Source organism: Sycon ciliatum, chromosome 3 (assembly GCF_964019385.1).
Source record: "Sycon ciliatum chromosome 3, ocSycCili1.1, whole genome shotgun sequence".
Lineage (NCBI taxonomy): Eukaryota > Metazoa > Porifera > Calcarea > Leucosolenida > Sycettidae > Sycon > Sycon ciliatum.
The window spans coordinates 36,636,673-36,708,761 of record NC_088645.1 but is presented as its reverse complement, the minus strand read 5'-3'; the positions used below and the strand labels follow the sequence as shown (position 1 = coordinate 36,708,761).

At 46.0% G+C, this 72,089-nt stretch overlaps 1 protein-coding gene and 1 long non-coding RNA gene across 2 annotated transcripts; both read left to right on the top strand.

Annotated features, from left to right (window-relative positions):
- The first annotated feature begins 7,371 nt into the window (after positions 1-7,371).
- On the top strand, positions 7,372-9,140 carry LOC135812732 (uncharacterized). The gene is made up of 2 exons (XR_010552941.1): positions 7,372-7,889; positions 8,812-9,140. It is a non-coding gene; the product is annotated as an uncharacterized LOC135812732 (long non-coding RNA).
- Positions 9,141-19,669: 10,529 nt separating this feature from the next.
- LOC135813037 (fibrillin-1-like) lies at positions 19,670-68,505 on the top strand. The gene is made up of 11 exons (XM_065326256.1): positions 19,670-19,673; positions 20,097-20,225; positions 21,314-21,436; positions 23,185-23,304; positions 31,087-31,242; positions 38,682-38,804; positions 49,864-50,004; positions 51,348-51,503; positions 64,883-65,005; positions 65,490-65,577; positions 68,412-68,505. Exons 1-11 carry the CDS (start codon positions 19,670-19,672, stop codon positions 68,503-68,505), a joined length of 1,257 nt encoding a protein of 418 aa, XP_065182328.1.
- Positions 68,506-72,089: the final 3,584 nt, after the last annotated feature.

The following is a 72,089-nucleotide window of genomic DNA, read 5'->3' as shown; positions in this document are numbered from 1 at the left end:
CTTCCCCTCACTATCTAAGTATAGCAAAAATATATAAAATTTGAATGAAATCTATCGTGCCATTATGATTGACTATAATGTTTTGGTCGATTGCACACGTCAGTCAAAATTGGATTCAGTAAACTGTGCTCCTAGGTATTTCACATTGGTTCAATTGCAAAAATATAATGTTTAGCATATGTACCATATACTGTTTAGCAGGAAATATTCGGACGGAAATATTTTCGGACAAAGCCGATTTTCGACCTTTCGTACGGATTTTATTTTCGTACAGTGCTGCATGCTAAATGCACGTGTTCGCATGTATAGTGTACATAACTTCACAGGGACAGATTTCAGAACGGAATTAATTTTAGTACAAAAGAGGCTGTGTGCGAAATCGAACGAAAATAAATTCCGTCCGAAAATTTCCTGCTATACAGTAGCTGGCTGAGTTTCTTGAAGAAATGAAGAAAATCTAATGGGCCAATTTCCGGAAGCAGTCCGCGGAGTACCAATATCCGCATTCCAAACCGAATGATATTGTTAGTATGGGCAGCCAAGAACCCTGAAAAGAAAGCCCAGCCACCCTGTCTGGCTTGGCTTGACTGTAGAAATCACCACTAATAATAATCATACCGCTTGCATGTCCTTATCTCTATACATTTCCTCATATAATTTCCTTCATCTTTCTGTGAGAACCGGACCTATAGGCCGGTAAGAACACAATCATGCCTGTGCAATTGGTGAAGTAAAATAAAAGTCAACAACAACAACCACTCAGATACTGTATAGCAGGAAATTTTCGGACGGAAATATTTTCGGACAAAGCCGAGTTTCGACCTTTCGTACGGATTATATTTTCGTACAGTGCTACATGCTAAATGCACGTGTTCTCATGCGGTACGCATGTATAGTGTACATAACTTCACAGGAACAAATTTTAGTACGGAATTAATTTTAGTACAAAAGAGGCCGTGTACGAAATCGTACGAAAATAAATTCTGTCCGAAAATTTCCTGCTATACAGTACCTGAAAAGAAAATTACAACATTTAGTCAGAACAATACAACAGTAGAGGCAAATCCTGGGATGTGTTTTTGTGCAAAAGGCTCTAAAATAGCAGATATTTGAAACCGGGTTTTAACTATGAACACATGATTGTTTCAATCGTTCCCATTTTTTCAAGACCGACAATATTCTGGTAGTATTAAAGTGCTGTGCTATTATGAACAACATCGATCGGGCCGTTTTTATTTTCCAATTTGGGTATGAGCCACCTTAACCAGACATACCCAGTTCGAGGTTTTAATTATCAGAAATTGTTATGTGGAAATCATATTGACAGAAATCGGTCCCGGAAGAAACTTCTAATTAAGCAGGATGTTCTAATTAAGCCACATTCGAATTATCAGGATTTCACCTGTACCTGAAAGGTCTGGCTATATTTCGAGTGCATTTCGAGAGCGACGGGTCGGTGATTCTGATTAATACAGCGCCGCATCAAAATAGATTATCTTGTCACACTGTGCAGGCAAGAGCAGCGCGACCTACAAGAAAGTTATCGGCTACTAGGAATCAGTTCCATTTTGCTGTGATCCCTCACCTCAGGGATCGTTTGCCGAGCTGAGATCGCAGTTCCCTCACCTCCAGCTCAACGCTCGGAGTATCCAGCACATCGTGGAGATTTGCAAGTATGCGTACTGTACCCATCGTCATCTTTCAGAATCAAATCTTACTGATTTGAACCACATAGGCAGTTGTGCTGCCCACACGGCTAAGTCCTATAGAGAAGGCAACGGTCACGATCGATTTCCCTTTAGAAAATAGCCAGGCAGCGGAGAGGAAGAGAGATGAGCTTGCGACAGCGAGAGAGTTGATCCCGAGCAAAATTGTTTGTCACCAGTGCCGAGAACAGCGATGAGGAGGACCAGAAAAATTATGAACCCTTCCTTGGACAATAAATTCCTCATGGCTAGTTGTCATTCTATACCTTACCTTCCATCGTACCAAGTTTTATCACCTCAAGTGCACCTGTTGATGTCCAAAGTCAAGGTCAAATAGTCGAAAGATAGTGACAATATTGCTGACGCGCACCAAGTATGTGCATTGTATGTGCTACTTAGTAACAGACTTTTATGCCCAAATACCAGTAAGACATACCCACAGGAAAGAGCCAAGACATGCGGACGCATTCGATAACTACACATGTTGTACAACACTTTCTTTCATCTTCTCATTATTGTTTTTTACATGTAGGACAGTTCTGTGCCAATACGCCGGGTGAGAAGACAGATATTGCCCGAGCGTGCCTGCAGTGAACTAAATAAAACAAACGAAATTCTATGCGGTGGTGACTGGTGTTCCGGCGAATATGTGGACAAATGCAAAGAATAAAACGTATTTGGGCCTTTTTGTAGCTAGCAAGGTCCTGCAGAATGGTATTATTTTCATGGAAAAAGGAAAAGTCTGAAGAAGAGGAAAGTCTTGTGTTATTAAACATTTATTTTTGCCTCCGTCCCCTAGACTGTACACAGTAGATTTATTTATTTATTTTTGTTTTATTTCACCGTCCAATGGCAGAAGTCAATACAAAGGAGGGTGTGTAAGCCAGCCATGGCAAGAGAAGAAAACGAAAGAAAGAAGGAAAGAATATGATAATAGGAAGAAAAGAATGCATCAGCGGGGTTAAATTTATCAGTATGTTGACCATGGTGGAGGTAGATGGCCTGTGTTAGGATGAGGCCTGTGCAGTTCACAAGAGAGGCAGCGCCCATTCCAACTGCAAGGCAGTGGATCAGGCTAGAGCTTATCAGGCTGGTAGTTGGCTCCTTCCCACATTTTCGTTTGCGTGTGTACGTGCATGTATGTGTGTTATTTTGTGGCAGATATCAACGAGTGTCTTCTGCCCTCACCACCCTGTGACTATAAAAGGTGCATCAATGAGATGGGAAACTATACATGCTGCCAACTCGGGTATATCGCCAATAGGACAATGCTGAACAGTGCCGGGATTGAAGAATGTACAGGTTAGTAATGTGGATCTTCATGCAGCTTTAATTCCAGGCCTGGGATCGAGAAGTGTACAGGTTTAACCTGTACATGCCGAAGCAGTCTTTGATTGGTCCCGCCATAGCCTAGCCTTTTCATACAGTTTGTGTATGATATGGAGGGTATACACATAGCTTTTCATACAGTTGGTGTATGATATGGAGGGTATACACATAGCTTTTCATACAGTTTGTGTATGATATGGAGGGTATACACATAGCTTTTCATACAGTTTGTGTATGATATGGAGGGTATACTGTGGTGTACACATGACCTCCCCATCAGTGTACACGTCGGTCACCAAAAAGTTGATCCGGCCACCGCCTGACCGGCCTGACCAGATTGGAAGCTACACATGCTGCCAAAGCGACGATCTTCATTCAGATCTTCATTCATTCGCACGTACCACATGGGCAGCAACTAGGCATGTAGTCAATGAAGAATTTCACGATTTGAACTCTTGACAACAGAGCAGGCTTGAATTTCGGTCAGCGTTTATGTGAACCGAGAGAACAACAGATCAGATATCTGTGCGAGCCTTTTTTTTTCTTATCTATAATTTGATAATAGCACTTCATCTGATAGGATACTCAGCACAACCGAACATACCGATCTGGTCATCATGGCGATTGTATTGTGAATATTGTACACTTGCCAGTAGCATTCATGATCTAGGCCGCGCCAACTAACTAATCAGCAAGCCTTAGCCAGCCAGAGCCGCAGGTCTCCATTCAGACTTCAGACAACATTGACAGCTCGCTTTTGCTTCGTCTCCTTCAGTATCGTTGTTGTTTTCAAAAACGAGGCAACTCTACCATCGCTGGGTGGCGGAGAGTTGCTGGCCGTAATCTAGGGACCCTGGTTTGATTCCTTGCGGTGAAATTCAACATTTTCCCATTATCCGATTCTATCAACCTAATGAATATGAATAACATGTCCGGTTCTTGATAGAGTAGTGTAATGCCATATGCAGCCCCCCCCCCCCCATGAGCCAGAGCGTGCTAAAACACGACCACAGCTTTTCTAAAGTCGAAAAATCGGGTTTGAATTCCGCAGCAAAAAAATACGAAGTGCAGCGCAACGCGAGTCGCTGTTGGTGCTCTCCTAGGTTGACTGGACTCTTCCAGATGCATTTCTTTGTTGCAAGTAAGTTTATTTGTTTGAGTTTGTATGCCATGTTGCGCTGAGTCGCCTAAAACTGATCGTCATCGATGTATCGAAGGAAGAGCCTAATGTACTACGGAGCAGAAGAAGACTACATTGTACATCCTCGCACTCCATGCGCAGGCGAAATCTTTTGAGGATTTAAAACGGAAACAGAAGGAATACGATGATGGCTACAGCAACGCCTCATTTGAGGGCGACACTTTCATCGAGTGTTAAAAGAATTGATGCATGATTGCCCGTTTGACTTGCAATGTTAAATAAAAGCAATACAAAATAATACAATGACAACCTGGCAAGCTATTGGCATCGACACTGACTTGGGAGGTGAGTCGGCCGATGATTTGGCCAGAGTGGACATCGCTGCACATATCCGGGACAATGCCAGTGTTGGTTGCAAGTGCAAAACCAATCAATGGACTCTGCTGCTCCTTCAAGTGATACTTGGAGTACTAGTACCCTTATGCGGAACATCGCAAGCACGAGCAGTGGGCAGCAAAAACAGTACTCTCTGGCGAGCGGAGAAGACCGTGTGCAGATGGGCTTTGGTGTGGAGAATATTAGTGCGACGCCGAGTCTGTTGAGGAAGACTGTGCGCAGCAGTGTATACTGTATATCTGAAAGTACGGGTGGAGTGTGATGGAGAGGATGCGGAGTGCCAACGTCTTCGGACGTCTACAGATGTTGACGGTGTTTTCGCTGGCGGTTCTCCAGTGGTGCTCCAACCAGGAGGTATTTCGGACACCCAGCTCGGCTGCCTATATAAATTTTGGATGTGGCCGAGTACCTGTCAGCTCATGCTATAAGACCCTGGGCAGAGGAACTGACCCGGAAAGGATGAACTGAGGGACATAATTATCAGCTGTATGCAAAAATGACAATCCCACTGCTGTACAATGTACATAGATTTTCACCATTTCAAAAGTGCTGCATATAATACCATTGTAGCAACACTTAGACATGTCAGATCAATCCAAAACTTTCACACAGTGAACATTAGGTGTGTTTGATCATTTTTGAACAAAAACTGAAATCGAAATTTTGGTCTGTGGTCATATTTTAGCGTCTTCTGGCTCACATGATGTTGGTATTCGATTTACTCTGTACTTGGTTTAATTAACTCGGATTTTCACCCTAATTCTGTACTTGATCGATAATTTCATTTTGCACGCACCCGTCAACCCCCTGTCCCCAAGATGGCTCACTGCCTAGCCACATATCTCGGTTCTACCACAAACTGAATGGGGACATTCTCCAGTAAAAAAATGTACTCTCTAATCAGGTGTCTGATGGGTGTTTTGAGCACTAAACTATGATTAACGGCAGAGAAGGTCGCTGCTGTCTAAGTATTGTACTCTCTATTCATCACCACACTTGAGTTGTGATTTCAAGTACGGCTTAAAAGTGCATTGAGTGACCTAAGTAAAATATGAGTTCGACCACGGTCCAGAGTTGCAGGTCGGTAATTCACTCCTTTGCTGCCTTCACACATCGTTGAAAACTCTCTTTGTTTCTTCTCCTTCAGCACAAGCATGCCCACACCTTGGTGTTCTCAGAGGCACCGTCACCGACATAACCCCTGTGTTGAAGAGATTGTCCTGCAACCCAGGCGTGGAATTCAAGCCTGGCACACCAACACTGCAGTACTGTGACGGTGAACGCGCTTGGCCGTCATGCTGGGGTAAGTGATTGAGAAGTGCATCGTTTAATGATTTTGACCGTTATCTTGCATGGCATAATTCATTCCACCTTGTCTTGTGTAATGAGCAGAAGGGTGAGCTTCACTTTGCGGCGAGAGAACATTGTCGGCCATTTGAGCCGATGGAGCAGTGTTGAATGATTCAGAGGATTGTAGAGGGGGAGACGGAGGCAGATTCTGGCCGCCTTGCGCTTGATTCGCTCAAGACGGTCAAGGGCTGCGATTGAGAGTGGGGTGACAGCAATGCATGCATGTTCAATTATAGGCAGGATATATGTTTGTTAATGAGAGAGAGTGATTTAGTGTGTAGAGTTGATTTGAGCCTAAAGAGAATATTAATAGATTTTACGGTTTTCTTCAGCACAAAGTCAAGGTGGGCTGACCATCTTAGGTCGTGCTGAAAGATGATGCCGAGGTGACAATGTTGTGTTACTGTTTCTAGTAGGGTTTGCCCAAGTTTTATTTCGGGTAGTCGTGGTGGGGTCGGTTAGCATGGTAGAACGGGAGGATGACGGTTTTTGTTTTATTGACTAGCAGGTGCCAGCGCTCTAGCCATTCTGCTGCGGCATCCACGCTTCTTTGTAGCGCAGCCTCGCACTCAATGTAGCTGCCTGCAATGGCAATTAGTGCGGTGTCGTCCGCGAACTGGCTACACGAGGTTGTAGCATTTTTACAGGCAGTGGGCAGGTCAATGGTGTACGCCAGGAACAGAAGTGGTCCCAGGACCGAGCCCTGGGGCACTCCCGCTGGTATTGGTATGAAGGCGGATGTTGTGCCTTCAACTTTGGAGTTGGGAGGGCGATTGATTTGAGAAACCATATTCAGAGTGCCAAGTAGTCACAATTTCCAAACACCACTGTGCTAAGAATTCTTTTTTTAACCCGAACAGATATTGATGAATGTAATCTGAAGACCCACAACTGCAGTAGCCAGTCAGCAACATGTGCTAATAACTATGGGTCCTATGTATGCGAGTGCCGTCCAGGGTTTAAAACCTGGAATGGCACTGACTGTCAAGGTATTTCCCAGCGCTCGTGATGTTATCTTATATCAGGTTAATGATCATCTTGAGGCTGTGCTGCAATGTTTCAATCTACTAAACTGACCAAACATCTTACCCTGACACAACTCCCTTCGGTCCCAACGTCCTCTCCTGACACAACATCCCGCCCTGACACAACATTCTTCTCTGACACAACATGCCACCCTGGTCTGTTGACATGCTATTCAATACGCACGTGTGTTCGTAGATCATTGAAATTGTCACAGTTGGGGTTAAAGGGGAACTCCACGAAAAAATGAAACTTTGATAGCCTGTAGAGTTTCGGGCGCTGAGTCGAATGGTCTTGGTCCGAAGTCTCTACGACGAAGCGTTCTTGAGATATTTCACTTTGAAATTGCAAAAACGGGGGCCGCGCCCTGACGTCATGCGGCCATTTGGTTACATCATCACGGGCTGCCTACATCATTGTGGCAAAGTCGTTTCTCTTCGCCAGTCTACAAGCACTAATTTTAGTTGGTATTTCAAGGGAAGATGGGCGATTCCGAACAATCCTCTGTCCCCAGCAATGAAGGCAGCGATGCTGAGGCCAGTGAGGACGACCAACAGCCCACCGCCGCGTATGGTTGGGGCAGGGAGCCCAGATACTCTGCTGAGGAGCTGCCATCGCGTGTAACAAATGTGGAGGAAGAAGATGCGTCAGCAGCTGCGTCTGACAGAAGACGAGTAGCTTGGCCACCAGAATCTCGATTCGTTTGGGACTCCGACTGGTGCGAGCGTGGACAAAAGTGTATAGCCATGCCCAGCCCGCGGGAATGATTTTGCTGGTAGGATGCTGCCGTCGCTGTCGACAAGACGGCCCAAGGTTTCTTGCGTAGCGGACCTCGCAGATTACGAGATCGTATCCTTGCATTAGGCTGTGCTCATCACTGCTCTTCGAGGTTATCTCGACATGCAGAAGCCGCCAATGCCAGTGACAGAAGAGTCTGACATTAGGTAAGCCTCAATTTAATAGTTTGCCTTGACTTGTCTTGTGAGGATCGCGTATCAGCATGATACACTTATTTTTATTTTTTGGGGAAATTGATTGTTGTCAGGCGCACTACAGTAGGCGTCGCACAAGAAAGACATTGTACTGGTAGTTATCACAAGTTTCATGCATGACACAAACAAATTTCTCTTTGCTCCGAGTATGTCTTGACTTATCTTGTGAGGATCGATGCGCGTAATGTTTTGTGTGTAACTAATTATTGTTGTCAGGCATAGCACGAACAACGTTGTTCTGTACTATAGACCGTGCTATCACAAGTTTTCATGCATGACTCACATTTGTCTTTGTCATTTTCCCTTGGATTGGTACAAGATCTACAAAGTATGGTAGGTAGTGTTCTGTTGGTGAAGAGAGCACTGCACACAGTTTATGAGCACCATGGGTGCATTAATTTTGATCACACCCGAACCCATACTTTATCGTTTCAAGCGATAGACGTTGTCAATAAACTCGTTTTCTAGTATACCATGGCATGCAACGTACAAGCGTGGGGTCAAGAAAGCGTACACCAAAATAATGCACAAATTCTGGCAGGAGAGTAAGAAATCTGTACTTTCTGACCAAGACATCTCTGTACTAGTAGGTAATCGAACGCGTCCTAATCAGTATTCATCCCCCAGATCATTGGAATTCAATTTGATATCAGCAATTATGGTAAATTCTACAAGACCCTCCATCTTTGTACCAGTGGACACTAAATTAATATGGCGCGCGCACTGAAAGTGCAGGTAGGTACCGGTAGGTGCAATACAGCGCATATGTAGAGTAAATGAGTATTTGACTATAATAATTATTACGGTACAGCAATGTGGTATGTGTACAAGCACTCATCATACACATTCCATATGACATTCTGTGTTTGTGTAGATCTCTACGCTATGCGGCACACAGGCAGTACACACTATGTACACGGCAAATTGGGCAAGCACGTTCGTTGTCGTCTTCCAGCCTGCGTTGTGAATACCATCAGGCAAAGATATCCAAATCCTGCACCACCTCAGCCTTCTCAGGAGGCTTCCACCTGGAATTTGGCAGGGAAACACGCTTCTCCAAGGCAGGAACATGGAGGTTGCCATTTGCAACCGCTACCACCTCACACATGAGCTTGTCAACATACTCATAGCTCTTTCTGTCGTATAATTTTCTATTTGGCCACAGTCTTCTTTATGCTTTGAGAACTGGACTTTATACCTTCCTATCGCGGTCTTTTTGGTTGTGCTGTGGCGACGGTTGACATTGACGTCGTCAAGAGCTGCGAGATGTGCGTGTCCAATCATCCCCAGAATTGAGAAACGAATGCGTTTGAGAATGTAGTTTGGCATGACACTGTGATATACCTGCATGGGAAAAAGAATGTGGAGAAAACACACTTGCTTAGACAATATGAGCCCCGGCCAGCGAAAACCAGCACTTGTGTACTTGATATCAATCATCAAAATGTGACGTCCAAGTTTGGGACGCGCAGTGAGCTGGCTTTTGAAGATTCTTTTTCGATCGAGTGGGTGTCTTTGTTGTCAAAGGAGTTTCAAGTGTCTTCAAATGTCTCTGGTCAATTGATTTCAGCGCTAGGTGAGACCTCCTCAAACGGAGGTTGAGTTTAGACACAGCGATGGCGACAGGTGTCGCGACAAGGACTTAGGTCCAGAGTTGTCAGCGTCAGACTCCCTGTACGAAGCGGCGCTGAAAGTTAGTTCGCGATCGGAATTATTTCTTTGGTGACGATCTCGCTGAGTTTGTCCAGCAGTGGCGAGTCTCATATGCATAGCAACGAAGAGCCCTCATAAAATCCACACTGGATACTGGTGGCGACGATAGTCAGTGCTGGAGTAATAGCGACTGCGAGGAGAGGCTAAATGTCGACCCGCTGAGCGATCCGTATTTCTACATCGACAACAATGATGTTGCAGACACTGATGGAGGGCTTCTCACGTCGCAAAACAGAGCGTAGTATTATCAGTACTCTACCTTGCCAGACGACGCCAAGCTGGCTGCTGCCTGTGCTGAGAAAGGGGATTCCTAAAAAGTCAAACCGGCTGAACGCTTTGGGGCAACATCTTCACGTGCTACAAAACGCGAGTATTCACTCATATCATTGAAATACAATTATGCTGAAATCATGATCAGAGTGAAAGTGTGCAAAGGAGTGGATGTCAGTGGTATTGGTCAGTACATCTATCAGTATGGCAAGCTTTGGGACAACACTCAAACTGCCCGCACAGAGGTCCCTGAACACAATTTGGAAGGCCAGCCACCAATCATCGTTTTGCACTCTGGTGTTGTAAAGAAGGTAGTGGTCTATACGGAATATCGTCACACTTCTAAACTACTCATGCCTGCAGCACCAAGAGGGCAAGCCTGACTTGCATTCTATTTACTTACATGTACCTGTTCCACATCACAATCAGAAACTGTAGGATCAACTTGCATGGAGTCACTGGGCATGGATGCTGCGCCAACTGTACCGAATCTTGACCTGTGTGACTTCAAACTCTATTTTTCATGCTTTCGCTTATCAGATTGTCACCAAACTTGATAACTTGAATGATTAATAGTGTAGAATCAATTTCGAGCGAAAAAATAATTTTTGAAAAATTACACATGTTCAGGTTTCTGCTGGCTGGGGCTCATATACTGCTGTATGAGAAAATGGAAACTTCACCGTACAGGACGACTCTTGTTCTCAATTGCATTGTTCGTTTCATTCCCTGTGTTGCCCATAAGAGACGGGAGCAAAAATGTTGCAGCAGATGTTTGTTGTCTTCTGGCGTGGAGTGGCGGCGTCATTAGATGTACACATAGTCATTTCACTAAGTATACCACTACTACAGCATATGTACTATCCTTAGGCTAGCGTGCGTGCGAGTGAGTTTGAGTATGTGGGTGCGTATGTGTGTGTGTGTTGTTGTGTTTGTGTGTGTGCACGCACACGTACGCGCGCGCATGTGGGTGATGGTGTGAGTGCATGTGTATAATATGTGTAGCTCCCACTGTATTCCTTGCACAATAGGTCTTCACTTACTTTTCTTTCGCATACAACCAGAACCCATTCCTTGTTCGAAATTAGATTTTTTTTGGCCTGGTGATCCCGCAAGCGTGAAACTTGGAGTGTAATATATTTTTGTTTCACTTTACTTGCACTATTCCAAGGCTGTCCAGACTTCTAACAATTGCTCTGAGTGATATGGTATTCATGCAACCATGCCTAGAAGTAGGGTAGCTGTTATAAATAGAGACATATCCACGCAATCAACTTACACTGGTTCAGTTTGGCAGGATTGGTGAGACAGTTCGTCGTGCATGCTGCCTGCACATCGCAAGCAAACAGTTCTGTAACCTTCGTACTTGCTGGGGTCTGTCTGTTTGCGTCCCAGTTGATGACAGATGTGCACAGTTTGAGTACTGGTATGCGCAAAGTTACTGGGGTAATATCGTTCATCAGCTAGCTGCAGTCGGAGCTGGTGGGGTGATGTACTCTTCTGATCCTGATGGGACGTATCTCGCCCTGCTTTCTCAGTTGCAGCTTGTTGAGTTCGCTTTGCTGGAGGCTCACGGTTCGGAGGGCACTGGTACACTGATGAGGGCTTTCCTGGACGGCGTACTCGTCAAAACTCAGCTCTCAAGTCCCTCTGGATCATAAATGCAGCGAGCAAACATAGCTCGTGCTGCGAAAATAGGCTTGAAATTTTCACGACGCATTGCAACATCTCGGCGCTTTGCCAGGTCTCCATCCTTTGAGAATTTGAGAAAACTAACCCCAGGAGGATGATGTGATACTGGCACAATCAACAACACAACAATTTGGCATTGCAGCGGCTCAGGCGACTTGGCAAACTACTTTCTGAAGTGACTTTCGTCCTGAAGAAAGTGAGATTCAAAATCCAAGTATTTTCGCACATTGCCACAATGACGTCACACATACATTGGTATGGGGCGTGGCTAAAATTGAAATATCTCAAGAACGCTTTCTCGTAGAGACTTCGGACCAAGACCATTCGACTCAGCGCCCGAAACTCTACAGGCTATCAAATTTTCATTTTTTCGTGGAGTTCCCCTTTAAGTATTCCTTGAGTACATTGGGTACATCATTGTGGTCATATTTCACATCGATTCAATACATTTAGAGATGTCCCGTAAAGTGGCACGACGGCGCTGCCTCTTTAACCTACGTCTGAGTCATAGGCAGCGAAACCAGGGATAGGGGATATTTGCCTACAATTATACTTAGTGTTCATAGTTTGATAGCAGCATGAAACAAGGTGGAGGACACCGTGTTCGGAAACAGCGACCTTTCTACAACCTTCCTCACGGTTGGTAGAGCCTCGGTCTATTGAGACCATCTGAACCATATTGGTCCTGGACCCGGTGCCGGCCCTCTTTATTCTAAGGCTGTGTTTACATGAAGCGTTTCAACCCGGGTCAGATTTCAACCCGCGCTGTACACAAAATGAATGGCGCGTTTACATGACGCATTGCGCTTGACCCGGGTTGAAATTTTGCATCTAACTCAAATTAAACTGGCAATAAATAAGATAAATTGTGCACTCATAACAACAGCAAAAATGAAGAAAGTCAAGTTCCATAACGTTTTCTTGTGACTGTCATCAGTGGAACGCCGTCACATAAAAATGTAATAACTAAAACACACACTTATATACATGTAGCTAATATGGTTTCAAGTAGAAATATAGCAGCTAACAAGTACAAAAAGCGAAGTTTGCACCTTTGCAATGTGTGAATATAGTGTATGTGAGAAAGGCAGTGGCAGATGAATGTGATACTGTGTGAATGAATGTAATGATGCGTGTGTATTACTTGAATAGTGTGAGTGATACAACGTTTTCTTTCTGTTTACATAGCACAGGGTCACGAGTACGAATATACACACAGTATCACATTCATCTGCCACTACCTTTCTCACATACACTATATTCACACATTGCAAAGGTGCAAACTTCGCTTTTTGTACTTGTTAGCTGCTGTATTTCTACCTGAAACCATATTAGCTACATGTATATAAGTGTGTGTTTTAGTTATTACATTTTTATGTGACGGCGTTCCACTGATGACAGTCACAAGAAAACGTTATGGAACTTGACTTTCTTCATTTTTGCTGTTGTTATGAGTGCACAATTTATCTTATTTATTGCCATTTTATGACTATTGTCTCCTCGTCGATTGTTTAAATCCCTGCTGCTTCACTTCGGACTGCTGTTTGGTGTCGAGATATTTTTCAGCGCCGTCTTTGAGCAGCCTTTGTAAGAATAGACTGTTTTGCAACGATTGCAAGTATCCTTGTTCTTCGCTGCATCGCGGGAGAACTTCCAAACGACTGAGCGTAACTTTCACTCGAATGCAGCGTTGACCAAAGCGTGTCCTGCAACAGGTTAGCAGATGCGGAACAAGACATCAGTGGCGTCCACCAAAGCTGCAACGACAACTGAAACAACTTAAGTGTCGTGCAGGTATACAGCCACTGTAACTGCGAGTGATTTTAACTTTGCTCGGGACTGGACTCTCGATCGACCAGAGAGTTGTACAATAGTTTACGACTCCCTGATAGAAATGTACTGAAATATGTACGGAGTATGGTGTACGGTGCTCGTTAGTGCAAACGAGCTGGCCGCACAAAAGAGCCGAGTTTCTGGCGAGCGAGCTAACGAGTACCCGGTGAGATTGTTTCAACACTAGATTTTTATGTTATTCAAAATCGATTTTCGTGTTCCGCTCATAAGTGAATAGTATCAGAACTGAGGGTACTGTGTACAAAAAATAGAACATTTTATAACAGCATAATTAAAAGTGTGAACAAAAAAGGGAAGTGCTACAGCATTACATAATATGTGTCAAACATAGTGCTAGCATATATAACAGAGTGCGGGCACAAAGCATGACGTGATACTGTAAGACATGTTATTATAACGAGTCGCAAATTTAACGAGTGTCCAAAATTCATAGGTTAACGAGAAGATATGTTAACGATCTTGTAGTATTCTGCCATATCCATACACAGCATATATGAAGCAGTACGGCCTCAACGGATCTTATTATAACGAAGAAATGTCATCCGTTAAAACGTTAGATTTACTTCCTCGTTATATATACATGTCTTACAGTACAGTGCAACATGACACAACATTTACATCTGATAACCAGCTACGAGAACAACTTTAGCGCGACTACATGCTTCTTTTGTTTACAAAGAACAGGATTATGCACACGAATACATACAGCTTCCAGAACCTTCAACTGCTTAACATAACTTGCACGGCACAAAACAGAAAAGTGAGAATCATCGTAAACACTAAGACAAGAAGGAACGAATATGATAATCGGAAGAAAAGAATGCATCAGCGGGGTTAAATTTTTCAGTATGTTGACCATGGTGGAGTTAGATGGCCTGTGTTAGGATGACGCCTGTGCAGTTCACAAGAGAGGCAGCGCCTATTCCAATTGCAAGGCAGTGGATCAGGCTAGAGCTTATCAGGCTGGTAGTTGGCTCCTTTCCCACATTTTCGTTTGCGTGTGTACGTGCATGTATGTGTGTTATTTTGTGGCAGATATCAACGAGTGTCTTCTGCCCTCACCACCCTGTGACTATAAAAGGTGCATTAATGAGATTGGAAACTATACATGCTGCCAACTCGGGTATATCGCCAATAGGACAATGCTGAACAGTGCCGGGATCGAAGAATGTACAGGTTAGTAATGTGGATCTTCATGCAGCTTTAATTCCAGGCCTGGGATCGAAGAATGCACAGGTTTAACCTGTACAGGCCGAAGCAGTCTTTGATTGGTCCCGCCATAGCCTAGCCTTTTCATACAGTTTGTGTATGATATGGAGGGTATGCACATAGCTTTTCATACAGTGTGTATGATATGGAGGGTATACTGTGGTGTACACATGACCTCCCCATCAGTGTACACGTAGGTCGCCAAAAAGTTGGTCCGGCCACAGCCTGACCGGCCTGACCAGATTGGAAGCTACACATGCTGCCAACGCGGCGATCTTCATTCAGATCTTCATTCATTCGCACGTACCACATGGGCAGCAACTAGGCATATAGTCAATGAAGAATTTCACGATTTGAACTCTTGACATCAGAGCAGACTTGAATTTCGGTCAGCGTTTATGTGAACCGAGAGAACAACAGCTCAGATATCTGTGCGAGCCTTTTTTTCTTATCTATAATTTGATACTAGCACTTCATCTGATAGGATACTCAGCACAACCGAACATACCGATCTGGTCGTCATGGCGATTGTATTGTGAATATTGTACACTTGCCAGTAGCATTCATGATCTAGGCCGTGCCAACTAACTAATCAGCAAGCCTTAGCCAGCCAGAGCCGCAGGTCTCCCTTCTGACTTCAGACAGCATTGACAGCTCGCTTTTGCTTCGTCTCCTTCAGTGTCGTTGTTTCTTCATTATCCGATTCTATCAACCTAATGAATATGAATAACATGTCCGGTTTTTGATAAAGTAGTGTAATGCCATATGCAGCCCCCCCCTGCCGGCGGTCCAATCATGACATGAGCCAGAGTGTGCTAAAACACGACCACAGCTTTTATAAAGTCGAAAAATCGGGTTTGAATTCCGCAGCAAAAAAATACGAAGTGCAGCGCAACGCGAGTCGCTGTTGGTGCTCTCCTAGGTTGACTGGACTCTTCCAGATGCATTTCTTTGTTGCAAGTAAGTTTATTTGTTTGAGTTTGTACGCCATGTTGCGCTGAGTCGCCTAAAACTGATCGTCATCGATGTATCGAAGGAAAAGCCTAATGTACTGCCGAGCGGAAGAAGACTACATTGTACATCCTTGCACTCCATGCGCAGGCAAAATATTTTGAGGATTTAAAACGGAAACAGAAGGAATACGATGACGGCTACAGCAATGCCTCATTTGAGGGCGACACTTTCATCGAGTGTTAAAAGAATTGATGCATGATTGCCCGTTTGACTTGCAATGTTAAATAAAAGCAATACAAAAGAATACAATGACAACCTGGCAAGCTTTTGGCATCGACACTGACTTGGGAGGTGAGTCGGCCGATGATTTGGCCAGAGTGGACATCGCTGCACATATCCGGGACAATGCCAGTGTTGGTTGCAAGTGCAAAACCAATCAATGGACTCTGCTGCTCCTTCAAGGGATAATTGGAGTACTAGTACCCTTATGCGGAACATCGCAAGCACGAGCAGTGGGCAGCGAAAGCAGTACTCTCTGGCGAGCGGAGAAGACCGTGGGCAGATGGGCTTTGGTGTCGAGAATATTAGTGCGACGCCGAGTCTGTTGAGGAAGACTCTGCGCAGCAGTGTATACTGCATATCTGAAAGTACAGGTGGAGTGTGATGGAGAGGATGCGGAGTGCCAACGTCTTCGGACGTCTACAGATGTTGACGGTGTTTTCGCTGGCGGTTCTCCAGTGGTGCTCCAACCAGGAGGTATTTCGGACACCCAGCTCGGCTGCCTATATAAATTTTGGATGTGGCAGAGTACCTGTCAGCTCATGCTATAAGACCCTGGGCAGAGGAACTGACCCGGAAAGGATGAACTGAGGGACATAATTATCAACTGTATGCAAAAATGACAATCCCACTGCTGTACATAGAATTTCACCATTTCCACAGTGCTGCATAGAATACCATTGTAGCAACACGTAGACATGTCAGATCAATCCAAAACTTTCACACAGTGAACATTAGGTGTGTTTGATCATTTTTGAACAAAAACTTAAATCGAAATTTTGGTCTGTGGTCATATTTTAGCGTCTTCTGGCTCACATGATGTTGGTATTCAATTTATTTTGTATTTGGTTTAAGGAGGCTCCAACCTTCTGCGCTGCGCAGCCGGTCTGGCGCTCTGTTTTTTGCAGGCAAAAGTCTTGTTTTTGCCGATAAGTGCGAAAAGTTGGGAAATTCCCATCTCAACTTACTAAAATTTGAACTCCGCGATCGACAGTCTTATCAGAGAATATTTTTTCATTCTTCACCTGTAGTCTTCCCTGGGCCCCATCGAGGTTCCTGTTGTTTTTCCTCCGTTGTGTCAGTGGGTATCAGGGCATGTTTTCAAAAGCATCGCTGGTGTGAGCAAGAAGTTGACTTTACAGCTCGATTTCTCGAGATCCTGAATAATTTTGCTTGACGAAAAAATGAACAAGGAGAACGGAGCCAAGCGTCTCGATGGCTGTGTAACACAAGGGACCAAAACCTACCGTAAACGCGTTTTGGAGAGAGAGAGACTGAAGTGGGTGCACAGACTCTGGTAAGTGGATCCACTTCTAATTCTCAAGTGGCGAAATATATTCCTACGCTGAAAACATTGCAGTCTTGAGCGAGTGGTAAATCGTTGGTGAGCTACTGCTCAGTGACTTGGGCTATTTACGAAAGCTGTGACCTGTCAGCTGCCAACGTCGCCAGCAGTAAGTCATCACCTGCGTCCACTTGAATAAAATACAGCACTGAAAATTGAGTTGTTTTGCAGTACTATTCTCTATTGTCAGAGTGTGAAGTATTTTGTAAATGTTGTGTTGTACAGCACCAGTGATTTGAAAATATTCCTACACTACTCGCACCAGTTCTATTATGATGAATGCATGCACCTCTACCCATAAGCACTATGTGCATGCACATACGCAGGCACGCGTGTGAGCCTAAATGTTGTTTGTGTGTGCGCGTGTGCGCAGTGCATGTTGTGTGTGCGCGCGCACGCGTGCACAAGTGCACGGACAGCAGAATATGGTAACTAAGCTCAAGAGCATGCATTTTGCATGTGGGTGTATGCTATTGCGGGTGCGCGTATATGACGTATGTGTATTTGTGTGTGCAAGGGGTACTTGTTTGTGAGCATGTGCATGTAAGCGTACATGTATGTATCAGTGTGTGCAATGCGCATGCACCCGCATACACTTGTGGTTGTTCCATGTTTTTGGGAATAGTGTATGATTATACCTAATGGATGCTACACTGATTACTAGCAGTCGTTCATTGCAAATATTGAGTTGAACCTGCATCTACATTGTACATGTACTACAAACATGAAACTGCCCCCCCCCCCCCCCCCCAGAATATAATAATAATTGTTATCCTCCTCAAGCTCTTTGACTGTTGCTTTATGAGAAATACTAGGAGTGAACTATTGCAAGAGTTGTGATGCAAAGCTGGTCTGAACTGTGCTCAGGGTCAGTAGGCCTCGGCCTGGATCATGAATAACGTTGTGCATGGATCATGCCGATATCCAGATCAAGGGCTAAAAAGCCCAGGAACCATGGCCTCATCTAGTCTCCATGTATACTATAAGTTATACAATCTGGGGGACCATTCAATGCTTTTGACACAAAAAAATTGGAGTAATACCACAAGGAATGCATAGAATGATCACCTTACCTGAAAAATAGCAATTCCAAGAATGGTGGAAAATCGGCCAATTTTCGGTCCTATTTTTATTTTTGGAGGTCTAAAATGCACGGTAACCCCCCTAAAATTATATATTTCTAGTTTCTTTTTTAGTTGCGGGGTACAACTTACTAGCTTGTTTGACCTTTTTTGGGTGCAGTCCTGTCACTCGAGTTGAACTCGAGTTGAACCTTGGTGTGAAAGTTGTCACCTGCTGGCGTGGTGACCAGGTGATTTGGGCACCCAGGAGCACGTGACCACTTGTTCAACCATGTTTGATTGGGAATAAAGGAGGAACGCTGCATCGCAGCCTTTTCGGACCAAAACCAGTCGACTCAGCGTCCAAAAGACTACAACATATGGGCCAATCGCGGTCATCCGTGCTTTTATAAGAACGAAATGGCGCTTTTAGTGACATTTTGCATACAAATCCCCATCTCGTAGGGCGCAGTCACCCAGTTTCGGTGGAAGTGCGCGAGTTCGATTGGGATTCAAGTAGGAAGGGAGCGTCTCAGCTTCCTCGGACCACGACCATTCGACTCAGCACCCCGAAGACTACAACTGGTGAAATTTTATTTTTTGCCTTAACTTCCCCTTTAATATTGCGACAGAGCTTTCGGCTATATTTTCCATTCATTGCATTCCCAACTCATCACAACCACGCGCTCTTCAGCCGAACTCTGTACTTGATCGATAATTTCATTTTGCATGCGCCCGTCAACCCCCTGTCCCCAAGATGGCTCACTGCCTAGCCACATATCTCGGTTCTACCACAAGCTGAATGGAGACATTTTCCAGTAAAAAAATGTACTCTCTAATCAGGTGTCTCATGGGTGTTTTGAGCACTAAACTATGATTAACAGCAGAGAAGGTCTTGGACGTGTCGCTGCTGTCTAAGTATTGTACTCTCTATTCATCACCACACTTGTGTTGTGATTTCAAGTACGGCTTAATCGTGCATTGAGTGACCTAAGTAAAATATGAGTTCGACCACAGTCCAGAGTTGCAGGTCGGTCATTCACTCCTTTCCTGCCTTCACACATCGTTGAAAACTCTCTTTGTTTCTTCTCCTTCAGTACAAGCATGCCCATCCCAAAGTGTTAGCGGAGGCACCGTCACCGACATAACCCCTTTGTTGAAGAGATTGTCCTGCAACCCAGGCCTGGAATTCAAGCCTGGCACACCAACACTGCAGTACTGTGACGGTGAAGGCGTTTGGCCATCATGCTGGGGTAAGTGATTGAGAAGTGCATCGTTTAATGATTTTGACCGTTATCTTGCATGGCATAATTCATTCCACCTTGTCTTGTGTAGTGTCCCGCAAAATCCTGATGATGGGTGCTTAGGGAATCGAACAAATTTTCAAAGAGTGGGGGGGGGGGGGATTTTTGTTTTTTTTGACTAGCAGGTGCCAGCGCTCTAGCCATTCTGCTGCGGCATCGATGCTTCTTTGTAGCGCAGCCTCACACTCAATGTAGCTGTCTGCAATGGCAATTAGAGCGGTGTCGTCCGCGAACTGGCTACACGAGGTTGTAGCATTTTTACAGGCAGTGGGCAGGTCAATGGTGTACGCCAGGAACAGAAGTGGTCCCAGGACCGAGCCCTGGGGCACTCCCGCTGGTATTGGTATGAAGGCGGATGTTGTGCCTTCAACTTTGGAGTTGGGAGGGCGATTGATTTGAGAAACCATACTCAGAGTGCCAAGTAGTCACAGTTTCCAAACACCACTGTGCTAAGAATTCTTTTTTTTAACCCGAACAGATATTGATGAATGTAATCTGAAGACCCACAACTGCAGTAGCCAGTCAGCAACATGTGCTAATAACTATGGGTCCTATGTATGCGAGTGCCGTCCAGGGTTTAAGACCTGGAATGGCACTGACTGTCAAGGTATTTCCCAGCGCTCGTGATGTTATCTTATATCAGGTTAATGATCATCTTGAGGCTGTGCTGCAATGTTTCAATCTACTAAACTGACCAAACATCTTACCCTGACACAACTCCCTTCGGTCCCAACGTCCTCTCCTGACACAACATCCCGCCCTGACACAATATGCCATCCTGGTCTGTTGACATGCTATTCAATACGCACATGTGTTCGTAGATCATTGAAATTGTCACAGTTGGGGTTAAGTATTCCTTGACTACATTGGGGACATCCTTGTGGTCATATTTCACATCGATTCAATCCATTTAGAGATGTACCGTAAAGTGGCACGACGGCGCTGCCTCTTTAGCCTATGTCGGAGTCATAGGCAGCGAAACCAGGGATAGGGGATATTTGCCTGCAATTATACTTAGCGTTCATAGTTTTACAGCAGCATGAAACAAGGTGGAGGACACCGTGTTCGGAAACAGTGACCTTTCTACAACCTTCCTCACGGTTGGTAGAGCCTCGGTCTATTGAGACCATCTGAACTATATGAGTCCTGGACCCGGTGTCGGCCCTCTTTATTCTAAGGGGTTTTATACTGTGTAGGCAAAAACGCGGTTTATCCACCCGTCTACGTATATAGTGGAACAGTTTGAGATGGATCAGTCTTTGCTTTGTGCCATCAGTCATGCCAATTGGTCCATGCCAATCGGTCCATGCCAATCAGTCCATGCCAATCGGTCCATGCCAATCTGTCCATGGCAATATGGCTAATGTGTGAATTCTCGCATACAGCTTTTTGAGTTTTATGCAGACAACGGTCGCTCACAAACACGTTGATTTTACAAGTGCGTGTGGGTGTCTGTCTGTCTGTGCGTATGCATTCCTCTGGCAAAATCTCAGCGTTTTTTACTGAGAACACCGCCATGCCAGTAGTCAAGTGTAGATAAACACAAAACAAGTATGGATATGAGAATTCCCCCGATGAAAGTCTGCAGAACTCTGGAGCAAGGCCGGCTTGTTACAACCCCAAGTTTCATGTAACCCTCAAGCATGTGCTTTATGTCACAAATCCAAGGTTGTGTTCACATTTGTATTTGAACAGATGTTGATGAATGTAGCTTGAGGACTGATGGTTGCACTGGTCTGGCAACATGCGTTAACACGCTTGGTTATTTCCGCTGTGAATGCCCACCGGGGCTTAAGAGCAATGGCACCGGCTGTCGAGGTAAATGAAGTGTACTGACGACGGCGGTCTCTGGTGTAAATCTCTCTCAGGCCACATATTATGTGAATCTGTAGAATGTATATTTCGTCTTGAAAGAACTTTAAAATGCAATCAAGTTAGCGGATAGAGCGAGCTCCACTGTTGGGGCCAACCTACTTTCATAGACAGTTTTCAGTTTAATACAGGCCCGTAAAAAAAGTAAATTATCGTGTCCGTTCCCGAAGGGAACTCACGACAGCCGCTAATACCCGGTAAACCCTAGAGGCGGATTAGGAGATACGTCTCACGACCACTGGCAAAAGTGCCGAGAAACCCCATTAGCTGCATCCACGTACCCCTTGTGACTGACCACAAGTTCCCAGTTGACTGTGGGTAGCAGCACGACTGGAAAAAAACGCTCCCAGGCAGGATTTGAACCAGGTGCCTCTCGTATCTCAATCATGGACTTTGACCCACCGCATGGGCTTATATGTAACACTATTGGTGAAACACCCCCGGAGCTGAATATACTGCTAAGCATTGTGGTAACACCGTTGTTTAGGGCACAGACAAACCTTTATTGCACTTTATGTGCATGCCCTGACAGACGGATGAAAAACAGCGGCGCTTTCAACGATCCTAGTTGGAGGAGTTTTTCACCGGTGTGTAGTGTTTGCTTCTGCTTGCCCTGTGTGATGTTTGCTTTCAGACGATTCGAAGCTTGGGCAGCTTTACCGCAGTCCTTTTGAGAATTTAACCCGGTTCAAGACTGCATGCAATCATCACGCTGAACAGAACTCCATAATAATATATAAAAACGACTTGGAAAAGTCCAGTCATTTTAATCAAAATCGCCCAGCAGCTTGTGGATGGTAATTCCACCCTGTCTTAGGAGAATATGCAGAGGGACACGTATAGCACCACTTATTTAAGACTTTGTGTGGATTTTTAGTTGATCAGTTGGCATGGGAACTACTCCTGGAGGCGAGCTGCGTACGCCCTGCTCTCTCTATCTATCTATCTATCTATCTCTCTCTCTATCTCTCTTTCTATCTCTCTCTCTCTATCTCTCTTCATCTCTCTATCTCTCACTATCTCTATCTATCTCTATCTCTCTCCACCTATCTTTCTCTCTCTCGCTCTTTTTCTCTCTCTCTTTCTCTCTCTCCCTATCTCTCTACCTATCTCTCTCTCTCTCTCGCTCTCTCTTTCTCTCTCTCTCTCTCTCTCTCTCTCTCTCTCTCTCTCTCTCTCTCTCTCTCTCTCTCTCTCTCTCTCTCTCTCTCTCTCCCTCTCTCGCTCACTCTCGCTCTCTCTTTCTCTCTCGCTCTCTCTCCCTCTCTCTTTCTCTTTCTCTCTTGCTACCTCTCTCTCCCTCTCTCTCTCTCTCTCTCTCTCTCTCTCTCTCTCTCTCTCTCTCTCTCTCTCTCTCTCTCTCTCTCTCTCTCTCTCTCTCTCTCTCTCTCTCTCGCTCTCTCGTTCTCTCTCTCTCTCACACTCGTTCTCTCTCTCTCTCGCTCTATCTCTCTCTCTCTCTTTCTCTCTCTCTCTCGCTCTCACTCTCTCGCTCTATCTCTCTCTCTCTCTCGCTCTCACTCTCTCGCTCTTTCTATCTCTCTCTCTCTCTCTCTCTCTCTCTCTCTCTCTCTCTCTCTCTCTCTCTCTCTCTCTCTCTCTCTCTCTCGCTCTCTCTCTCTCTCTCTCGCTCTTTCTCTCTTTGGCCACAATAAGACATTGTTGTTTATGCCTTGGTGTTTACCCCTGTCCAGAGTTGGATGAATGCGAACTTAATGCTACATGCAGCATTGATGCTTACTGCACAATTGAGAATGGGACATTCTCATGTGTTTGCAAGCCTGGATTTACTGGAGATGGATTTTTCTGCACAGGTACATTCTTTCCACACATGCCCTGGCCACGTCTTCAGTCCAAACTTCGTCTTTTTTTAAATATTGAATTTGGCAGGTGGCTCATATTGTTTGTGAAACGAGGAATGTACTGGAAATGACATATACCCAAGATGACTGCCTGCAGTGCACCGGTGATCATTTACGCAGTATTAAAGGGGCACTCCGGGAATTTTTTTGGTTCTGTGTTCTCTTTATGGGGGTCTTATATGGCCCCCAAGAAATAGGAAATCGCGAAAACTAGACCCAAAAAGTCGATATACATGTATGAAGCCAAGGAGGGCCAAGTTTGTCTCCTCTTTTTTAATGGTTTTGATGACGTCACGTGTGATTAGTATTCAAATTCTCTGCATTTGAAGATCTTAGTTGTTTGAATATTCTGGTGATGAAGAACGATGTTTGGTCAACATTCCCAAGCTTCACAACTGCGACCATACTCTAAGGAACTTGAAGGACCCCCTGAGGTGCCACTTGTAGAAGCGCAGCCTGGTGAGGGCCAGAAAATTGGAGCAGATCACACGTGACGTCATCAAAACCATCAACCCCAGAACCCGCAACGAGCACTTTAGTGTCAGTGGCCATGACCACCAGCTTCAACACCAGCTGCCTGCATCTGCCCCGCTGGTGCTGAAGCGCTCATTCACACACTGCAGCATCAGCGATTGGAACTCCCTCCCTGCCGCTCTCCTGTCCCAGCCTCCCCACAGCAAGATAATGCAATCATTCAAAACGAACGTTTATCGCCATCTTCGCAGCGCAAACTGGCTCTGGGCAGTCCATTCCCTATGAATAGTATGATGCTATGATAGTTTCTCCCCACACTCACTCGTGTTAAGCCTTGGGTTTTTTGCATCTTTCTGACCTGTACAGCTCTATCTTCTTTTTTTTCTTTGTTTTGGTGCGTGTTTTTGGCCATGACGCCGAGACCTCAGGTCGGCAGAGTCATCAATGCCCCACCATCACTGCTGCGTCTTGGCACAGCGCCTGCTCATTACTTGTCAGTTGGTCCTAGTCTCCGTACCAGTGTCTTTCCTTATTCTTTTCGAGCTGGTTATGTGCACATAGTAAAAAACAACAACAAAAAAACAACAATGTTCCCGCTCTCTGTCCTGCTTTAGGTCAGGTTTTCAAGAACACGTACGGCACGCCATGCCGGCCCTTCGTAGCGGATGGGGGCGAAATTCTTTCCCGTAAGGGGACCTGCCAGGGTGACCCCCTTGCGATGGCCATTTACGCTGTTGCTGTTATGCCTCTCACAAACAAACAAGCACCACCAAGCTGTGGTACGCTGATGATGATTCCGCTGCTGGCACCCTTCAAGCCACATCCCTCTACTGGTCTAAGGTATTGCAGCCGGGACCCGACTATGGGTACCACACCAATCCGAAAAAAACAGTTCTTCTGGTGCAGCCATCTCTCGAGCATGCAGCGCAGGAAATATTCCCTGGGACTGGGGTGAGAATTGTTACAGATGGTTGCATTTATCTTGGCGGCGCCCTTGGGTCTGAGAGATTCCTGCACACATTTGTATCGGTTAAGGTTGATAAGTGGGTTTGCCAAGTCGAGCACCTTTCCGAACTCGCCACTACTCAACCACATGCTGCGTATACTGTGCTTGTGCACAGCATTATTTTGCGCTGGCGTTATTGCCTTCGGGCCATAAATTGCTCTCCCGAATTATTAATATTTTAATAGATTGGATGATGCAGTTAATAATTCCCTGCTGCTGCAATTGCTGGTGTGTCTCTAAGCAGTGACGATCCCCTTAGTCAGCTTATGGGACTTCCATGCCGCCATGTTGGGCTAGGCATCCCCCCAGTTGCACCATTATGTGAGGCTGAGTATTCGCAGTGTACCTCAGTGGTGCGCCCAATAATTGAGGCAGCTGTGTCACAGCTTGCTGCCGATAGCACGCAAATAGCACGCCAACCGCTGCGGGCCGGCCAGATGCATCTGTGGAGTTGGCCGGGGTCGAATTGGCGGATAAGGAATCGTCCGGAGAGGCAATGGAGCGGAACTCAGTAACTAACATCAACAACGTGAAGGCTATGCTGCCGAATTCTGGGTCGGTGGATATTGTCTCTGCCGACCGGGAGCGCAGTGATGTTTTTTTCCGCTACATGGGGGTGATGCGTCAGAGATTTGGCTCCCACTGCGTCCGCCGCGTCACACAGTCAACAATGAAACCGCTGATGAGTCTTTCACCACATCATGGCTTCCGCCTCGGCCGCCATCAGATTCCATGGAAATGCCGTCACGTTGTCGTTGTTGTTGTTGTTGTATATTTTATTTATAGTGGAAATCAAAACAGGCAAAATGCCTAATAACATTGGACCTACTGTGAATAAAATGTTGAAGGATATTGTGGAAAAGTAGATATAAGAGAAAAAGAGAAAGGAAAGAAAAGGGAGGGTTGGATGCAACGAACAGATGTCAATCCAGTGAGCATTGGAAAACCTATGTCGCTGATAATATACTGCAAGGCTTAAGATTTGAAAACCAAATACCTATTAGAACATGTTGCTGCTGGTGGCAATCTATTCCGCATAATGGCTCCAGCGTGCGTTAGGCGCTTAGCAGAATGAGCAGTGTTAGCAGGTGGGACCACAAGTAAGTTGCTTAGGCCTCCTCGAGTACGAATTGAGGGCACGACAGGAAAAAAGGACTGAAATAGGGTGCTACATGCATCATGCAAACATCGCCAGATGAAACAAAACATATTCAAGTGCACAGAAACCTGTAGATCACATACATGCATTCGATTTAGAAGGGAAGCAGTACTGGTCCATGTAGGCGCCTTGCAGACTGCCCGAGCGGCACGTTTGAACAGCCTATGTAGCCGTTGTTCCTGAGCAACTGTCAAATACGGGTAGTAACTAATAGAAGCGTACAAAAATTCAGTAGTAGGTGAGTCGGCATGGATATGACAGCGAGGAAGCATGTCACAGCAGGACAGCAATTTTGCTGGCAACACGACGAGAAACATGGTCCACCATTGTGGTCCAACTCGTGTCCGAGACAAAATGCAGGCCAAGGTATTTGGCAGATGTGACTAATGGAAGGACTTGTGAATTGCATACAACATTTATGTCAAGGGCTGTAGCTCTATGGTGTAGTATGGCGAGTATCTGCGTCTTGGTCTCGTTAAGGATCAGTCCACGTTTCTTCAACCAAGTGGCCAGGTACTGAACTGCTGCAGTGATGCGCTGGGAGACAACTTCTGGCTGTGGACTGCTCGCACGCACTGAGATGTCATCAGCAAACTGAATAGTGGTGACGTCATGAGGGGCAAGGTCGCGGACTATATCCCTTGCATACAGAGCGAAGAGCAGAGATCCGAGAACTGACCGTTGAGGAACCCCTGACTGGCTGTCATACGTTGTACTTCTGGTTTTTCCTGTCTCCACGTATTGCCGGCGATACATCAAGTACTCTGAAAACCATTGCAAAGCAGTGCTAGTGAGACCCAGTTCGAAGAGGTCCTCAACCATAATGCTATGCTTTACCTTGTCGAAGGCTTTCGACATGTCGACAAAATTAATGCTACTCCTGTGTGCTGCCCGGCGGCTTGTGCTTCGTTGATGTTCTCTACAGCTAGCGCTAAGGCATCTGCTGTGGAATGCTGGTGTCTGTAACCAAACTGACTAGTAGGCAAGAAATTGTTCGTGTTAAGGTACTGCAAAAGTTGTTTATGAACAATACGTTCAAGCACTTTCGACACTATCGGCAATAGGGAGACTGGTCGGTAGTTCTTGGGTTGGCTGGGGTCACCAGGCTTGAACAGAGGCCGTATCTTACCCACCTTCATTGCCACAGGAAACTCTCCTTCTCTCAATGACTTATTAAATAGTAGCGTGAGTGACGGCGCCAGGATGTCAGCATGCATCTGGAGGGGACTTGCTGGAATATCATCACTCCCAGTGGCTTTTCTGGTGTCCAACTGTACCAACATTTTCCGGGTAGTTGCAATGGAGACTGGCGAGAATTCCAAGAAGTGCACCGCAGGTGGAGGCCCAAGGGGTAGCTGTGTGGGGCGAACTGGATCTTGCACAACTTTGTAAAAAAAAGTGTCTCGAATCGCATCCCCCGTGCGCTGTAGATCCCTGTATGTCGACTGTTTGCCTGTCAACTCCTTCATTATTTTCCAAGTCTCTCTGGCATTTCCAGTACATTGCTGAAATTTGGAGTTAAAGAATTCCTGTTTCCGGGTCCTGTTGTAGCTAGTTGCCGCACGTCTGGCTGTACTAAATTCATCGTAAGTCTCCTGTTTCTTAGCAGAGAGGCACTTTCGGTGCAACCTATTCCGCTTGTGTAGTAAGTAGAACAATTGCCGATCAATCCACGGCACTGACGGCTTCTTCGTTCTGTGATTACTTTGAAGTGGGGCATGGACATCCAACACCTCAATGAACCGGCTAGACCACTAGGTCGACATGGCGCTTGGGTTGTGTTTGTTTGCTTGTTTGTATTCTGTATTTAGAGTGGGAAGTCCAAAACAGGCCCTAGCCTATTAACAATGGTCTCACTAGTGAGGGAATGCTGTATATCTGTGCATAAGGATCAGTGAGTGTAACAGTGTTGCCGGTAATACTACACAAGTTCTTCTGGGTTAAGTCACGCCGGAAGTGATCGTGGTTTATCCGGTGATAGTTGCGGTATAAACGTGTGGTGTCAGATCCACGAGGCACAATGAGGTGAAAGTCACTGGCCACGGCGGTATGGTCACTGAAAGCGACCGGGATGATCTTCGCTGTGGTGGAAGGATCAAAATTGTTCAGTATCAAATCGAGGGTGCTGTCTTGTCCTGTTTAACTAAATCGCGTAGACTTGTTTACACCGTGATGCAGAGCATAGCTGTTCAGCAAGTCAGATCAGTAGTGCAACTGAGGGTCCCTGGCACTTTGGTCAATATTCAAATTAAAGTCACCACAAACGATAGCATTTGGCTGTGGCCTTAGAGCAGCGCAAAGATGTTCGTCTAGCTTGTCCCAGTAACCCACAGGTTCAGATGGAGGGTGGTAGATCGTTCCAACAAGACAACTGCGGGGTTTGCAAGCGACTTCACACCAGCAACTTTCCACACCATCAGTTGTTATGTCGTCTCTTGGTTTAACAGAAGACATGACTTCCAGTATATGCAAACTCCACCTTCTACTCGACCACTACAGTCTCTGCGTGTTACACTATATCCATTAAGGGCTATTTCTTGGTCCGAAACAGTGGCGTTGAGCCAGGTTTCATTGACACAGACTATATCCGGGGCGATGAGTTGTTGTTTGAACAGTAGGATGTCATTGAGTTTGTTACGCAGGCTCCTGATGTTGAGAAATAGAACGCGAAGTGCACTTGGGTGGGTAGGAGAAGCTAGTGGCACTGACGGACTAAATGAGTCAGCAAGGGGGTTAAGTGAAGACATGGCTGTTCTTGTAGAAGTGGGTTGGAGTCTGGCAGTTGGGTTTGACTCTGTCATAGATTATGTAAAAGAAGATCAAATTGGTACTCGAAGGTTATCCCACCGATTGTAACATTTGCCAGGCTGCTGTCTGCATCCTCTTGTGAATCTGCATTTCCAACTGGTAGTTCATCACTTTCAGATGAAGAAAGTCCTTCATTGCTGTGCAGTGCAGTCCTGGACTGTGCTGGGAAGGTGTGTTTCCCAGAAGCCAGGGTGAAGCCCTCAGCGTCAGGTGACTGGTGAGCTGTCTTTCCTCTGCAGAATTTGTTAACATCCTGCATTGGGGTTCTGCTCTGACTGGTGGTCTCATTGCGAGCCCGCTGCAGAAGTTCCGATTTATTGCCAGTGTTCTGCTTGTCCTTTGGATCCGCGTGGGGTTGCACTGGGTCGAGATGACATCTCTGACTCTGCATCCGTAGATGTACTCGAGGCGCCATCTACGGGAGGTGGTGGCTGGGGTTCAGAGCTGTGGTGCAGAGAGTTGTTGGCTTGACGTGCGCTTGACCCTACCATACTGGAGTACAGCGTACCAGATGCAGAGTTCTTGCCACGTTGCATCTGCTGAGTGCAATTCCTGGACAGGTGGTGGCTTGACCCACACTTATAGCATGTTGGGGTCTGAACCTTGTGCCATACACGGATTCTCTGGTGGGAGCCAGGCAAGACAATCACAGAGGGGACAGCTACGGTCGGTACTATACTGACGTACACCGCTCCAGTGGTGGTGTTGAACCAAGGTCCGCCCATGGCACAACATTTAACAAATAAGATTTTAGAGATGCTGTGGCGCTTCGGTATGGTCTGCAGCTTGATGGATTTCCAAAGAACTGTGTATGCGGAGCTAACTTGTCGACTGACCATGACGAGGATATTCACAAGGTAAGTATATCAATGGCAGAAAGAGCTTTTCGGAAGAGACCAGGAACGCCTATCACTCTAAAATCAGAGGGGAGAGCGTTCCAGAGAATGCTTCCCCGAAACATCATGGTCGATCGTCCCGCAGGCCCATGAAGAAAGGGAACTTGAAGCAAGTTCGACACTTGTCCCCGTGTGGTGTGCTGATCCTCCGGAACAGTCTCTGGGGCCATTCGGGTGATTAATTGTTGAATAAGGGGACTACAGGAGGAGTTAATGCATCGATGAACAAATACGACAAATTTGTGTGTATATGTATGTGGTAGACTAACAATGCAGAGCAGAGAGAGCAGCGGGGCAGTTGGAGTCAAGAGCCGCTGTTGCAAGGTTGCACGGATGCCAGCCGTGAACATCTTTTCAAGCTGACCAAGCAGGTGTGCGCTAAGTCCTGGAAAGAAACTGTTTGAACCATAACGCAGCTGGGAAAGGATCATGCTCAAGAACCACGTTCGCCGGGCAAGCAAACTCAGTCCTCGCCCATGCCTCCAGAGCTGACCAATTGTTCGCGCTGTCTTGCGACCAATATACTCCACATGTGGAGCCCAGGATAAATCATTATCCAGGACTAAACCGAGGTACTGGGCTGTAGGGGTCACACAAAGTTTCTCGCCATTGCAGAGACCTCCGGTTGTATTGCAGCCGCGCCTCGTGGCCGGATGAAGAGCAATTATGTCTTGGAAGTATTGAGGAGCAGGCCAATGTCCTCCAGCCAGGTAGCAAGGTTTGTCATGGCGTGCGTGAGGGTTCTGCACACTACAGCAGGATCAGAATGGGAGCAGTCGATGCCAATGTCATCTGGAAATTCTTGGTGCTGTACAGACGGTGGCAGTGTGGTGTGGAGTTCACTAGTGTAGAGCACAAAAAGCAGTGGCCCAAGGACGCTACCTTGTGGAACACCACGGGAGCAACTGACGGCTTCACTAACAGAGTCAAGAAATTTGACACTCTGGAAACGCCCTGAGAGATAGTCAGTGAACCATTCTAATGCAGTTCCAGCTATACCAAGGGAAAACAAAACTGTAACTAGACGTTCATGCTTAACACGGTCGAAAGCTTTCGACATATCAACGAACACTGTCCCAGTGAACTCTCGTTTGCATCTAGCAGTGGACCATCGATTAACAGCTAACACAAGTGCATCCTCAGTCGAATGTTGCTTGCGATAAGCAAACTGGCTGTCGGGCAATAGCTGGTGTGTCTCCAGATAGGCAGCGAGCTGTCTCTTAACCATTGTCTCCAGAATACGGGAGATAATGGGGAGGAGAGACACTGGATGATAGTTCTGTGTGTGCATGTGTGTGTGTGTGTGCATTTGTGTGTGTATGTGTGTGTGTGTGTGTATGTGTGTGTGTTTATGTGTATGTGTGTATGTGTGTATGTGTCTTCTCCTTCAGCACAACTATGCCCGCCAAGCCGCACTTTCCTAGGCAATGTCACTGACATCACCAATGTGCAGAAGAGTTTGTCCTGCAGCCCTGGCTTGACCTTCCCGCCTGACATTCCATCAACGTATTACTGTGACGGCACAACCTCCTGGCCTAAATGCTTGGGTGAGTGTATGATGAAAGTATCGATCAATTTCGTACTTTGAACACTTGAACACGTGCAGTTCAGCCCAACTTGTTCTTCATCCGGTAACTTAGCCTAACTACAATCTCGCTCATTCCTGATGATGGCTAGAATCATACTGGGTTAGCACTTTAATAGCAGCGAAAAGAAAAATAATGTTCTGATTGTGTCATATCTTGTGTCACAGTATACTAGTAGTCCTTACAAGTTCGTTAAGTGCTTTCGCAGTTTTTCCTGTTATTACCTTAGTGCTAGGATTATCATTTTCATAGACAGAATAGATGTACTTCGGAATCTCACAGCCTAGCATTCCCCTCTAGTTGGCCTGCCCTAGCACATCTCAACTCTCACATCCATTGAAAGTCTATTTTCATGACCAATGTTGATGATCTAAGGAGAGATTCCTAGACTCACCGTTTTCTTCACTCCCCATAATCCAGGATAACTAATCTTGTTCTTTACCCTTTACCGATCTACCATACGCGTACCGATACTATAGTATCGGTACGTTCTCGGGCTGATTTTGAATGGTTTTGTTGCTAGGGGAGATCTAAAATGGTGTCCTCCGCATAGCTGGCACTCGCGGCTTTCTATCGATGTACAGGAAGCCTATGGTTCACATACTATTTTTTTGGAACGAGCGCCTAGACGTTTGAGAAGTTTGAGAAGAACGTCCTCCGCCATGGCTCGTAGGTTCAGTGCAAGTGCGGCGCTTGATGCTGTTTTCAGGACCGATTCTGATGAGAGTGGAGGTACCAGCAGTGACCCTGACTCTCCTGGCGATCTAGGCATGTCTTCTGGCGAGGAGAGTGACCTAGATTGGGCCCTGCGTGGCGAGACTGATGCGGAAGAAGAAGAAGTCGGCAAAGAAGTCGAAAGCGAGCAGAGCTCCGACGGCAACTCAAGTGCTGCCTCGCACGCGCGATCAGCTGATTCACCACCTGATCAGGCGCGTTGTGTCACTCGTTCGACAGCAGCTGCTGTTGCTCCTGTCGTTGACTACGATCTAGATTCTGACGATGACTCCGACGATGACTTCGACTCGGGTTCGAGTGCGCAGAGTGATCGTGGAGCGAGAGGCGCAGGCCGCAGACAACTTGGTCGCGGTGAAAGTCGTGGTGGAGGTCGTGGTGGTCAAGGTGCAGGTCGTGGTGGTGATGGAGGTCGTGGTGGTGCAGGTCGTGGCGGTGGAGGTCGTGGCCATGGCAGAGGTAATCCTGCAGATCACGACGCTCCTTGGAGCATGGTGGACCCGCAGCCAGAAGCTCCTGAGTTTACTCCTACTCGGCAGCCTGGATTGCATCAACCTCACGATTTTCTTCCGGTCAGTGAAAAATGTTTTTTCAACTTTTTTTACTGCTGCTCTTCTTGCGGACATTGCCGATTTTACCAACGTATATGCTGATAATTGTATTGCATCTGGGTCACACCAGTCATACGCTACTCAGGATGGGTCCTGGGACCCTACAACCAGTGGTGAAATTTTTTCGTCTTGTTGGGTGCCTGATTTACATGGGCCTCAAGTCCCTCCCCCAGCTTGAACATTATTGGAGCCGCAAAACTCTGCTCAATGGTACCTGGGCGCGTACATTCATCCCAAGTTTTCGCCGCTTCAAATCTCTCCTAGCATTTTTCGAAGTAGTGAACTGTAGGAGGGAAGATCCAACTGACAAATTGCGTAAAGTTAGGCTTTTGCATGACCATATTCTGGACAGATGCCTGACATTGTGGCAGCCACATAATCATTTAGCGCTTGATGAACGCATGGTGAAATCCAAGGCTAGGTTTGCTTTCAAACAGTATATCAAAAACAAGCCTGTCAAATTTGGATTCAAAGTGTTTTCGCTTTGCGATTCAATCAGTAAAATGCTGGTGAATTTCCGTGTATATACAGGACGTAGAATTGACAATTAGCCGGAACATGGTCTTGCTCACAACATTGTTATCGAACTTATGGAGCCCTATAGCAACCAAGGTTATAAGCTCTACACAGATAATTTCTATTCTTCACCACAGTTGTACCAAGACCTTCGAGATAACCATAAATGTGTTGCTGTTGGGACATGCCAGACCAACCGCCGAGGATTCCCAGCTAGGCTACGCGACATCAAGCAATTCCAAAGCAGGGCACCATGAGGGTCGATGCGCTATGAGAGAACAGACAGCAATATTCTATGTCAACAATGGAAGGACAAGCGCACTGTAACAGTCGTGTCAACAATGCATAGTGCTATCGACTTTACAATGGAAGAAAGAAGTGTGAAAGAGAACAATCAAGCAGTAACACTGAATGTGAAGCGTCCCAAGTCCATCGGAGATTATAACGATTACATGGGTGGAGTAGATGTGTTTGACCAATATGCATCATCGTACCGAGTATTGCGAAAAACAAAGAGATACTGGAAAACATTATTCCTTGATTTCATAGATGTAGCCACTATCAATGCATTCCTCCTGTTCCAAGAGTACCGGACGCAGAATCCAGACAAGGAGGAGTTCAAGCGATCAGCTGGGTACTCCCATTGTGACTTTCGGCTCAACCTGTGTCGTCAGCTGGGTGAAATTGAGGAGGGTGATCCTGTGCCTGTGGCACGCCGCAGTGGCCCAGCTCCACAGGCAAAGCCACAGCAACGTCTGCATCTACCTGTGCGATTAGGCAAGAAGCATAACTGCCAAGTGTGCTTTTACCAACGCGATGACAAGGAGCAGAAGACAGACGTGCACTGCAATACCTGCACAAACAGACTTGGCAACCCTCTGCCTCTCTGTTTCACAACATAGAGGAACTGCTTTGGAGAGCATCATGCCGTCCCACAGTAGTAATCAGCCTCTTTTACGGGCAAAATAAACACAATGAATAGTTTTTCCCAACACAGTAAACTCTATACCATTTTGCTATGTGGTAAGTGTACATTCGCACTTTTGCGTATATTTCAACGATCTACTCTGATTTGTATTTAGCTATTGCCAGCTCATGTGTGGGCTTATCAGAAGCGTATGTCCTTGTAGTTTCCAAAATATATGGTTTACCCATGCTCATCTCCTATAATTTTCAAGTTGTGACTGGTTGTGTGGCTGTCTATACGTTTTATTATGTGACAATTGCGCATTCGCACTTTTCACATAGTTCAGTGATCAACCCTGCTTTGTACTTTGCTATTGTCAGCTCATGTGTGGGCTTATTTGAAGCGTATGTCCTTGTAGTTTCCAAAAATATATGGTTTACCCATACCTATCTCCTATAATTTTCGAGTTTTGACTGGTTGTGTGGGTGCATATTTACCGGACCTTCCCTGACATACATTGAGTTAGACCGGCAAAGGGTTAATCTTTTTTCCCTTTCCATCGTCATCGTAACATTGGGCATAATTGCCCGTTTGACTTGCGATGTAAAAAAAAAACAATACATGCATAGGTCATTCTTATCACTCCATTTCTCTTTATTAGTATCTTTCTGGATTGTTTTTCATTACTGAGAAGTGTTGTGCGAAAACTAGTTCGAAGTAAGATTTTTTGTTCAACATTTCTTCCACATCACATTTTTTCTTTCGTCCATGTTCTTCACTGCCTTCGTATCCACTCTTTTTTTGAATACAATAAAAGCCTTTGTGAAATGTCGGTTCAGCTCGTTCTGTTGATCGCAATTCTAAAACTATTGTCGCCTCGACGCCTATCTAAATAATAATAATAATAATTCAAACGGTAGTTTGGAGGCGGTGGAAAAAAAACAGTTTCGTTATCAGTATTCGCAAGCAACGATGCAAATCCACACAATTCAGTATACACTTCCTTTCTATCAAACGTTTTCTTTCCCTTCTCTTCAGGATAGTACAGGGACTGTTGTAAATTTGAAAAAAAAACAGAACTTATAGAGAAAGAAAGAAAAAGTCAACACTTCAACATAGGCGATAAAATGATTAAAGTATTAAAACTCAAAAAAAACAGCTGCAAGTTGTAGACAGACACGTTGAACACATCAGGGAACACTTGTCACACTGTCACGAGGTGTGACACCAAACAACTGCAACGATAACACATTCTTCTTCTGCAAACATAGTTCAGGATCTAGTTTACAAATATATAGAGCTTCTAACAAAGCAAGATGTAACTTAGACCTTCCACGAGTCAAAATCGAAAACATATCATCACTATACAACTTACGACAACTAGCACTGTCCAAGGTATGACCCTTGATGGACAATGTCCGATCACTTAGCTCTGTCACCTTCGACGCCTGTAGTCGTCCTCTTCCATTGGGCTTGTTTGTTTGGTTGCTCCGGTCCACACCTCCAACATCCGTTGATTTCATGGCCATTTTCGTTTCACTTCATGGTCTTCCTCGTTTCCTCTTGTTGATCGTTGTTGTCACTTCCATTATCGACGTATTCAAATCCCCAGTACTCCGTCTCTTCACCTTGCTTCTGGTAACTCTTCCGGTTTCTGTGAGCTCCAGTGTCACATTGGGTGGTTTTCGAGACGGTCTCCCTCGCTTCCTTACGCTAGTCTGAGACGGGCCAAGCTCCCCGCCCATCGAGGCGGAGGCGCGCATGCGTACATCTACACTGGACGCAGACAAAGGCGTCCCAGCATCGGACTGCACAGCACATTTTGGAGGACGGCCACGACGAGGACAAGTACCACGAGCGTCAACAGGGACAAGACCTAACGGCACATGTTGACGGATGTGTGCGCCCAGTTGTTGAAGGGTTCTACCTACGTACCGATTTTCACATTCTCGGCACTGAAAAAAATAGGTAAGGTTGCTTCTACTAAGGGTAGGTAGAACGTCCTCCTTCATACTGAACGCACGCGTCGTTCCAAGTACGACATACAATTTCACGCACGGGTTGGTTGGTTGGTTGTGTTTATTTGAATTCGCAAACCGAACGGACTGAACATGTCCAATGACAGGGGGGGGGGGGGGAGGGTAAGATGAACAGACAATGCTGCGCACCTCCTTCACGACGCGCGCAGAACCATCACCTACCCAGGGTAAGGGGAGTACCACGAGGCACCTGTCCGGTCCAAATGGTTTCGGATCCTGCGTGATTGGTTTGTTTTGTTAGTAGTGACGAGGGGTGTCCATTGTGTGTCAAAATTGATGTGGGCCGCCTTCCATAGGACATGACCGTATCTTGTGCGTATATGGCGTGAAAAATCATGTTTGTACTCATTGTCGTATGACTAGTCGACTTTTGTTGACATTTCGTACGACGTGCGCAATCAGTAGGACTTCCGCCCTTTTGGGGTGACCTGTCAGAGCGATTTTTACTTCGTCAACATGGCAACAGCCAAGGTCGGAGAAAAAGTGATCGGTTGATTCTGAAGGATCCGACAGATCTGATTTGGATCTGGATCCGGATCCGACCAAACGATCAGAGCCTAATACTACCAGAATATTGTCTGTCCCAAAAATGGGAAAGATTGAAACACTTCTTCATAGTTAAAACCAGATTTAAAATTTCTGGCATTTTGGAACATTTTGCACAAAAACACATCCCAGCATTTTGCCTATACTGTTGTATTGTTCTGACTAAATGTCAAGTACTATCAATTTGTCGATTTGGGGGTAAATTTACATACATAAAACCTGTAACTAAAGACCACCGTGACTAGCGACCAGCCTGGTACTACCGACCACTTCGCCATGCACGGAAGGTCTCACATTCAAAATGCACTGCGACTAGCGAGTACCTGCTGAATGCGACCGGCGACCGCCTTTTCTTGTCCCAAAGACGATTTTTGACCCGTAACTAGCGACCGCGATGTGGGAAATCAAATGTTGCTCGAAGCTCCTTCTTGAAATTTTGCTGATTTTCCATGGTCCTGAAAGGAATCTTTCGATACTACAGCTGAACAAATGAATGCAGGTAATTTTGACTGTGGAGTCGGTGTGGACTGCACTACACCTATCAAAATTTCAAGCACTGTCAAGAATAAACTGTCACCCCAGTCATACAGACGGATCGACGATGGCATCAAGGAATCCAGAAACAAAGCAGCACCACAAGGTCCTGATGCTGAAGGATCGCGTTCAAGCAATCGAGGAGTCACAACAAGGACAGTCGGTACGATTGGTCGCATGAACAAATTTGAAGCCCAGCGCAAAACGAAACTTCCCCAGGGAACGTTGGACTCCTGGCTTCAGAAGTAGCAGCTGAATTTGGAGTCTGCAAAAAAATAATCTTCCCTCTCTCTCTCTCTCTCTCTCTCTCTCTCTCTCTCTCTCTATCTCTCTCTCTCTCTCTCTCTCTCTCTCTCTCTCTCTCTCTCTCTCTCTCTCTCTGTCTCTATCCATCTCTCCGTCTTTCTCTCGAAGGGTTTTTTGACCTGAAATAAGAATGACATTGCGCAAGCCCTGGGGAATTGTGTTAGCTGCATTTTGAAATAATGATACATATCATAATGGGATCCATTATTATGGTCACGCGGTGCAAACCTCTAACTAAAGACCACAGGTTTTACTGTACTGCTGCCTTCAAGTAAATTGAAACTGCTGTCACGGTGGATTTCCTTTACATTTCGTAGAGATGTTCCTTTCATTGATGACAAAATGCATGCAAATTTTCATGTTTCTGTTGCCACGAGAACATACTTTTTTGTGTCGATTATAGAAGCTATTTTTGTCAAAACCACTACCGGAAAAGAAGAAAAAAGGTTTTACCGGGGAGGTTTGAACTCGCGAGGGGGCAAAAAGTAAAAACATTTCATAATATTTCTACTCCAAACCTGAGCAGAAGGATGCTCAGAGGACTAGTTTTCGATTTAGGTACGAGTCACCTTAAGAGTCAATACCTGTAACGATCTAACATCACCCGACATGGCCAAATTTCCGATTTCGCTCAAAGTTGGATCATTTTATCCCTAGGTGGACCTCATTCACCCAATATGCTTGATTGGTCCACAGATTTCGACTAAAATGCACACTGAAAGTTCAAGCAGCAAGGTACAATAATGAGGGGCCACTGCTGCTCACAATAATGGAACGCAGCCAAACCCACTATGTTCATACACCGATCTAAGTTATCTAGTAATGTTTAGCCATCCAATTTTCGAACGAATCAATCAATTCAGCCTGTCCAATGGCGGCCATTACTGAAGCCATCTTCAAAGGCTAGTAGCAGCTGGGTTATATAGCTTCTTACACATTCCCCCAGCCGCATATTCAGCATTGCGAATACCATAATTCCTCCTGTGCTAGTCATTCTGCTGTCTGAGTGTTTTCACACGAGACTCTGGGTAACGGCAGAAAAGGACTTGGTTGTGTCATTGCTGTGCGAATGTGGTACTACTGGCTCTGTCCACTGGACACAGAGCAATAGACGCAGCCTGAGGACCTTGGACAACTGTCTAACCATCAAGCATGTGGTTCACATAACAAATCCAGGGTTTTATTTGTATAAATGTTGTCGTTGAACAGATGTGGATGAATGTGACTTGAGGGTTGATGGTTGCACTGGTGTGGCATCGTGTGTTAACACGCTTGGCTCTTTCCGTTGCGCATGCCCACCGGGATATAAGGCAAATGGCACTGGCTGTGAAGGTAAATGAAGTTACTGATGGTGGTCTCTGGTGTAAATCTCTCTCAGGACACATAGGATATGAATCTGTCTATGCATTTTGTCTGGAACGAGCTATGGAATTAATGTTCCTCAGCCACAATCTTCCTGAGTGTGCAATCAAGTCATATGGATAGAGAGATCTCCACTGTTGGGACCAGCATTATTTCGGAGATAGTTTTCAACTTCATGCTCATCTTCACCCATTTGAATAAGAAGGCCAACTGTCTTGTGCAGGACAGCACCAGGCATGCCTGTCGACACAACCAACAGATACCGAATTAAAGCTATGTGAACCCTGGCTAGCGCCAGACGTTACTTTTAACCCTTTCCATGCCAGTATGTTTTCCTGTGTTGGCCACGCATTGTTCAGCTCACCTGTTCAAAGCTGCACGCGCACCTCAGAACGACATTTATTGCTATTTCACTATACCTGGATGGATTTTCACGATCCATGGCTTGTTGGAAAGATCTGGACCACAGGACCACAGGAAGCCATTTTAGGGACTCACAGCGCGACAGGCATACCAGGGCCACTTCCATCTCCTCTCCAAGTCCCCCGACCATGCCTGAAAATAACAAATTGACTGCCTCTCATCTTCTTTCGTCTTCTTGCTCATTGTGAACTGATTTGCACGATTCAAACTGCGTTGGAAAGCTGAGATTCAAGCGCGTTTGTTGAAGCTTACTGCGCACACGCTGTCTCTAGGGGAAATTCCCTAGCCCGCACGAAGTCGCGAACAAAAAATTTGAATCGATCACCAAAAAGTGAAATTTGCGCATTCTGGCCGTTCAATTTGTCGCCGCTCCGTCATATCTTGTCGTATTGCGGAGAACTTTATATCGCTGGAAAGCTGGGCTCACTACCTTTCCAGCGTCTATAGCACGCGATACACATGTACTGTACAGTGTACATTGTACATTGTACAGTCTAGGCAGAACGCGTAAACGCGTCCGTGGCCAATCTGCTCATACTAAAAAAAACGCGTATACGCGTCCATGGCATGGAAAGGGTTAAGAGAGCATGTCTGAGAAAACCAGAAAAGCTGGGCTGGGCCATCTCTCCTATTTCGCTCAAATTTTCCCAAGTAGGTTTCCTTTGGGGTCTACAACAACCATGCAAGAGGGCTCGTTGCATAACTCACGGACACCTCGAAACTGGGGACCACCTCGAAATGGGCCCAAAATACGACTGAATGTTGGGTCCCAAAAACGAGCGCTGGTACGGCGTACAGGATTGAGCTGAGAACAAACCACCACCATGCCAACTTTACTCAACCTGAGTAGTATTCACATCACCACCACATAGAGCCTTGGCTACATCCAGAAAAGCAATGGCCATCATCTCCAAATATCACTAAATTGCATCGCTAAAATAGCCAAATTTCAAGGGCCATAGCGGGAACCATTTACACCGTCCATTTTTCTGAACCATGCACTGCAAGACAGTGGACTATCTCCACTACAACCCAGGACATGTCTCGCAAAAAGTGTTCCATGCTTTCTGGAAACGAGAGATCTTGGAAGCTCAGGGCCCTACGCTATGCTTTTTTGCCTTGATGACCTAGACAAAAAAAGCATACGGATGTTATCGATTCATAAAAAAATTTCCTTTTTTTTAAGACATAACCTTGGATTCGAACCCGCACTATCGCACTGCATGCATCCCCCCGATACACTTTGCATACATACTAATTCTTGCAAGTTGCTTCACGTTATGATCTTGCATTTGAAAGACCTATTTGAATATGCATTGTGGCCAGCCGTCTTTGATGGCACGGTACGGTACGGGACAGGTACGGGACAGGTACGTTTGAGGGTAATACGACACCGTCTACCGCCTTGATGACCTAGGCAAAAAAATCATAGGGATGTTATAAATTTTTCAATTCTCTTATTTTTTAGGCTTAACCTGGGATTCGAATCCGCACTATCGCCCTACATCAAGAGTTGGGGTTATGAACTTGAAAGCCCTTTAAAGACATAACCTCGGATTCGAATCCGCTCTATCGCCCTGCATGCATCCCCCGATACACTTCGCATACATACTAATTCTTCCAAGTTGCTTCAAGTTATGATCTTGCATTTGAAAGCCCTATTTGAATATGCATTGTGGCCAGCCGTCTTTGATGGCACGGTATGGTACGGGACAGGTACAGGATAGCGCCAGGCGCGACACAAACACACAAACTAACAAACAAACACCAAACGGGAGAGCTTGGAAGCTCAGGGCCCTACGCTATGCTTTTTTGCTTTGATGACCTAGACAAAAAAAAGCATAGGGATGTTACACAAGAGAGAGTTTGAAAGCTTTGCTACAACTCTAAGTTTCACGTATTTCTACGATAATCAGGCAACTGATGGATCCAAAACGGGCAGCCAGAACATAAGGGGGAGCAAGGTGGGAAATTATGAGGGGTGTCATAGGCGACGCGTATCATAGAGCAAGAGTCAGGTGCAGGCGTGAAGTTGCCAAGTCTTCAGACTTGGGGCTATGCAGCAGTAGTTCCGGCATGAATGATATAGAATAGAGCTGGGGACAAATGCCAAATCCACACATGCCCACACCACTACACAAACATAAACCCACACTCTCTTCCTTTTCTCACATACACATACATACATAGCATTGATGGCCTGGACAGTATGGCTCGCGCGGAGGTGGTCGGGAAACTTCGCGAGGCTGGTGTGGGTGTGTTGCACCCATCAGCTGCTGGAGTCTTTGAACGCTTGGGTGAGATGATGCGGATTGTCGTTAGCATCAGTGACGAGTTGGCAGCGCTGAGAGACGACCAGCGGCGGCAGATCACGGCTGCAGAGGAGAAGGGTATCCCCTTACTAGAGGTTGAAGCGATTGTAAAGCGGGAACTCGCATCTCTCTCGGACAGAGTAGGAGACTTGGAGAGGGCCAGCGGCGGGAAACAGCACAAGCATGCCCACCCGCAGATGACTGCTCCCCTGGCGAGCTATTCGAAGATTGGAAGAGCACAAAGAGACCTACATGCCACATCCCGAGGTGAAGGATCAGTGCTTGAAGACGTTGCTAGGAATGAACCCAAGGAGTTGTATTCACAGGCCATATCTAGAGATACTGCCCCAATTGACCTTCTAATGGACATATCGGTTGACCAGGCGCCATTCGAGGATGTCATGTCCAGGAAGGAGCGTCGACACTTCAAGAGGCGGCTAGCATCAGAACCTTCCGGGACGGAGAGGCTACAAGTCCTGCGGAACGGCAGACTGACAGTCGCAAAGCGCAGACAAATCCCATCCGCCGCCACAAGTCTTCACATTACATCCGGGAACGTACGTCCGATAGCAACCCGACACCTTCGTTAGACACCGTCTCCAGAGGCCCGCGGAAAGTTCTCTACCTGGGGCAAATCCCGTATGGTTGCCAGGCACAGTCCATTGCTGAATGGTGCAGAGATCGGGACCTGGAGATAGTGCAATGTATTATATACTCTTCTGAATACTTCAGAACGGCCTCCGGGAGAATAACAGTTGACGCTCAGGACGTGAACAAAGTTAGTGAAAAGTCTTTCCGGCCTGAAACAGTTGCATACACTCTCCGTGACTGGCGCTTCAGGTCCGACCAAGCAGAGGCGCAATGAATACCTCGATACTGAATGCGCAGGCTCCAACTTTCGTTCCGGGTAGATTGCGCCATCCGAAAGCACCTTTCAGAGACAGGGGAGGACTGAGTGGTGACGCTAAGCTGAAAGTTCTACTGATAAACATCAGGAGCCTTCGAAACTAGATTAATGACCTAGCACAACTCACCCGCCAGCATTGTCCTGATGTTGTCTGTGTGAACGAGACATGGCTGGATAGTACAATTACTGATGGAGAAATCACGTTGGCAGGTTACAATGTTTTGCGTGCTGATCGAGAGGATCAAGTTGGTGGAGGTGTCTGCTTATATTCCCGAACATTCTTGCCTCTCCAGCCGAGATGCGATATAGCTGCTGCTGGGGTTGAGAGTTGTTGGGGCGAGATTCCCTGCACTGGTGTGAGTTGCTTGATAGGCACAATCTATCGTCCTCCCTCTGAACCTATTGGCTACTGGGATCGCCTTGATGGTCTTCTACACTCAGCTCTCACTCCGGGCAGGAACGTTATACTGTGCGGTGACTTAAATGTGAATGTGGATCCATCAACGGCTCCAGATCATCAGCTCCTTTTCCTGTCTGATCAAACGGCAAGCTACAGTCTCCACCAGGGCGTTCATCAGCGGACACGGTTTGCATCTAATTCCACAGCCACCACATTGGATCTGTTCTTCAATACGTTTGACCAGCACAATGTGGCAACGATCCATCCCGTGGCTTTCAGCGACCATGCAGCGGTCATAAGTGAATTCTACCTTGACCCGACAAGGAGTCCCGAGACATCAATGTTGTGCCCGAACTATCGAAGGATAAATCATGAAAGCTTCAAAGCTGACTTGATTCAGGAGATTTTTTGCAGCATCGAAGGCAGCCCAACAGACATGTGGACGGAGTGGAATAATCGCTTCCTGCAGGTGCTTGACACTCATGCCCCTCTTAGATCTTGTAAGCAGCACAAGGGACAATCGGTACCGTGGATGGACAGCCAGCTCTTGCACCTTTTGAGTAAGCGCAACCGGCTTCATAGAAAGTGTCTGTCAGACAAATCTGAGCAAAGGTACGCCACATTCAAAGCGGCAAGAAGGGAGGCCACTACCTGTAACAGGAAGCTGAAAGAAGCGTACTACAGTACAAAATTTCAGCTTGCGACTTGTGAGGTAAAACAAACCTGGCGAATTTTCAACCACTTGACTGGGAAACAAAGAAAATCGGCGCCGCTTCAGTGCTCAGCTGAGCCAATTCGAAGTGCTTTCGCCAAGATCGTGGAAGATCCCAGCCGCCCAGTTCATCTTCACCTACCCCAAGGGCCACGAACGGCAACTAGTTTTGTGGAATTTGTTCCTGTATCTATTGCAAAAGTCCAGAAGCTTCTAGAGCAACAGAATCCGACGAAGGCAACTGGCAGTGACGGCATCCCTGCAGCCCTTCTTCGAGCTCATGCAGATGTTCTTGCGCCGTCATTGGCCTTACTGCTCAACAAATCCATGAGGGAGGGACATTTCCCAGCTCCTATGAAGGTGGCCAGCATTTCGCCTCTGTTTAAAGGTGGTGATCCCAGCATAGCAAAGAAGCACAGACCCTTGTCTCTAATGTCGATAGTTCAAAGCTTTTGGAGCGAGTCATCCATGATCAGCTCACTCAGTACTTGTGCCGACATGATCTATTTCCACCAACCCAGTTCGGCTATCGTTCACATCATTCCACATGTGATGCCCTTGTATTAGCCGTTGAGGGCATATGCCAAGCCCAGACAAAAAAGTACTTCACGGGGATTGCTTTCGTAGATATGTCAAAGGCATTTGATAAGGTGAAGCACCAAACCCTTATTCAGGACCTATTCGAGGTCGGAATTGGTGGAACGGTGCTGCAATGGCTTGCAGACTACCTCTCAGATCGGACACAGTATGTCAAAGTCGGTCAGGTACAGAGCTCACCATACACCAGCTTCTCCGGAGTACCACAGGGGTCAGTTCTCGGGCCCCTGTTGTTTGTTCTCTACGTCCGTGACATTGCGAAAGAGCTGTCCCCTTACAATGTTGCGACCCTGCAATTTGCGGACGATATCTCAATTAGATCCAGCAGCATGAGCATGGATGAGGTGTCCCAAAATCTCTCAAGTGCTGTCCAGCACCTCGCCGATTGGCTTAGGAACCGCGGTCTCATCTTGAATGAAACGAAGACACAGATCATGTCGATATCGCCAGTACGATCTGAAACATTTGACTTGCAAGTGCAATGTAATGGACTGCCTCTGCCAACTGTTCGCTCTGTGAAATATTTAGGTCTCCACTTTGATGCGGACATGAGCTGGAACACCATGGGCGACCACATCGCACGGGGCGTCGCGTCGAAAGTTGGCGTGCTCAGACGATACGCTACGTTCCTGCCCTTTCAATGTCGCATAGCCTATTTTCGTTCTTTCATTTTATCACACTTTATGTATGCCGCTTCTGCTTACTTACCATTTCTCACGGCGTATCAAAGTCGACGGCTTAATGGGCTCTTCAAGCGTGCTGTACGCACAGTCTGTCGGGTACCTCCCGGGACACCCACAAGCAATATTCTTACACGCATGAACATCCAAACATTGACCACATACACCAACATGCACCTTCTGGTTTTTATCTGGCGTTGTCTCCATGACTCCTCTAACATCAGCATGTTGTTCGCTAACTTTTTCAGCCGCAGTAATTCCACTCAAACTCGTGGTGGGCACAGCAATTTTCTGATTGTCCCAGCCAGCCCAACTGCATATCTTGCCAAACGTGTTACCTATGCTGGGACCATCTTATGGAACCAGCTCCCCGCTGCGGTGAGGCAAGAAAGAAAACGCAATCGCTTTAAGTCAATGGCTCTTGCCTTTTTGCTTACCAGATAAATAAGCCATTTTACAAATACTGTATGCACTGCTCTTTGCGTTATTTTCTCCCTATGCAAATCGCAACTCCTGTTTTGAGTTGTTTTTCTTCTCTCTTTTTCTTTCCCTACTAGTTGCTGTTACACTCACTGATCCGCTAGGCTTATGCACAGATATACAGCATTCCCTCACTAGTGGGACCATTGTTATTAGGCTAGGGCCTGTTTTGGACTTCCCACTCTAAATAAAGAATACACACAAACAAACAAACAAACAAACATACACTCACACGCGTGGTGTTTGTTTGTGTGTTTGTGTGTTTGTGTCACGCCTGGCGGTATCCCGTACCTGTCCCGCACCATACCCTGCCATCAAAGACGGCTGGCCACAATGCATATTCAAATAGGGCTTTCAAATGCAAGATCATAACTTGAAGCAACTTGGAAGAATTAGTATGTATGCGAAGTGTATCGGGGGATGCATGCAGGGCGATAGAGCAGATTCGAATCCGAGGTTATGTCTTTAAAAAAAAAAGGAAAATTTGTGTATGAATTTATAACATCCGTATGCTTTTTTTGCCTAGGTCATCAAGGCAAAAAAGCATAGCGTAGGGCCCTGAGCTTTCAAGCTCTCTCGTTTGGTGTTTGTTTGTGTGTTTGTGTCACGCCCGGCGTGTTGTAGCGAAGCTTCCAAACTCTCTCTTGTGTACAAGGCTCTGCCCTGCATGGGCATTGAGCAATCTTCGGACAGTGAAGCACACCACTTGACTACGGCATGGGGATGTTATAAATTCTTATAAATTTGTACTTTTTGTTTTTAGACATATTTTAAACCTGGGATTCGAACCCGCACTATCGCCCTGCATGCATCCCCCGATACACTTCGCATACATACTAATTCTTCCAAGTTGCTTCACGTTATGATCTTGTATTTGAAAGCCCTATTTGAATATGCATTGTGGCCAGCCGTCTTTGATTGTACGGTACGGTACGGGACAGGTACGGGACAGGTAAGGTCGAGGGTAATACGGCACCATCTGCCGCCTTGATGACGGAAAAAAAGAATAGGGATGGTATAATTTTTTTCAATTTTCCTATTTTTCAGGCATATCCTGGGATTCGAACCCGCACTATAGCCCTACATGCATTCCCCCATAAACTTCACATTCATACTCATTCTTCCAAGTTGCTTCACGTTATGATCTTGCGTAAGAAAGCCCTATTTGAATAGTGCGGCCAGCTGCATGTGGCCAGCTGTGTCTGATGGTACGGTACGGTACGGGACAGATACGGGATAGCGCCAGGCGTGACACAAACACACAAACACACAAACACCAAATTGAATGGGAAGTGCATCGATTTTTCGAGTAGGGTCCAGAAGAAAGACAATTTGATATCGGTTCGAATGGCATATCTCTCGCTTCCATACGATAAGCCAAACTTGCCAAATCGCCACTTGTATGCTCACGTTGCCATAGCGACCAGCGGAGTGATGACGTACGAAAGGCTTAGCTCCTCCACAGAGAAGGTCAATCACTGCATAAATTGGCCATTGTCAATTGTCTTATTGTATTCACGATGTGAAACAAGTGCTGAGTTCAATGATGTTAGTGCCGTGAACTATTTGTCGCCTTTCTCATGCATTTCCCTAGGCTGACTGTGCCTAGGGAATGGTTTCCTCCTGGACAAGATGCTTGGAATTTGCCGTCTCTCCTTAGACATTTTCAGCAAACTTTCAAACCTACGACATTATTTCATTCGTCAATCTCCACCACCCGTCGTCTCACCTGGCTTCAGAAGATGTTACGAGAGATAGGAGAGTCGCCAGGAAGCATCACATTCATCTTCAGGAAGTGGAAAGAGCAAACGGCATGGTCCTTGGTTGGGGGAAATGCTGAACGTCTGATTTGTCCCAACCAAGATTTCAGCATTTTGTTCGTCACTATTTTCGCTTGTCTGCTGGTGTCTCCGCGCTCCAGCTTTCTCCTGTCGGTGTCACGTCCCAGTACACAACCGAGAGGACTACTAACAAACAGTTCACTGCACTTACAGCATCAAACACAGCCCTTCTTTCACTTCGTGAATACAATAAACCAATTGAAAAAGACCAAATTCTGCAGTGAACGACCTTCTCTGTGGTGGAGCTAAGCCTTTCGTACGTCATCACTGCGCTGGTCGATATGGCAACGTGAGTATACAATTGGCGATTTGGCAAGTTTGGCTTATCGTATGGAAGCGAGAGATATGCTATTCGAACCGATATCAAATTGTCTTTCTTCTGGACCATACTCGAAAAATCGATGCACTTCCCCTTTAAAGCTGTGTGGACCCTGGCTAGCGCCAGAATTTACTGAAGTAACGTCTTCTGCATAGCTACGGGAATTAAAGCTGTGTGGACCCTAGCTAGTGCCAGACGTTACTGAAGTAACGTCCTCTGCATATCTACGGGAATAAACAAATTTAAATATGTTCACTTAACCACATTGCAGCATTGCCAATTTCCTACCCGAGGACGGAAAGCGCCTCCTCAAGCTCCAACACCAGGCACCACTCCAGACGCCAGCATGCCAAACACTGTAGCGTGGTCACCTCTACCGAGTCTGACAAGAAATTTCAACCGACAATCCTTGTCACTCCAAACAACAACCATTTCCTTCCCTGAACGACTCGGATTTCGCTAGCAGCAAAGCTCTGCAGAAGTGCAAAACATATTGAACAAATCTCGATTGGTGCGATCGAAGCACGATATTTTTGCGTCCTGATACTGGCCGTGCGCCGACCCCCGCGTGACATAGCAGATCACGGATGTGATCAAGTTGATCCATAATCAAGATCAGAATCGAAATCTGATCGACGAAGGCTAATCAGCAACACGATTTTTGCGTAATTTACCTGAGTTGCCGGAGTTCGCAGCACGCAGCGAGGTGTGGGTTTTTCTCAGGTTCGGGAGCGAGCATAAGTCTACTTGTTGTAATTATCTTGTTGAGCAATTATTGGTCCCCAAAAGGTCGACAATCTAATCAGTTGAAATGCAGGGCTGGTTGACCACACAGCGTTTGGTCTCAGCGCGACTCCATCGACCTGTCAAGGAGGATATTTTGAAATTCAGCTCATAATAAAAATTAAATTTCTAGGACTCCGATGAATATGCTAAAATTACCAATAATGTGTTGAGCCCATCACGTTATCTGGTTGCAGGAATATAGATCAGGTGGGAATGGAGACATTATGACGATAGAAATCAACGGTATTCTCTTTGTCGAGCTATGTCGCTCCGGCAACAGATGTCATCCATGCGTGCAACACAAAATTACTGTTGGCATCCTCAAAAAATGCACGGGACAAACGACCAACTTACCAGATACACGAAATAGCTATGGACGCATTTCCGTACCCAACAGGTCGAAATAGGAGAGATGGCCCTGCCCAGCTTTTCTGGTTTTCTCAGACCTGCTCTCTTAAGTAACGTCTTATGCATAGTTTCAGGGTGGGCACATGTGAATCGGGTCATTTGGAGTTTGCGCCTGCACGTCTCTTGTTCGGCAGGGCTAAGAGTAATCAGGCTGGAAGTAGTTGGGTTAAGAGTTGTGGGGTTGGGATTGGTGGGACTGGGAGTAGAGGAGTTGGGAGTACAGTCAACTTCGCTTATAACGACACTCGGCGGGCATCAGAAAAGTGTCCTTATTCGCGAAGTGTTGTTATACCCGAAGTCTCATTATATGTGTCACAGTTGGATGGGACTTTGCTCTGAGCATGAAAATTCTGTCATTATTCGCGAATTGTGGTTATATCCGCAGTCGTTATTAGCGAAGTTGACTGTAGTGGGGTTGGAAGTAGTGGGGTCGGGAGTAGTGGGATTTTGATGCCTATTTCACATGGAGTATTTTGGGAAATTGAGGGAAAATTCTCCAAAAGGTGAGCCGGTTTTTGACACTAAAATATGCCCTTGATTTTACTAGCGTAAGTGTGTGTGTGTGTGTGTGTGTGTGTATGTGTGTGTGTGTGTGTGTGTGTGTGTGTGTGTGTGTGTGTGTGTGTGTGTGTGTGTGTGTGTGTGTGTGTGTGTGTGTGTGTGTGTGTGTGTGTGTGTGTGTGTGTGTGTGTGTGTGTGTGTGTGTGTGTGTGTGCATGCAGTGGTGTGTGCAGCGATTTCCAATCGATAGGTTGCGGGTTCAATTCCCGACGATTATGGTCCCACACGTCTTTCTTCTCTTTCTCATACTCCTAGCTCTTCTTTCATTCTCCTGGGTGGTTACCAACAGCCAGTGTATGCCGGAGTATGTGGTGTGGTGTGTGTGTGTAAAAAAATGAAAAATGAAAAAACAGGGATTCATTGGCCCAAAAAAGCCACTTCAATCAGCTGTGTGGTGGATACCAGGCCAGAAAATAGTGGCGGTCAATTCATCAGCCTTGCAAGCTGTTGAATGGTGTAATCCCAGCACAAGTTTCTATGTCTAACATAGCTGTTCGCTATCATCGCTTCCGCGATGGGCATGTCTGAGGTCTGGGGTGCGTGTGTGTGTGTATGCTTGTACCTGCTTCTGTGCATGTGTGTGTGTGTTTTATTTTGTGGCAGACATCAATGAGTGTCTTGGGCGCTACCCACTCTGTAAATATACAAGGTGCTTCAATGAGATTGGAGGCTTTAAATGCTGCTCACCCGGGTATATCGCCAATAGGACAATGCTGAACAGTACCGGGATTAAAGAATGTACAGGTTAGTACTGTGGATCTTCATGCAGCTTTAGTTATTGGCCGCAACAGGAATTCCAGGAGATAGACTAACGGATGAAGAGTATTACTCCAGCGGAGGACAAAGATCAAACGACAAATTCAGTCTGTCATAGTGAGAACTAGAGGTGAAATGACTGAGTGGATAAGTCGATTGGCCAGTTGATAAGGTTGAGTCGATATAAGAAAAACCCCTTATCAACTCGGACATATGAGAAAAGGATACATGTGAAACGGCCTGCTCCCCCGTTCCCCGCAACAACACGACACTCTGACTCATTGGTGTATGGGAGGGATTGTTATTATCTGATACTTGGCGAGAGAACGGGAGAAGCAGACAACGAAATCATAAACGACTAACAGTTATATCCAGGATAAAAGGCGAACAGATCGAAACGACCAATGAGCCAACAGTACGTACGACACACGTGACAAGAACCAAGACAGCAGCACCGTGGACGAATCACACCACTCTCTCACACCTGGACCTTACTCTCACAGCGCATACTCCAAATAGTCTACGCATGCCCCAACAACCAGTATACAAATGCTCTCAGGCGGATGGAAGCAGATTCCCACACTCAACAACACATACTCCTGCATGCACTACACATACCATTTTTTTTTACTAAAACCCATGTGGTGCACACAATGGGAACATGCAGCAGCCAGGGTGGTGGGAGCTAGGCGCGCTGTCGACCAACTGGTCTCAACAGCATCCCGCTCTGGAGGCACCAGATAACATTTAATGGAAGTGTGAGGGAAAGAGAAAGAACAGAGGGAGCAGGAGGGGAGGGGTTAGATTGAGAAAGAGAGAGTACATGAGACCGTGTAGTTCAGCAAGTTCATATCCATCACACATCATGCCCTTCACACCACTCCCAATATCTGGCACACAACTCACCACACCCATACGCACAGAGGACCATAATTATATGTGACACTGATTTGGACAAAACGGCCAAGCTTGGCCACACCAAAACACAACACATTATTTGAACCATTTCCACCTAATTCGACTATTTTTTCCGCACACACAAATTAGGCTTGTACAAACACTGATTAATGGCTTCCAAAACTTTTAACTGTTGTCCATTACCATGACGACCACGTCACAACACAGTGAAAGAAGTCGGAATACGAATTGCAACAATCAGGACTAGCTAGCAGATGATTTTACACTGAAGACTTTCTACTACGAAACCTATGCACAACACCAACACTCTCACCGGCACTCTCACGACCGCTGTCCTCGTCGCTCTCCACTCATTTGCTCCCTTTGCTGCCTTCATACATCGTTGAGTACTCTCTTTGTTTCTTCTCCTTCAGCTCAAGCATGCCCGAAAAGCAGCAGTTTTCTAGGCACCGTCACTGACATTACCAATGTTTTGAAGAAATTGACCTGCCATCCAGGATTGGCCTTGGAGCCGGGTGTACCTGCAACCCAGTACTGCGACGGTCAAGACCTCTGGCCAGTTTGCATTGGTAAGTATCTCATACAGGTAGCATTCAGTGATGGTTTCATTCCACGTAGAGTAACGATGTCATAGAGCACTGTGTTATATTACTACCACCCCGCATCATTCTATTTCCTATTTCTATTTTTTCTCCTCAGCTTCTTCTTCATAAGCTGTTGACGGAGACTCCCTCGATTTAGGCTAAGGCCTGTGGAGAATCCATAAAATACAAAAACAAAATGTGTAGTTCAGCCCAGTGTGTTGTGCAAAACCTACTGTATTGGAGAGAGACTGAAGTGGGTGCACAGACTCTGGTCAGTGGATCCACTTTCAATTCTCAAATGGCGAAGTATATTGCTACGCTGAAAGCCTTGCAGTTTTGAGTGAGTGGTAAATCGTTGGGGAGCTACTGCTCAGCGTCTAGGGCGATTTACGAAAGCTGTTATTTGTCAACTGCCAACGTCGCCAGCTGTAAGTCCTCACCCGCGTCCACTTGAATATAATGTGCATACTATGAAGCACTGAAAAATGAGTATGATGTTTTGCAGTAGTATTCTCCATTGTCAGAGTGTGTAGTAGTTTGTAAATGTCGTGTTGTATAGCACCAGTAATTTAAAATATTCCTGCACTTAGTCCACAGGCCAAGGTGCGTAAAAGTGACATTTCGCTCCCGTTCTAGAGGGACAAAGGTTTGCCATGTGCAAATGATAGAGAATATGTAGAGCTTTCAGGATCATTGTCACTTGACCCAGAAACACGGGGCTTTGTTGACCAAATCGACGAAATACTTCTTGAAGAGTGTTGCCATAGCAACCAAAGTGATAATTCCCAATTTAGGTATCTTGCAGATTAAATACCAACAGTGTTGCTTTGGAATGAAGTAGCCAAGGCCCAGACCTAGCTGTGTACCAATTTTCATGAAGATCGGAGGTGTCTTACCACCTCAATAGCATTGCTTGGAATAGAACACAATAGCGTCAATACACGGAATGCAATATAAGTCACATTTGAGAAAATATTTACAAACCAGGAGCCTGTACAAAATAGGAAATGTTGATAAATACGCTAGAAGGATAAGTTATGATTTCCTAGCATTAAGGCTCTGCAACTAAATATTGCGACAGAGCTTTCGGCCATATTTCCAATATATGAGCCCGGATCAGTGAAAAACATCGCTTGTGTTTGATATCAAGTTGATCAAAAAGTGACGTTGAAGTCGAGCGAAAGAAAAGTCGCGGACCTAACAACAACCCACCACCTTTCTGTCTTTCTTGTCACTAGTCTTTCTTTCCGCCTGACAAGCCCGTGTTTGTTTGTTTTTCAGTGACTAGCTAGCTAGGCGAGCCCCAGGCAAGTGAGGAGACACGGCTGGGAAACCCCATGTACCTGAGCTTGGCTAGCGAATAGGTACGATCGCGGGGCGCGAGCATCGCACGCGCATCGATCGTCGTTGACGCCAATCACGACACGACATTTTTTGGTGATGACTGGGATGGCAATTGCTCATCAAGGGAGTCAGGTGAAAGCCGCGGAGCTCCAGAGGATGACTCTCTCCTGCCGCAAAGCGACTCGGCGAGGCTGCAGACTTCGTGTAGAAGAAAGCAGCGCTGATGAGAATGACGACGACTCGAGTGGATATTGTTGAGCGATGAACGACTCCTTCACTAGTAAGTTTGTCGGATATCGACAGTGACGATGCAGAGCAAAGGCGTCTCGATTCACGACTCGAAGAGCAACGTGAGCTAGCGCCAGACAAGATCTGCTTTCTTGGCTTGGACACTGAGCAACGTTACTTGAAACATTTATTTGGTCCATGCAGCAGCTCCCAAAATAATTGAAAAAAATATGTTCCTGTAGGGTCAGGTAACCGTTGAATGTATCTGCACCTAGTACGTACCTCATGCTCATGAGCCTGTGTGCTAAGTAGTCACAGCTGCTGTGATTGCACTCCGTGTGTGCAGATATGTTTTCATGGAAGTGAAGGGCTTGGAGAGCATCAGTACCGAGGCTGGTGTGGATTCAATATCAGCCCCTGGAACTTGGCCATATGCCATTAGCTGCACGATAGTCAGTGAAGCCAATGATTTACTTGGACGAGCCAGTGTCTGAGTACACCCCCAAGGACTATAAAATTCCTCCTTGTTAGCCGGCTGAGTGATGGCAATGCCTAACAGGATCAGACACATACCAATGCTCATACTTGCATCCTACACAGAAATGCCACTTCCAACATTTGTACAGAGATGTGGTGTACCGCATTTTTTGGTCACTTACGGCGCTGTGATTGATCTAAAATTTCTTGAGCCTGGTTATCAGTGGTTGTGGATCAATTTGGAGCACAAAAATATTTTTCGAAAATTTTGCACATGTGATGTTTTTTGCTTATCCAGGCTCATATTGCATTCCGTCTCGACCACGCGCTCTCAGCTGAACCATAAAAACACCAGCAAGGAGACTTCCGTTGAGAGATAATATTATTTTTCCACGCCTCTAGACAGCTGTTTTGCTCCCTGCCGGAGCTCATCAGTAGAGGATGATAATGATGATAATGAAGTGTAAAGGAATGATCAATCTTATACATGTACATTGTACAACAGCAATGAGGGCGAGTGGCTGTGACGAGGTGGGAATGCAATAAATGAAGGCTCTGATTATAATAATCAAGTCTTAGTACAGGCATAATCTGTAAAGTTACTATTACTGTCACGCTTTCATGGACTACCGAACATTCATATTTCATGCCTAACTTTTCTGGTATAGGAGCTCCCGTAAGAAGATCATAGGGACTGTCTGGAAACACTTTAAAATGAAGGTAGAGGTAAAATTATAATGATAATAGTAGATAATATGATAAGAAGAAGATGTGCTATCACCCGTGCTGCGGGGTGTGGTTGTCGGCCAAAGAAAGACAGTTCCGGCATCCACTGATGCTGACACCGATCTGTCATAAGATTTGTTGCAAGGTATCCCAGAGGAGGTGGTACACAACAGCAACAAAACAACAACAAAACTCTAGGATTGACTTTGGAGCAGGTGGCAGGCTTAACCAATCAACTGCCAATGTCCCATTGCCTTCAAGGTGCCAGCTTGTAATATGAAGAGAAGAATCACAGTGACATGAAAAATGTTCAAACTCCATTACATACAGAGATATCAAGTACACTGGTTCTATACAGCATTTTCTGGGCTACAGGTACTAGCTCGCCCAGGATCGTCGAAAGTGGAAGGAACTAATGTGTGCTGTGTGTAATGGCTGAAGTTATACAATTACACTAGACACCCTTAACAATAATAACGGATACAATTACACTAGATACCCTTAACAATAATAACGGATACAATTACACTAGATACTCTAGATACTAGATACTCTAACAATTTTATCAAACATTATGATAATTACCACATCAAATGCTGCGGAGACCTATCCAGAATCGGCAATATGCTGGCCCTGGCCTGGAGATCTGCAACTATAATCAGCTTCTACTTTGCAACACTAACGGATTAGTCCCCTTTGTCGATTGATGGATCAATCGGTAGATTCGGCTCTTTTTTTCTTTCCTTTCTTTCTTGTTTTGAATTGTACGTTGAACTCATTGGATTTCTTTGTATTCTGTATCTCGTTATCGTTATATTTCCCTCTAGCCCTCTCGCTTAGGATGAGCTTTCTTTTTGATGGCAGCTTAAGCGAAGGCTATATACCTGCTTTATGCAGGTTGATGCCAACGCGAACAAGCAAAATAATAATAATAATACAGGTACATAAGTATTAAAACCTGCGGCACTGTCTTATTCACCACCAACACAGACAATATCTACATAATGAAATACATTCTGCCATTCTCTTACTTAGGTGTACTTTACTATTGCTGCTCTAACCTTGTTCTTTCTCATTCGGTGATGGTGCATCCACATGTGACAAGATGCATCGCTTTCAAATACCAGCTCGGTAATAGGAGCGGACACAGTGCTTTAGAAGAGCGTCATTGCAGGACGGCAGTCGGTTGGACTGCAGACTCCTTGTGCAAAACATCTGCTACCTGGTTTTGTTTTGGTTTTTTGGATGCAAACATGAGCAGCTTTGCACCGCTCCCTGCAGCCAGGTCAGGTAAGAGTCGCACATATAGGTGGAAACGGGTGGGACCCAAGATTGTTCCAGAAGAAGAGATGATGTTCCAGAGGCTATACATACATGCTGATACTGGCCATTCAGGTAGGAAGCAAACCATTTCAGGGCAGAACTATGAATGCCTAAGTTGTGAAAAGTAAAGTTCCTGGTGCACAACTCGATCAAAGGCCTTGCTTAAGTCAATACATGCTACAAGGGTTGTATGACCCACGTCTCTAGCCAACGCCCAGTCATTTACAGCCAAGGCCATGACCTGCACTGTTGATCGCTGGGGCCGGAAGCTAAATTGATGATCGTGTAGACAAGTATGCAGGTGGAAGTCCCGCAGCAGTTGATCAAGGGCAAGACGCTCGAGCATTTTGCTGAGAATGCTCGTAAGCGACACTTGGCGATAGTTGGACGGAGAGGTGTGATCACCCTGCCGGAATTTAAGAATGGGGTGATATTATTATTATTATATTTATTCCCAATCACGTGGCACTAGCCAATGAAATGGTGATGAGGGCGATAGCCAGCCATGGCGGTAATAGAGCTAGAGGGGAGAAAGAAAAAGAATGAAAGGGGAACTGAAAAGCAAGAGAAGCTAGGGCAGGGCTGGATATCAACTAGTATGTTGCATTCTGCAGTAGCTGTGTGAATGTATTGTAACATTGGCAGGATTTTAGATGTTGGCGAGGAAGCCGAAATAATATTTTCAAAAGACGCCTATGCATAACTTCGAGTCGAGCAATCAGTGTTTTAGAAATGCCAGCCCAAATTATGCAGCAGTAATCAAAAATAGGCAGAATTTAAGATGTGTAGATAACATGGCGACAGTCGGTGTGGAGGTGGGTGATGTGTGATGAGAGAAATCCCATTACTGAGCTAACACGGCTGTCTAAATTTTCGATCTGGGATTTCCAGGTCAAGTGTTGGTCAATAATGATGCCAAGATGCTTGTGTTTTTCAACGATGCAGAGCGGGGTTGTGGTGCCTGGAAAGGTGAAGGGACTGGTTACTAATGAAGATAGGTCACAGGAACAACTGGGGGGGGGGGGGGGATACACATTACAGCAGTTTTTGAAGAGTCCAATGAATAACGCCATCTATGTTGGACTGTAACTTGGCACTAGCCTCAGGGAGAGTGGGTGCTGTATCATCAGCATATAGTGATGTGTGATCCATTTCTGCCAGATTTCTGCCAGATCGTTTACATACATAAGAAAGAGGAGAGGCCCCAGGATTGATCCCTGAGGAACTCCAGACCGTACATGCCCTTTGGCAGACAGAGCAGAGCCGACACGCACCCTTTGCTGTCTGCCCGTCAGGTAAGTACTGAGCCACGTGAAGCAAGTACCATGGATTCCATGGCGCGAAAGCTTGTATAGGAGCCCGCGTGTCCATACTGTGTCGAAGGCCTTGCTTAGATCAAAGAAACATAGCATGCTGTGATGGCCGTTCTCAGGAACAGAAGACATCGATAGAACAAGTCTGAGAAGCTGCCAGGACGTAGAGTCGCCTTTCCGGAATCAAGACTGGGACGGATGTAGAACAGGAGACAGGTAAGTGTATAAGTGGTTGTACATAATACGTTCACACAGCTTGGAGATTGTTGACAATAACGAAATTGGGCGGTAATTCGATGCATCGAGCTTACTTCCCTTGTTCTTAAAGACCAAATTGCGTGTTTCCAAATAGCAGGGAAAGCACCAGTTGCAAAAGTGAGGTTAAAGATGAGGCTGAGAGGGTATGCAATACTGGAACAAAATAGTTTCAGGAGTTCATGAGAAATACCGTCCGCTCCCGCAGCCTTTCGGGTCTTAAGGTTGCGGATTTGCTTTGCCACAGCAAAAGGCGTGGTGGTGACATCTTGCAACGTAGGTGTAGTTCTTCAACGTGATGGGGCGTCGGGTGGCTTGAAGTCTGGCACATTCCATGAAGGATCATCTTGTGTTCCAAAACCAATAAACTGTTCGTTCAAAGCATTTGCCACATCCACAGGGTCAGAATATAGAGTACCAGCGACAGAGAGCTGAGTTACAGTCGTTCTGCTGTTGCCTTGGGAAGATCGAAGCTTCCGGACAAACTGGAATAAACTTGGTGATGCGGGTCTTGCCATCGATGCACTTAGGGATGAGATGCACAGTCGATGGGCAGTTCAAGATATATTGAGAGTACATGTAGCGTTTCGCTCTCGTCTGTAAATAGCGAAGTTGTCAGCCGAGGGAAACTTTCGGTAAACACTATACGAATCTCGTTTTTTCTTTATTTGATGTCAGAGAGTACTGGTCAGCCAGGGGGGTCCAAAGGGATACGCTTGACAGCCGGCGGCTTCTGCCTGGGCAGAAATCTTGCACAGATGTTATGGAAGATAGAGTAAAAGTTGTCCACAGATATGTCAGGATCGCGCCTCTCCAGGCTCAAAGCTGCTGACCAATGTATGTGGGACATGGCAGTATTCATACTCGCGACAGTGTTGCTGTCTAGAGAATCCAAAGAAAATACACTAAAATCAGGGGGGACATCCAGGGGAGTCGAACGAGCATCACGAGAACGATATGTGGGCATTTCAGGGCAGGGTACAGTACGGATGTGGCCAACCACGATAGAATGATCGGATTGACCAAGTGGTGCTGTAGCACGGAGGCAGGATATAGAGTCCGGAATATCAGTGACAACTAGGTCGATAGCTGCCCCCATGCCAGACAATAACTCATGTGTTGGAAAATTTACGAGCTGCGTGAGAGAGAACATGCCGAAAAGACTGTGAAGCTGGCGACCAGCGGCATCCGTGGTAGTTCCATGCCAATGACATGACTTAGCATTAAAGTCTCCCATCAACATGATAGATGTTGTTCGGTTCTTAAGAGTACTTAGACAGTGCTGGAGGGAATTGCAGAAGGTGTTGATACTTGATGGAGTAAGGGCTGGGGGTCGATATACTGCACCAATAACCACCTTCTTCACATGAGGCGCCTCTGGGAAATGTATGTTAGCAGATGACAGGGCTATTTCCACCCATGTGGCTTCCAGGAGAGGGATACTGAGGTCAGATCGATGGGTGACCTTTGGAAACATCCCAGATCGTACCATGATACAGACGCCGCCATATGCATGGGCGGCATCAGTAGCTGACCTGTTTTCATCTGGTGGACGATCTCAGCGAAAACAGTCATATCCAGGGACCGTGAAAGACGACTGTGGAGAGAGCCATGTTTCCGTTATGCAAACAATGAGGGGTTTAACTGTGGAACAAATGTGAGCCAGCTCGGCAGTCTTGTTCTTAATGGACCTGGCATTGATGCACATTATAGGCATTGATCCTGCGGTTGGCTGCGAAAGTGGGTAAAAAGGCTGAGCTAATGGATTAAGTGTGCTGTTAGTAGTATTGTTTGGGGAACAGTGAGGAAGTATCGGGGGGTTGAGGTTCATTATTGTGCAGACTGATCGACGGTTGTGTTGTCAACTGTACTTATTCTGTCAGCCTTGAATCGCCATTCTCGAGCTGTCACTCCGTCAGGCCAAAAGTCAGTGTTTTGCACAGCTTCCCAGTCATCTTCTGTGACGACTACGTGCGCGTACGCTAGGCCAAAGTACTTTGTCTCAGAGACGGAGCATTTCAGGACAGTCACTTGCTTGTTTTCGCACCATTTTGCGATGGAGGAAGCAGAGCAACCAGGGTGAATTCTTCCAACATGAACAGCTTTGCATTTGGTACGATGGGCACTGCGCAGTTGCTCATGTTTGCGGGGTGGGCGCTGGTAGTATGAAATGACGTTTGTCCGGAGGGCTTGATCAGTATGTGTCCCCGTATTGGAGGTAGCTGACTGTGTCATGGGAGAATGCGATGGGAAGTGAGCTTTGGGACGTGCAGATACTACTTTTGCACTGTACGAGTACGGGTTGACTCCAAAGTGCGTATTCCGTGCCTGTGCTGCTGCATCCAGCTCAGGAGAGACTTCTGCTACGGGTACGCTAAGTACGGGTGCGTCAGGTGCGGTTGTAACCTTTTTGAATTCCGAACTGCCAATTTCTCTCTTTAGAAATTCAATTTCGGCGTGGAGGGCTGAAATTTCGGCTTTTTGGACAACCTTCAGTGCCACTATTTCAATGCTCAGGTTTTCAATACAGGTCGTCAAATAGAATAATGCATTCTCTAGCCTGGATACATACGTTCCGGCTCGTGCATCCACACCAAATGCCCGGAGGCTCTCCACCAGCTCAGCACGGGACAGCTTACTCACGACCTCTATGCTGTGTTTTGTAGCCAGTTTCCGCAGGTCGTCGAATCCCAGCAAAGCTAAGTCCTGGGTCCCCTGGGCCTATGACGCGTCAGAGTCCATGCCAACCAACTACTACTACCCGCTACTATGCTCCAGACCGGCCTGATGCCGGCTGGGCTACTGGAAATCTACAAAGACTACGGAGCTCTAAAAACTCAACCTGACCTCACCTACATAATACGCATGTTATAATAATAATAATTCCACACCACGCGTAATAATATAATTATGTGGGTATAATTATACGTTCCGCTTCTGTCCTATCTCCTATGATCAAATTTTATTATCAAGATAAATATTAATACGGTGCACTGATGACCTGTCACGCCAGATCATGGATTGTCGGCCAGATTTCTCCATGTAGGCTTGTCCAGAACGATGGCCCTCACATTCTCCAGCTGATTGCTGCGCTTCAGGTCGATGTTCCTTCTCTGTAAGTCACTTGTGATGCGCGTCGCAATGGATGTCCTTAGACGTCCACGCCCAGCCTTGGCATCTCCTGAAAAATAGCCCGTCAGCGCGATCCATGGCGGCGCATCCCTGTCCATGCAGAGAATATGGCCGGTTAGCTGCCATCTTCTCCTGTCCACGATGTCAGATAGTGGTTCCGTGTTGCAACTCTCATACAGCTCAGTATTCGATATCCTGGCAGGGTAAACTATGCCAATGAGCCGTCGGAGCTGCTTCCGGTGGAATGCGGTAAGTGATTCTGCTTGTGTCGCTGTGAGCCCCCATGCGCCGCAGTTATACAAAAGAACGGGAAGAACCAGGGCATGATACAGTCGGATGCGCCTCTGCTCCCTGACCTTCCTACGCCTCAGCCAGAGGCTATACATCCTGCAGTATGCACTCGAAGCGAGGTCTTTCCTCCGCTCCAAGTTCTCACTGTCGCCATTGAGGGACGCTATCTGTCTGCTGGACCGCCAGGAGTCTGAAGTTGATGTCAGATGCAAGAATTCGGTCTTGGTCTCGTTTACTGTAAAGGACCAATCCCCGAGTTCTGCTCTTATGATGGGGAGGCTTCGCCTCAGCCACTCCTCACTGGTTGAGTACAACGTCACATCATCGGCGTAACCTGTTTCTCCGGGGATGTGACAGTCGGCGAAAGGGCGTTCGGGAAGGTTTGCTCTCACTTGGCGTAGTGCTGCCTCCAGGTAACAAAAAAAGAACAGAGCTTAGGCCATCTCCCTGGGGGTGCCTATGGTGCTGAGAAACGGATTGGCAGTTGCCTTTCCTACTTTCACTGATATTTGTGTGTGGAACAGTAGGTGCTGGATCATGCACACTTCATCGGGGCCAGTCACTGATGCCATGACGTCTAACAGTTTGGTGCGATCGATCGTGTCGAACGCACGGGACATGTCAATTCCCAGCATGTGGCATTCCCAGTTGTATCGAGTCGCCTTCGCCGCAATCCAGCGCTGTGTCCATACCACATCTGTTGTACTTCGGCCTTGTCTGAAGCCAGATTGAGTTGGACCAACATAACGAGCAACATCCTTTGCGATTCGGCATTGTGGGGTGATATTAGCGATTTCAAAAAATGAGGGAAAGTCGAAGACTGAAGAGAAGTATTGAAAATGGCTGATGTGGAAGGTGCAACAACATTGGATGTGGCCTTCAGGATACTGGGAAGAAGACAATCGGGTCCTGGTGCTTTGCTGCTGTCGAGGAAGGCAAGTCATCTGTTACAGTGACTTGAGTTCTAATGTGGTCGACCAATGTGCCTTTTGTGCTGTTGGAAATGGGGGTTGTTGTGGAGAAGATCGCTCTGCAAGCTGCGTACTCAGAAAGCAGACGATGGTACCTCACATGCTGGGATTTAGCTGTTTGTGCAATATTGGCAAGCTCAGCTTCAGCTGCTGGTGTGTTGAGGGTTGAAGATTGCGGCTGCTTACAACCTGCACTGGAGCAGACGTAAACTCTTTGAGCACCTTTGCCTCAAGAGCACGCTGGATGTGGTTGCCCACAAAGGCACCAGCATGGTAGGCTTGCCTTTTGATATTGTTCAGGAGGTCGCACTTGTCACTGACATGCACTCTCGTTTTGTGTTACATGTAGCTGTGACTTTCGTTAGGGTTCACACTTTTAAGTCACAGGCTTTGTCTTCACCTTCTTTCGCGCCTGCTGATGGAGTTCTTGGCATGCAAGTGTTATAAGCTAGACGTTTTCACTGCAGTTGTCAGTTGGCTATAGTAGGCTGTAGTGCTTACGATTTCGGTGAAAGGCTTCAAACAATTGCGGCTTGGAGCCAGAGTTTTCTAACAGAGTTCTCTTGATAGTCGCGAGCTGGTCCTTTGTGTGGTGTGGGTGGGTGCCGAGGCAGGAGCACGCCTCTACAGAACAGATATTGTATTGTTGCAACACCTGCTCAAGAGAAGAAAAGCAGGGACCAGCAGCCTTGCTATTCTTTTCAACTAGTTTTTCAAACTCTGTTGAAAATGTTTGCAGGTCTCTTCTAGACCCGTTTGCTTTTCCTTCCACTGCACCCGCAATGCAACCGCCAATAGCTGTACTGACTGTACAGGCAGGCCCTGTTGCTGAGCATACAGTATAACATACTACAGCTGCAGTTAAATGGCTTTGTGCTCTTGTTGAGCTTTAGCGAGAGTGGGTTTTTTTCTTCCATTAGATTTCTAGCCACGACTAGTGACCGGAACGTACTTTGGTCTGTTTCGGCCATTTCTTGGCCTGGACACTTAACTAGGTCTAAGTCTAGAGCTGAGTACAAAAGGCATCGTAAAGGTATGGAAATATGCCAAGATCCAGATGCAAAACTGGAATACATACTTGCTCCAAAGCAATGGGCAAAATACAATGCCTGATAACATTGTTATTGTTTGCATTGTGTATGACAGCGCCAGAATATGTGAATGTAGTGAAATCTCTCGAGAGTGTCTCGAGGCTGTGATTGCTGACGGGAGTGCGTTGCTCTCTCTCCACTTGCATGGCCTTCTTTCGCAGTGGCAAAACAAGCAAGGACGCACCCCACTGAAGCCCGAAAGGCCATAAATTTTCGTAAGGAACTCGTCATCCGCAGACAGATACATCTCCCTTCCCATGCTGTGTTCAGCAAAGTCTCGACCTGTCGTCTGTAGCGGCCAAGTGCAGTTTCAAGATTGGCTGCAAGATCCTTGGCAGTAAAGAAGCACACTGGAACTGTGTTTTGAGGGGCATTGGGGTCGGGTACATTCAAGATTTGGCAGCAGAATTTGAAACTACCACCACCATGGTCACCCCCCCCCCCTCCCAATTTCACCCAAATTTCATCACTTGGCATGCCATCATGCCAGGTCAGTGTCTCTGCAGACTTGTGCAGGTCAAGGAGATGTGTAATGAAGGACACAAGATCTTCAATGTACACCATCGGTAGAATGAAGTTGAAGACACCACTGCAGCTGTAATATGGTTGATAAATATGGTGGTAAAGACACACCTGGCAATATGGCGGTAAACACACGCCTGCCCACACACGCTCTCTAGGCTGCAAAGTTCTGGCACAGAGCTCTCCTTCTCACCACCACCACCACCATCAGTTTGCGCCTGGCGCCTGGTCGATGCATGGTTGGTGGTATCCGGCATAGCAGGCTGGTACATCAAGTAGCGCATGGCACATAGAAGATGACACAGCAACGACATAGCTCGATTGTATACCAGCCACAATACGGTGCGGAGAAAGTAACTGCTGTGCATGAAGTTCCTTCTTGCAGAGAGGGTAGTTGTTGTGCATAGCTAGCCGGAAGGAAATACATGGTGTGCAATACAAATGGCTGCAACATGGTGACTCCACTGCTTGGTTGGCAATGTTGAGACAAATTGCACACTTCACTTCGGCATACGGTTGTGCAAAGTGTTCCGGTGCTGGCTCAGCATCTGCCTATATCTATCTAGGTGTAGCTATTGCAGAAATAGTGTGCAATGTTTCGTGAAGTGTTGTGTGTGCACAAGCCGCTCAGACAATGCTCAGACAATGCTCAGACAATGCTCAGACAATGCTCAGACAAGGCCCAGATAATGCATCTGCTTTGGCAGAAGAGCAGCTGGTACTGCAGGGTTCAGAAGAGGAGGCGTTTAGCAATCACAAACCACCAATTTTTTCTTTCTTTTTTCTGCCCCCTTGACATAGTTGGCTGAGCCTTGTACATAGCTCACAGCCAGCACATCAATGTGGAGACCATTCTTGCAGAAGTCCACAACCCACTGAGCCAGATAAAGTCTTGTTTTCTTCATAAGATCTAGTAATCGTTCTATGACAATTGCTGCACATTTGTGGTGGGTGAGTATTGCTTTAGTCAAGCAATATGTCCAATTTTAATACAGATTTGACTGCTTCTGGGTAATTGGAGACCCTATAAGTCGTGCCATGACTAGTCGAGGTGGCCACCAAAGCGACAGACACGCTAAAGGTTCTCCAAATGTTTATCCATAACATACAAACATCAGTAAAAAGAGTACAGACAGAAGGCCACTGCGGGCGGAAGAACGTAGCCGCGGGAGCTTCGCATCCACCACAAAGGGAAGATGGTGGGTAATGTCACAAGGAAAAACTGACTCCCGCACCAGGAAAACTACGCCAACAGCACAAATCATGGGCAAAGGGCACCTACTCAGCAACGGCAAAAGGGCTACGGCGTAGGAAACAAAAGATTCGAAGACAGCAACAAAGAAGCACGTCTGCTTCGTCCTAGAAAGGAAAAAATTGGTTCTCCAAGGAGCTCTCGTGATGGCGAAATATTCCAGCGCGGTGGAGAGATCAGCTGTCCAAGGGACTTTTGAGTATTGAAATCGATGCAGAAAGCTGCAAACTGAGAACCACAGTTTGAACTTGAGAACGGGAAATCCCCGAAAATCACTCAACACTCAAGGTCTCGCTCCCGGATCGAAGTGGCAGGATTCTGCATGCATTTAACAGCCGTGCATATGCTGTCTGATGAATGTTTTCACACGAAAATCCGAGTAACAGCGGAAAGAGATTTGTTTGCTTCATTGCTGTGTAATCTTTGTTTATTTGAACAGATGCTGATGAATGTAGCTTGAACATTCATAAATGCACTGGCATGGCAACATGTGTAAACACACACCGGTCATACCAGTGTACATGCTCACCAGCATTTCGCAGTAATGGCACCGACTGTGAAGGTAAATAATTATTACAGATTTACACACATGCTTTGAAATTGGCCAAACGGAGTATGCATGCCGGGCATTAAAATGTAAATTGAAAAGGTGGTTCTCGACTCGCCTTGTATGTAAACCCAGAATATTTATACTCGTATCTTACTCAATCTGCGGACAGAACTGTTTCGTCCTTTGTGGACGAATCAGCGCAGCACAGAGAAAATGAGGCCGAACCTGATAGAAATGAAGCCAAGTTTAAACCAGGCCCGAACGTACCTTGCCAGAGTGCTCAAACTGACAAGTCAGTGAGCTCTGCGTAACGCAAACAACAAAGGCACTACCCCACACCAGAGTGCTCAACTGCTACAAGAGCTGGAGGGAAATGTGTGTGTGTGGGCGTGTGTGTGTGTGTGTGTGTTTGTGTGTGTGATCGTATGCACACGTGTACGTGTGTATGTATGTGTGTGTACGTGTACGTGCATGTATGTGTGCTATTTTGTGGCAGATATCAACGAGTGTCTTCTGCCCTCACCGCCCTGTGAATATGAAAGGTGCATCAATGAGATTGGAAACTATACATGCTGCCAACGCGGGTATATCGCCAATAGGACAATGCTGAACAGTGCCGGGATTGAAGAATGTACAGGTTAGTACTGTGGATCTTCATGCAGCTTTAATTCTTGTGACTACTCGATGAGGTGTTTTAAATGGACCGATGCACCTGTCTTTACAAGTCACTGAGCTCTGCGTAACGCAAACAGCAAAGGCACTACCTCACACAAGCGTGCTTTAAAACTGCTACAAGAGCAGAAGCGAAATACTCAATCTGCGGACAGAACTGTTTCTTCCTTTGTGGAGCACAGATGATTATTTCTTTATATTTATTTACGTTCGTCAGCCGTGGTTGGCTTTCACCCCCTCCCTTTCGATTCGCAACTAAATGCCATAATAGGATGTTGAATAAGTTAACGAGAGAGCTTGGAAGCTCAGGCCCCCCCCCCTCCTCTACGCAATGCTTTTTGGCTTGTTGACCTAGACAAAAAAAGCATAGGGGTGTTATAAATTTTCTTATAAATTTTCTTACAAATTTCTCCTACTTTTTTTTAAAGACATGACCTGGGATTCAAACCCGCATGCCCTGCATGCATCCCCGATACACTTTGCATACATACTAATTTTTCCAAGTTGCTTCACGTTATGATCTTGCATTTGAAAGCCCTATTTGAATATTGTGGCCAGCCGTCTTTGGTACGGTACGGTAGGAAGGGCCCGAATATGCTTTCGCATATTTTCGCATATTTTGGTCCTTTTGACACAAGGTCGCATACAGTAGCAAATCTAGCATATCGTACCAAATGTAGCATATTTTGCTACAAGGAGCAAAGAATTCGCATAATTATAGGGCAGATTGCGGAAATGGACAAGGAAACTTACCACGCACGCACGGTCAGGGAACATTTCCAACCTCAGCCCGAAAGGAAAAATGCTCATCCAAAACACGGGGCGAAAATTTGACCCGAGAAAAGAGTGTCCGCGAATCAAGGTCGCATAAAGTAGCAAATCTAGCATATTGTACCAAATGTAACATATTTTGCTACAAGGAGCAAATAATCTGTATAATTATCACAGATATCAGTTCATATTTCGAGCATATTTCGCGCATATTTCGAGCATATTTTCTGCTTTTGTGTGATTTCGAAGCATATTTTGAAGCAAGTGGCCAATATGCGAAAAGCATAATAATGCGAAATTGTTGAGCATATTTGGGCCCTCTATACGGTATGGTACGGTATGGTATGGGACAGGTACGGTCGAGGGTGATACGACACAGTCTACCGCCTTGATGACCTAGGCAAAAAAAGCATAGGGATGTTATAAATTTTTCAATTCTCCTATTTTTTCAGGTATAACCTGGGATTCGAACCGTGGTCGCACTATTGCCCTACATGCATTCCCCGGCACACTTCGCATTCATACTCATTCTTCCAAGTTGCTTCACGTTATGATCTTGCATTTGAAAGCCCTATTTGAATATTGTGGCCAGCTGTTTGTGGCCAGCTGTTTGTGGCCAGCTAGCTGTCTTTGATGGTTACGGTACGGTACGGGACAGATACGGGAAAGCGCTAGGCGTGACACAAACAAACAAATAAACACCAAACGAGAAAGCTTGGAAGCTCAGGGCCCTACGCTATGCTTTTTTGCCTTGATGACCTAGACAAAAAAAAAGCATAGGGATGTTATAAATTCTTTAAAAAATTCCTTTTTTTAGACATAACCTGGGATTCGAACCCGCACTATCGCGCGCCCTGCATTCATCCCCCGATGCACTTCGCATACATACTAATTCTTCCAAGTTGTTTCACATTGTGATCTTGCATTTGAAAGCCCTATTTGAGTTATATGCATTGTGGCCAGCCGTCTTTGATGGCACGGTACGGTAGGGGATAGGGACGGGACAGGTACGATCGAGGGTAATACAACACCGTCTCCCGTACCGTACCGTACTATCAAACACAGCTGGCCACATACAGCTTCCCGCAATATTCAAATAGGGCTTTCAAACGCAAGATAATAACGTAACGCAACTTGGAAGAATGGGTATGAATGCGAAGTGTATGGGGGAATGCATGTAGGGCGATAGTGCGGGTTCGAATCCCAGGATATGCCTGAAAAAAGGAGAATTGAAAAATTCATAACATCCTATGCTTTTTTGCCGTCAGATACGGATAGCGCCAGGCGTGACACAAACAAACACACAAACAAACACCAAATTAAAGCTGTGTGGACCCTGGCTAGCGCCAGACATTACTGAAGTAACGTCTTCTGCATAGCTACGGGAATTAAAGCTGAGTGGACCCTGGCTAGCGCCAGACGTTACTGAAGTAACGTCTTCTGCATAGCTACGGGAATAATAAATATAATACAGTGTTGTGATGGTGGTCCCTGGTGCAAATTTCTCCCTGCCGGGCGCATTGAACATGAAGCAACAGTATTCAACAGTATTCTGCTTATAACCGTTAGTGTTGGACAAAACGGATAACTTGTAAACTTTTGGTCCACTTTTTTTAATTTTTATCCTTGGCTCTCCATCCGAGTTTATTAAAGTGGAGATGTGCATTAAACTGTCGTGACATCGTCATATCATCTGCGCCTTCTTGATAGAGTGCAAAGACGCGCCCTCCACATTCTTGGCCCTGGTGTCCTCCTCCACAGTTTGGCAGCAAGGAGATCGGTCGACGCCCTCAGCTATATGTATGAACTGATGTGCCTGGCAGGCCACCGCAACTAACGTTGCTGGTCCCCCACAGCTTCCTCCACCAACATGTCCACGAGCTCGGTCCGGCCACTCGGTGTGCCACGAGTCGCAGCTACAGAACGTCCTCCCGGCTTTCTCTCCTGATTATGTGCGACGCTGCTTCCCCTACAGCATCACTGATGAGTGGAACAACTTGCCCCCAACTGTGCTGCAGTCTCCGCAACGCCTGACGTCCCTCCAGTCGTTCAAGGGCAAGGTGCATTAGCACCTATGACAAAGCTGCTGGTGTTGGGCCACAGTCTCGCTGTAACACCCCATATATCCACAACCAACTCCCTCCCCCTCACTTATCTATTGACATGTGCCTCGTAATCCCGTCCATGGTGCGCTGGATAGCGCTTACGCCGAGATCCTAGGTCGGCGTTGCTAGTCCCGCCTCGCCGGCACAGGCTCCCTGAGAGCCCCTACCAGTACATTGTCGGTCTTGCTCCTTTGTTATCTCGATCATTATTCTCTTTTGTCTTCGTCTTCTCCTCTCTTTGTGATGGTCTATCAGTAGGAGGTGCATTCTGTAAAAAAATAAAAAATGATAACCAGTAAGAAAGTGCGATAATAGGACACAAAACTGACCCGTCTTCGGTACTACGTAACCATGAACCTTCCAAATTGGAGGGCTGTTGGTTTGCGCACTGGAGATGTGGTGAAGCTAGGTCTCGGTTCGCTGAATGTCTCAGTAGCCCGTCAGTTTTGTGCCCTATTACGGACGTTTAGCAATGCGAAAATTATAACTTTTGGTGGTGATATTTCGCGAAAATCTATTTCGAAAAAAAATCTGCTGAGGGTTAGCAATGCGATATGAATTTTTCTCGAAGCTATTTGAATCTTATAGTACCGTACCATATATGCAGCTCAGTCTGAAGCAGGCAGCTGTAAAATGACTACTCCCTGTAGTCAAATGCGTACCGAGAAAAGAGAAAGTTACTTTCGCAAATCACTACATCTTTGTGTCGAAGTTTTCGAAGTTTCGAGCTTTGTTTCTGTACTTATTCCCAGACTCGAATTTTCTTTCGAACTTTCGCGTTGCTAAACGTCCTTATTAGAGAGGTTCCGCATAACGTAAGAAAGTTAGTAGAAAACGTAGTTGATCTACGAAAAGTCTTACGTAAACTGCATGCACATCTGGGTTCCACCATACGGAGTTTTCAAATCACGTAGCTGCCCTTGGCAACTCCGAACGCGGCAGTGTATCACCAGATCGACCTGAGGAGAGTCATAAATTTGTACCCAAATCCACTTACGGACCAGCTACGGTAACAGAGCCCTATCTACGTACTCTCCGTAGACAACTTTCCGTAAGTGGAGTGCGAAATCGCGAGTTCACGGGTATTTCCCGCCCACTAACGTACAGTTGAGCAACTTTACGTAGTGCGGAACCTCTCTTTCTGACTGTTTATCATGGTACAGTCATGAATAGTGCTTGTTCTCCTTTGTTTCTTCTATTTTCTTTAAAATTTGATGAGCTCACGAGAAGTCCACCTGAGCATCTGAGGGAAACACCAATTGCTGTTTAACCCTTTGCCAACCATAGTACAGGTACCACAATGTGATTTACTCCGAGCCAAACTGTCCTGGCTCTACGATGACCAGAAGTGCCATACTTAGCAAGCGAGTTTTTGACGTGTTGCTCCGCATTGCAACTTGAGTTTTGACGTCTTTCGAAAAATCAACTTCCTATCGCAGGTAAACAGCGGCTCACCTCTCACTAATAAAGCACTGTCTACCAATGAAACTAATGGAAGCACCCACAGGACGTATTGTTTCTCTGTACTGGCCGTCGTGGAGCAATTACCAAATTTCAGAACTCAGCGTAAACTAGACGTGCACTCCAAACCATTTCCGGTTTGGAGCCACCTCTGATTTGAAACCTAAAATAGGGCAACTTGGAAGCAACGGGCCAACACAAAGGAGTGGCTCAGTTCGATCGACTCTGGCCTTAGAGCAAACTTCAACATGCCATATTTCGAAAGGAACAATCCACGCTGATGATCTGTTTGGATCTACACAATTTTGCTGTCAAAGTGTTCCTATTCAACCCGTCCCCTCTACCCCCACTCTTATACGTTATTGTCATTCCAACTATTTCCTACTACTGATTTCCGACTTCTTCTTCTGTTGTCTGCTTAAAAGGGCAAGCTATTTGTGTATTCAATTCATGTAGTTAAGGCAGCATGCTGCACATCTGTTCCATAGAAATCAGATCCGGCTGCGTTCTCTTGGTTATTCACTCCTGGTACAATGGAACCTGCAGAAAAAGAAGAAGAAAAAACACAACCGAGCCAAGAAGGGTACAACACGGGAAATTTGTCGATTTGTAAAGTGAATTGTTTTCTAGCGCACCATTTGGGAATATCTTCTTTAAAGCGTTCCTCCTGCCGCTTATTCGGCGTTATCCGGATTCCACCGATGGTAGACTGCACAACCGTGGAACAAGGTAGGTTTGTTTCAACGCCAAGTTTCATGTACTGAAATCCTCAAGGTTGTATTCATATTAATTTTGTATTGGACCAGATGTCGATGAATGTAGCTTGAAGGCCGATGCTTGCACTGGTCTGGCAACATGTGAAAACACCTTTGGTTCTTTTCTCTGCAAATGCCCACCGGAACTTAGGAGCAATGGCACCGACTGCCGAGGTAAATATTCGATCCATCTTTCTATCTCTCTATATCTATCTATCTCTATCTATCTGCCTCTCTCTATTTACCTCTCTCCCTCCTTCCCTCTCTCTCTCTCTCTCTCTCTCTCTCTCTCTCTTTCTCTCTCTCCGTTCTCTCGCTCTCTCTCTCTCTCTCTCTCTCTCTCTCTCTTTCTCTCTCTTTCTCTCTCCCTCTATCTCTCTCTCTCTCCCCCTCTCTATATCTCTCTCTATCTCTCTCTCTCTCTCTATCTCTATCTATCTCTCTCTCTCTCTCTCTCTCTCTCTCTCTGTCTCTGTCTCTCTCTCTCTCTCTCTCTCTCTCTCTCTCTCTCTCTCTCTCTCTCTCTCTCTCTCTCTCTCTCTCTCCTCTCTCTCTCTCTCTCTCTCTCTCTCTCTCTCTCTCTCTCTCTCTCTCTCTCTCTCTCTCTCTCTCTCTCTCTCTCTCTCTCTCTCTCTCTCTCTCTCTCTCTCTCTCTCTCTCTCTCTCTCTCTCTCTTGAATAGAAGCCACCCTCGAATAGAAGCCGCAATTTGCGGCCCATCAAATCACACATAAGCCTGGTTTTAGTGTTGACATACATGGAAATACCTGTCTTGTATAGAAGCCTGTCTCATAGAAGCCTGCAAAATTTCGTCAAGAAAGTCATACAAGCCGCGGCTTTTATACAAGAATTTATGGTATCTTTCTATCTATCTCTCTCCCAATCTGTCTCCCTCTCCCAATCTCTCTCTCACTCTCTCTCTCTCTCTCTATCTCTCTCTCTCTCTATCTCTCACTCTATCTCTCTATCTCTCTCTCCATCTCTCTCTATCTCTCTCCATCTCTCTCTCTCCATCTCTCTATCTCTCTCTCTCTCTCTCTCTCTCTCTCTCTCTCTCTCTCTCTCTCCATGTCTCTCTATCTCTCTCCCTATCTCTCTCTCTCTCGCCATCTCTCTCTATCTCTCTCTCTCTCTCTCTCTCTCTCTCTCTCTCTCTCTATCTCCCTCCCTCTCTCTCCCTCTCTCTCTCTCCATCTCTCTCTATATCTCTCTCTATCTCTCTATCTCTCCATCTCTCTCTATATCTATCTATCTATCTATCTATCTATCTATCTTTCTATCTATCTATCTCTCTCTCTATATATATATATATATATCTCTATCTATCTCTAT

What these genes read in the sequence shown, in the direction of transcription:
- LOC135813037 (XM_065326256.1), top strand. An exon ending in GAATGGCACTGACTGTCAAG is followed by an intron (nt 20,226 to 21,313) that starts GTATTTCCCAGC and finishes GTATTTGAACAG; the next exon opens with ATGTTGATGAATGTAGCTTG. An exon ending in AAATGGCACTGGCTGTGAAG is followed by an intron (nt 38,805 to 49,863) that starts GTAAATGAAGTT and finishes ATTTTGTGGCAG; the next exon opens with ACATCAATGAGTGTCTTGGG.